The 72,089-nt window shown below is 43.9% G+C and overlaps 3 protein-coding genes across 22 annotated transcripts in view; 2 read left to right on the forward strand and 1 right to left on the reverse strand.

Moving 5' to 3' along the window:
* Positions 1 to 14,370: 14,370 nt before the first annotated feature.
* nedd9 (neural precursor cell expressed, developmentally down-regulated 9) lies at positions 14,371 to 29,911 on the forward strand. 6 transcript variants are annotated; one of them, XM_083523610.1, is made up of 8 exons: positions 14,371 to 14,629; positions 14,697 to 14,826; positions 22,598 to 22,951; positions 25,949 to 26,047; positions 26,139 to 26,270; positions 27,437 to 28,465; positions 28,847 to 28,936; positions 29,022 to 29,911. In XM_083523610.1, exons 3-8 carry the CDS (start codon positions 22,607 to 22,609, stop codon positions 29,571 to 29,573), a joined length of 2,247 nt encoding a protein of 748 aa, XP_083379736.1. In that variant the 5' UTR covers positions 14,371 to 14,629; positions 14,697 to 14,826; positions 22,598 to 22,606; the 3' UTR covers positions 29,574 to 29,911. The 6 variants fall into 6 exon arrangements, with proteins under 6 accessions (XP_083379736.1, XP_083379735.1, XP_083379732.1 ...); XM_083523609.1 differs by having other exon boundaries at positions 14,459 to 14,629; positions 22,601 to 22,951; XM_083523606.1 differs by lacking the exons at positions 14,371 to 14,629; positions 14,697 to 14,826 and adding an exon at positions 16,212 to 16,604.
* A 2,064-nt stretch (positions 29,912 to 31,975) lies between these two features.
* On the reverse strand, positions 31,976 to 45,178 carry dync1li1 (dynein, cytoplasmic 1, light intermediate chain 1). 15 transcript variants are annotated; one of them, XM_083523719.1, is made up of 15 exons: positions 44,991 to 45,178; positions 44,372 to 44,445; positions 43,582 to 43,698; positions 42,825 to 43,055; positions 41,365 to 41,525; positions 38,545 to 38,638; positions 38,116 to 38,251; positions 37,925 to 38,036; positions 37,578 to 37,637; positions 36,790 to 36,834; positions 36,591 to 36,681; positions 36,026 to 36,154; positions 35,774 to 35,792; positions 32,464 to 32,997; positions 31,976 to 32,358 (listed from the first exon to the last, which is right to left on the reverse strand). In XM_083523719.1, exons 1-13 carry the CDS (start codon positions 45,098 to 45,100, stop codon positions 35,785 to 35,787), a joined length of 1,368 nt encoding a protein of 455 aa, XP_083379845.1. In that variant the 5' UTR covers positions 45,101 to 45,178; the 3' UTR covers positions 31,976 to 32,358; positions 32,464 to 32,997; positions 35,774 to 35,784. The 15 variants fall into 15 exon arrangements, with proteins under 15 accessions (XP_083379845.1, XP_083379844.1, XP_083379854.1 ...); XM_083523718.1 differs by having other exon boundaries at positions 31,976 to 32,349; positions 32,450 to 32,997; XM_083523728.1 differs by lacking the exon at positions 35,774 to 35,792.
* Positions 45,179 to 47,778: 2,600 nt separating this feature from the next.
* Positions 47,779 to 72,089, forward strand: part of cpne4b (copine IVb) — a 34,236-nt gene continuing 9,925 nt past the window's right edge. The window contains exons 1-7 of the mRNA XM_083523678.1: positions 47,779 to 48,058; positions 53,927 to 54,114; positions 55,064 to 55,243; positions 56,435 to 56,506; positions 56,597 to 56,671; positions 56,905 to 56,988; positions 57,066 to 57,155. Coding sequence (XP_083379804.1) covers positions 53,944 to 54,114; positions 55,064 to 55,243; positions 56,435 to 56,506; positions 56,597 to 56,671; positions 56,905 to 56,988; positions 57,066 to 57,155 — 672 coding nt within the window. The 5' untranslated portion in view covers positions 47,779 to 48,058; positions 53,927 to 53,943. The remainder of the gene's footprint in view (positions 48,059 to 53,926; positions 54,115 to 55,063; positions 55,244 to 56,434; positions 56,507 to 56,596; positions 56,672 to 56,904; positions 56,989 to 57,065; positions 57,156 to 72,089) is intronic.

Raw genomic sequence — 72,089 nt, forward strand, 5'->3', positions numbered from 1 at the left:
CACACACACACACACACACACACACACACACACACACACACAGACACACACACAGGCCTGTTAGGATTATGGATCTTACCAGCAGGCCTGATTATTAAACACAACTCTGTTTATACTCTGAAAGAACACGACACATCCATACATACATACATACATTTACACATCTATCTATCTACCAGAAGCCAGTGGAGGAGCAACAGGGGGGTGGTGTGGGAGAACTTGGGCAGGTTGAACACAAGTCGTGCAGCTGCGTTTCCGATCATTTGCAGTGGACGAATAGCATTCAGGGGAAGACCTGCCAGGGGAGAGCTGCACTAGTCCAGTCTTAAAATGACAAGAGACTGAACAAGCACCTGGCCAGCCTGTGTTGACAGAAACGGTCAAATCCTTCTGATGTTTTAGAGAAGAAATCAGCATTAGCAACATGTGAGGAGATGAACAGGTGATTGTCCATGGTGCGCTCGAGATGGCAAGCAGGGGCTGAAGGGGACAGCAGAGAGTTGTGTAGAGAGATTCTAGATAGAGAGAGTTCTGGCCTTGAGATATATCACCTGGGATGACCAGCAGTTCAGTTTTGCTGGGATTAAGTTACAGTTGATGGAAACTCAGCCATGATGATATGTCCACCAGACATGCTGAGAACTGAGCAGAAGTTGTGGTATCTGAGGGAGGAAAGAAAAAGATTTGGGTTGAGTGTCTTAAGCATAGCAGTGGTAACAAATCCCATGTGAGGATATTACTTCAGCAAAAGAGTGACTTTAGAGGGCGAAAAGGAGAGGGCTAAGTAGTGAGGCTTGTGGGACACCACTGTGTCCATGTTACCTGGTATGAGTGACCTTGCAGGTAGGAAGCACACATGATGCTCCATGGATTCTGAGGCGGTTGCAGGTAAAAGAGGTGGCGAAGGTGGATGAGTTCAGGTACCTGGGGTCAACAGTGCAAAGTAATGGAGAGTGTGTTAGAGAAGTGAAGAAAAGAGTGCAGGCAGGGTGGAGTGGGTGGAGAAGAGTGATAGCAGGAGTGATTTGTGATAGAAGAGTATCTGTGAGAGTGAAAGGGAAAGTTTATAGGACTGTGGTGAGACCTGAGATGTTGTATGGTTTAGAGACAGTGGCATTGAGTAAAAGACAGGAGGTGGAGCTGGAGGTAGCAGAGCTGAAGATGTTAAGGTTTTAGTTTGAAAAGTGGCGACGATGGACAGGATTAGAAATTAGTTCATTAGAGGGAGACAAGGTGAGAGAAGCACAGTTTCAATGGTTTGGTCATGCTGAAAAATGCTGAGGATGGAGGAAAAGAGGAAGGACAAGAAGGAGAGGACAGAGTGGTATTTTACTTCATTAATTATTTATCGGACCACTTTTTACTTTTAATTAATTACATTTTTACACAAATATCTGCACTTACTACGTCTTACATTTTAAAAACAGACTCGTAACTTTAGTTTTTATCTATTTGGTGAAATGTCGATATGCTGTTTTCAGCCCGTCAACCTGTTTCTTGTTATTGTGTATCATTTCCTGTATCTCACACCACAGACATACACTAGTTTCTAAAGCTCACAATGAGCAGGCAGAAGGCAGTAAGAAGTCTGGGGTTAATGTGGATGAGTCAGAGGGAGTCAGTGATGTAAACATGTTCCTGATCACCTGATCATCATCATCTTTTCTCTGATTGTGTTCTATATAGTGAAAGTTCAGCCTGGGTACATTCATCAGATATTAATATATTTATGAATATATTAATATGATGTGAGGTGCATTTACCAGCATAACAATAAATATATATATATATATATATATATATATATATATATATATATATATATATATATATATATATATATATATATATATATATACATACATACAAACACACATAAACCAGGATCTGTTAGGGCAATGTCACATAATGAAGACAAACAGAAGAAATTATGCAGATTTCAGTAAACCTAAATATTTATGGGTTTGTGCTGAGGGCAGAAGAGGTTCTCCAAGATACTTTGTGTGACATCTGGATTTGAAATGTTCCAGATGTCAAAGTTGCAGACCTTCTGTGTTCACGCCAATCACTTCCGCACTAGAAACAGGGGTAAGTGCTAAACACAACACACCACACCAGACCACAGTGCTGTAGTCCCTGCTGTGGGTTTTGGTGGTTTGTCTGTGGATCTGATCATTAGAGTGAAAGTGAAAGCTGCATGAACATTACGACTGAAATGAAAAAAATAACGGAGCATAATGGGAAACAATAGGGTCTTTTTTTAAATGTTTGTGTGTGTGTGTGTGTGTGTGTGTGTGTGTGTGTGTGTGTGTGTGTGTTTGTGTTTGTGTTTGTGTGTGTGTTGTGTAGTTGCACCACACCCTCCATAATCCTCTAATCTTGGCCTCCTTACAGACCTCAGTGCCGTGATCTCCAGAGATCTAGGCAGCAGCGGGAATTCCCATGACACAACCCCACTGTAAGCCTGATATTAAATTTCTAGTCCTGAGGCTATGAGGTGTTGTGAAGGCACAGTTCCAAAATACTGGTTTGGATCTGGAAGGTTGTTTTATGAGTGGTAGACAGACAGTTGATTAAAAACAGTGCATTCCAGAGATTTAGAAAGAAAGGAGAGACGTGATATCGGTCTGTAGTTGTTGATGTCCCATGGATCCAGAGCAGGTTTTTTCAAGATGAAAATAACCCTTGCCCGCTTGAAGGTAGCTGCCACATGGCCAGATGCTAAGGACCCTTTGATGATCGTGAAAGATGAACGTGAGATGGTCTGAAGCATAGTTGATGGGATTGGATCCAGCAAACAGGTGGTGGGATTGCAAGATTGGATAAAGTGCAGTATCTCTTCTTCTGCTATGGTTGAGAAATGAAAACGAAGAAAGGGATTCCTGGCGGTATAATGTAGGCATTGTCAGGGAGGAAGTGAAGGTCTGGCAGTTTTCCTCAAGCTTCTTATTATAGAAGTCATCAGCAGTCAGGTGGAGCAGGGGTTGAGTAAAGAAGAAAAGATGTTGTGGAGCTTACACAAATCTTGTGTAGAGGTCTCAAGCTTTTCCTTGTAGAAGGCAGTCTTAGCAGAAGTCACATCCGAAGAAATTTGGTCAGGAGTGACTGGTAAGATGCGAGGTCTGCCTCGAGTTGTGATTTTTTCCACTTCCTCTATGCTGATCTGAGTTCTTTCCGATTGCTGCACTAAACTTCTGAAAGTCAGGGGGCGGGGCAAGAATTCTTCTTGGGTTTAGTGGTCCTGGGGTAGAGGAGGTCCATGGTTGAGAAAAGAGAAGAGAGCAAAGCATCAGTGACAGAGTCCAAGGGTAGAGAGGAAAGGGAGTCAGGTTCAGGAAGAGATGAAAGAGTACAGGAACTACAGAGGAGGGAGAGATGGAGTGAAGGTTAGGAGACAGATGTTGGAAATTGTTTTACAGTGGAACCTGGTTATGTCGATGTCCTAGGGGGTCGCCAAAAAAGCATCGAGGTAACCGATGATCGAGATAAACGAAAATCAAAATGGCGGCAATATATTAATGTGCTTGAAATTTCTTTATGTACATGATGTGCGTTAATAAATGAGAATGTGCATGCACGTGTTTTTGAAGGGTTTTTTTACACAACAGCGTTGCCGCGATTTGTTTGTATGAAGGCATGTTATAAAAATACATACAGTACATGTTTATCTGTCAGGAATGCTTTCTCGGCCACTTTCTCTGAAGCTCCCGGCTTCAATCGCGCACATCTGGTGCTCGTTTATCATCATCACCAGCTCCTATTTAAACTTCCACACTCTCACTGTCCGTTATTGTTGGTATATGTTGGTTCTCGCGGTCGTTGTTATCGCTCATGTGTATCCCGGTACGTGCCTTCCCACCGGCACTCTCTCAATGGCTGCTCTTTTCTTCCCAAAGCGCACCGCGGATTCCCCCCGATCCTGCCGGTGTTCATTCAATGCTTTTGCTGCTCATCCCACGTTCCGCTCCGCCAAGCGCGGCTTTCGCCCCCCGTTCATCGAATAACATTTAACAACAAAAGGCATGTGTGCACTAACTTACAGCAGAGATTCACCAGTATACAATACAACACCTGGAGCAGCTGTAAGGTTTGATTTTTCCGCCACTTCCGCGAGTTCTTCTGCGGCTGCACCGAGATTACCGACGTTAAATGGCAAATTTTTCCCCCCTTGTGCTCGAGATATCAGGGTTCGGACACAGATATAGATATAGATGCAGGTGCAGACTCAGATATAAATGCAGATACAGACGCAGATAAAGACTCTGGTACAGACGCAGGTACAGACACAGGTAAAGATGCAGATACAGATGCAGATACAGGCGCAGGTATAGGCGCATTTATAGATGCAGGTACAGGCACAGGTACAGACACAGATACAGACGCAGGTACAGACGCAGGTAGAGGCACGGGTAAAAATGCAGATACAGGCGTAGGTACAGATGCAGGTACAGACACAGATACAGGCAAAGGTACAGACACAGACACAGGTACAGGCACAGGTACAGAGACAGATACAGATGCAGGTACAGACACAGATACAGGCACATGTACAGACACAGATACAGACGCAGGTACAGACACAGATACAGGCACAGGTACAGACATGGGTACAGACGCAGGTACAGGCACAGGTAAAGATGCAAATACAGGCGCAGGTATAGATGCAGGTACAGACACAGATACAGCCAAAGGTACAGACACAGACACAGATACAGGCACAGGTACAGACACAGATACAGACGCAGATAAAGACTCTGGTACAGACGCAGGTACAGACACAGGTAAAGATGCAGATACAGATGCAGATACAGGCGCAGGTATAGGCGCATTTATAGATGCAGGTACAGGCACAGGTACAGACACAGGTACAGGCACAGGTAAAGATGCAGGTACAGACACAGGTATAGATGCAGGTACAGACACAGATACAGATGCAGGTACAGAAGCAGGTACAGATGCAGACACAGATACAGGCACAGGTACAGACACAGATACAGACGCAGGTACAGACGCAGGTACAGGCACAGGTAAAGATGCAGATACATGCGCAGGTATAGATGCAGGTACAGACACAGATACAGGCAAAGGTACAGACACAGATACAGGCACAGGTACAGACACAGATACAGACACAGACACAGATACAGGCACAGGTACAGACACAGGTACAGACGCAGGTACAGGCACAGGTAAAGATGCAGATACAGGCGCAGGTATAGATGCAGGTACAGACACAGATACAGATGCAGGTACAGATGCAGATGCAAATACAGGTGGAGGTACAGACGCAGGTACAGATGCAGGTACAGGCACAGGTAAAAATGCAGATACAGGCGCAGGTACAGACACAGATACAGGCACAGGTACAGACACAGATACAGATGCAGGTACAGACACAGACACAGATACAGGCACAGGTACAGACACAGGCACAGGTACAGACACAGATACAGATACAGATGCAGGTACAGACACAGATACAGGCACAGGTACAAACACAGACACAGATACAGGTACAGACACAGATACAGACGCAGGTACAGACACAGACACAGATACAGGCACAGGTACAGACACAGATACAGACGCAGGTACAGACGCAGGTACAGGCACAGGTAAAGATGCAGATACAGGCGCAGGTATAGATGCAGGTACAGACACAGATACAGATGCAGGTACAGATGCAGATGCAAATACAGATGCAAATACAGGTGGAGGTACAGACGCAGGTACAGATGCAGGTACAGGCACAGGTAAAAATGCAGATACAGGCGCAGGTACAGATACAGGCACAGATACAGACACAGATACAGATGCAGGTACAGACACAGACACAGATACAGGCACAGGTACAGACACAGATACAGGCACAGGTACAGACACAGATACAGACACAGATACAGGCACAGGTTCAGACACAGATACAGACGCAGGTACAGGCACAGGTAAAGATGCAGGTACAGACACAGGTATAGATGCAGGTACAGACACAGATACAGATGCAGGTACAGAAGCAGGTACAGATGCAGACACAGATACAGGCACAGGTAAAGACACAGATACAGACGCAGGTACAGACGCAGGTACAGGCACAGGTAAAGATGCAGATACATGCGCAGGTATAGATGCAGGTACAGACACAGATACAGACAAAGGTACAGACACAGATACAGGCACAGGTACAGACACAGATACAGACGCAGGTACAGACACAGATACAGGCACAGGTACAGACACAGATACAGACGCAGGTACAGACGCAGGTAAAGGCACAGGTAAAGATGCAGATACAGGCGCAGGTACAGATGCAGATGCAAATACAGATGCAAATACAGGTGGAGGTACAGACGCAGGTACAGATGCAGGTACAGGCACAGGTAAAAATGCAGATACAGGCGCAGGTACAGATGCAGATACAAATGCAGGTACAGACACAGATACAGGCACAGGTACAGACACAGATACAGGCACAGATACAGAAACAGATACAGATAAAGATGCAGGTACAGACACAGATACAGATGCAGGTACAGACACAGATACAGGTACAGACACAGATACAGGCACAGGTACAGACACAGATACAGATACAGGCACAGGTACAGACACAGATACAGGCACAGATGCAGGTACAGACACAGGTACAGACACAGATACAGATGCAGGTACAGACACAGATACAGGTACAGAAACAGATACAGATACAGATGCAGGTACAGACACAGATACAGGCACAGGTACAGACACAGATACAGATAAAGATGCAGGTACAGACACAGATACAGGCACAGGTACAGACGCAGATACAAATGCAGGTACAGACACAGATACAGGCACAGGTACAGACACACACAGATACAGGCGCAGGTAAAGACACAGATACAAGCACAGGTAAAGATACAGATACAGGCGCAGGTATAGATGCAGGTACAGACACAGATACAGATGCAGGTACAGAAGCAGGTACAGATGCAGATGCAAATATAGATGCAGATACAGGCACAGGTACAGATGCAGATATAGACGCAGGTACAGGTGCAGGTACAGATGCAGATGCAGATACAGATGCAGATACAGACACAGGTACAGAAGCATGTATAGATGCAGGTACAGACACAGATACAGATGCGGGTACAGATGCAGGTACAGGGGCAGATACAGAGGCAGGTACAAATGCAGGTACAGATCCAGATACAGATGCAGATACAGGCACAGGTACAGAAGCAGGTACAGATGCATATACAGGCACAGGTACAGAAGCAGGTACAGATGCAGGTACAGGGACAGATGTAAATACAGATGCAGGTACAGACATTGATACAAATGCAGGTACAGACGCAGGTACAGGCACAGGTACAGAAGCAGGAGAGGTAAAGACTAAGGAGATGTTAAGTCTGCCTTCTGAGGTCAGGTAGTCCACTGGGCATTCATTTCTGTGTTGTGTTTCAACCAAACCTGAGATGTTTCATTATATGGACAAGTTGTAGTATTATTACGTATAAATGCAGCAATAGACACTTGGTCAATTAGCTGTTCCATGGTCAGGTGTGTGATATTCCCATAATATTTATTTCAGCAGATAAAAAGATCTGCAGACAGAAGAATTCTTACCTGGGGGAAGAAAACCATTTTCTCAACAGCTGGCCAGGTGAGGAACATCCAGGAGGTAGGAGGATATTTGTAAATACAGAGGCTTTATAACAAGATGTCCACCTCAAAAACAGGAAGAACGAATTACCAAAAGACTCTTACATAAAACCCTGTACAGTTCCTACTGGGATATGAGATCAGATTGTAGTAGAACGATAGAAGAGATGAGTGACAGGGGCAACAGCAGCAGCTTGAACCCCTGACCTTAACCCTTAACCTTGACCACTGAGTCACAACTGAGTCCTGTTCCCAGGGTTCAGTTCATGCTTAGATTCAGCACAGAATTGCAGAGAAAACGGTGTGTGTGTGTGTGTATGTGTGTGTGTGTGTGTGTGTGTGTGTGTGTGAGAGACAGCATTCCACACTGAAGCGTAAATTTCACACCATGATGATCTCTGTGTGTATCTCCTGAGCAAACAAAGGCCAAGCAGATACCATTAGCTGCACCAGTTTCTAAATCATATAGTTCACTGTTGTAGCTGGCTCGTTAATGTTAGCTAACTACCCGTATATCGAAGCTTTGCTGTTATAAGAAGCTCCACTCTTCTAGGAAGATTTTCTTCTGGATTTTGTGGATATTCATTCAGCTACAAGGGTATTAGTAAAGTCAGGCACTGATGTAGGTGAGAATATGAGGAGGTTCCTGGGGTGCAGTCAGCATTCACATTCATCCCAAAGGTATGAATACAAGGAGATCTTTCACATCTTCCAACCCATGGAAAGCATATCTTCATGGAGCTGGCTCCTAGGTCAAATGAAGGCACAATTTCATGCTCCTGCCTAATTGGTGTCCCAATAATTTTGGCCTTAAATTGTATGTGTCAGTTGTAAATAGTGGAAAGTTCTACCTCCAGGTCATGAACTGATCAGTTACATTGGTGCTCAACTGATTTAAGATCTGTACTTAGGGATATTGAACTGCTGCTCAGGTTTCAGGTCTGTCTCCGCTTCTTTTGCATGATGGTTACGAATCTGAAGCGTCCTGCTATAGAACTCAAACCCTATTGAGCACTTTACCTCGGGTCTCCCCACCTATATCATTACCTGACTTTACAAACTGAACAAGCACAGAATCTCCACAAAAGCTAGTGGAACATCTTCCCAGAAGAATGGAAGAAGCTATTAGAGCAGCAAATTTACATTTGTAGCATTTGGCAGACGTTCGCATCCACTTACATTTATTTCGTTAGAAGGTCAGGTCAGGCTACCACGTCACAGTGGGCCACTTTATATCCGAGGTTTTAGTTCTGGTGTCCTGGCTGGTCCTTATGGAGTCCTGGTCCAGCTCTCTGGACTTGGACAAAGATTTGTTTCAAAGAGCGTTGAGCAGGAAAGGTTCCTCCAAACAAAACAAGAGTTGAAGGAAGCCGCCAGGTTGATCGATCTGGCAGTGCATTACTGAAAGCTGCACAGTGGCTTTGACCTGTTTTTCTTCCTCATCCTGCAGAAGAGGAGTTAGCCAGCTTGGCCCAGATGTTTTTGCAATATTAGGAAGGTTTTATGGGCTCTGGAGGGCAGAATTTCTTACTCACACATGCTATATAATATAAAAGAAATAATAATCTACATCTAAGAGCGCTTACAGTTTCTTCTCAGCTGCTTTGGAGCATTTTGTCGAATCATCCTCAATATTTGCAAACCAGGAAGTGAATTTCTCAAAACAATGTGTACGAACAGCACAATACATTGGACTTCATTCAAAAGCCTGTATTTCCCTCTAAATCCTCAGTTCATCTCTCAAAAGTAAGTATTTGTGTGAATAAACAGCTCATTCCCATTCGAATGAAAAGTCTCTTTGACATAGATCACAAAAAAGATCGTCAAAATGTTGTCATGTTTTCATTATGATGCTGCACAGTTTCAGTGTTTCTTGATGTCTGATCTTCAGTTTTTCCCACGCCTCCCAGTATTTAAAGACACAAAACTTTAGCTCAGGGCTAGATTATCTCACCGGCTTCCTAAAGTCCCTGGGATTATTCGTGCCACTCTGTCTGCTCTGGATATCTGCTCCTGCTCCTGCTCATGTTCCTGCTCCTGCTCCTGTTTCTTTCTGTTCCTGTTCCTGCTCCTGTTCCTGCTTTTGCTCCTGTTCCTGTTCCTGCTCCTGTTCCTACTTTTGCTCCTGTTCCTGTTCCTGCTCCTGTTCCTGCTCCTGCGCCTGTTTCTGCTCCTGCTCCTGCTCCTGCTCCTGTTCCTGCTCCTGCTCCTGTTCATGCTCCTGTTCATGCTCCTGTTCCTGTCCCTGCTCCTGTCCCTGCTCCTGTTCCTGTTCATGCTCCTGTTCATGCTCCTGTTCCTGTCCCTGCTCCTGTTCCTGCTCCTGTTCCTGCTCCTGCTCCTGTTCCTGCTCCTGCTCCTGTTCATGCTCCTGTTCATGCTTCTGTTCCTGTCCCTGCTCCTGTCCCTGCTCCTGTTCCTGTTCCTGCTCCTGTTCCTGTTCCTGCTCCTGTTCCTGCTACTGCTTCTGTTCCTGCTTCTGTTCCTGTTCCTGCTCCTTTTCTTTTCTTTTTCCTAACCCCTGGACTGCTCTACCTCCCTAGTTACCTGGTTTGGACTCTGCACTGTGTTTTTTTTTTGTTTTTGTTTATGCTCTGCCTATGGTGTTCTGTTTGCTGATTTTTAGATTTTTTTGGCTGTTTTGGTTTTTGGTTTTGTGTTTTGACCCTGGACTGTTTTTGGACTATTTTTGCCTTTGCTCCATTTTTCATATTAAAGCCTGTTTTTTTCATACCCCTCTGACATCCTGCATTTGGGACCTCCCATCCAGTCACTCAGTCACACCCACATTTCACTAACAGAATAATTTAGCCTTGCATCGTGTTCTGCAAGAGTTTCTGAGCCTTGATATAAACTACGGTTTGGGTTACGAATATTACAAAGCATAAAATTTGACTTTCTTCTGTTTGGCGTCTATAAATTTCAGCAGCACAAATGTATTTATTTGTATATTTGATTTATATTAATTGCAAAAGACCAGACAGAATTCACACTTTTACTGTACAAGTGTTTTTTATTTGTTTCTTAGTTCTTTATCCATTTTTTTGCTCTATCTGTATTCACTCTCCAACTGAAGTTTCACGAGATTCACCTTTGACCTGTTTTAGAGAACTGGTTGATTATTGGTTGATCTGATGAAGTTCACTCGCCTTCATTAGTGACGTTTAAGATTCATCGGCACAATTCAGTAATTCAACACATTTACACAATAAAAAGTTGAATAGAAATTTTAGATGACGGATGATGAAAACTGGTTTAACTATTTTCCATTCAATGACTCATACAGTGAACTGATGCTGAGATGTTTTGGGGGTTAAAACTATTGAGGTAAAACCAGTAGAATATATTTTGATCAACATAACCATAAACAACTGATAATGTAGGAAACAGCAGATACTCTACACAATCCATTAAATTAATGTACAAAAGCGTTCGCAATTCGATCAAAGCAGCAAGAAATGTTCTTATGATGAGCACAAATAAAAAATAAAAAAATAATTTTGAGAATTTAATTTCTGATATTAGAAAAACTGTAAATGTAACTTGCTCCACTATAAGGAATAAACATGTTCTCAAAGCAGCTTTACACAGATAAAGCAGTAGTAAACAAATGTATTCGTTTGTTCCTTATCCCTGAAGAGTGAGTGACTGTGGTAAAGGAAAATATCCCCAAAATGGAATGAGGAAGAAACCTTGAGAGGAACCAGATTCAAAAGGAACTGATCCTCATCACCGATTGTCCATTCGTTACAATTCATCATTGTTAAGGGTTTTGCGGTGATGGTGATTAAATGCATCCTGTGGTCCTGAACCATTATAGTAGACTGTTGACATTGAGCAGAGTCTAAATCCATCCTCAAACTGTCCATGTTGCTCTGTAATCTCATGGATCCCCAGGCCGTTAATGTAAAACCATTCCCAGAGAATGTCTGAAAAAGGAAAGGGCAACCTCAGAAGTTTTTGCAGACCTGTCATAAACTGCACACTCCAATACTTTTGGAATTCCATAAAAGAAGATCTTTTGTTGAAGAAAGAGTCATGATTCAGCACCACAAAGATGTTTGTGAATAGTGTTTTTCTGTACACACTGTGAAGACAGGAGATGTTTCCTCACACAGTGCACCTCAGCTGGGAAAAAAATCCATAATCCATCTCCGAGCAGGACATGTTTCTGTTGTTGTTGTTGTTGCAGATGAGGTGCGATGATCGATTTTGGATGGTTTCAGGTTATTTTGGTGAGAGTGAGGGGGGACGGGGTGTACAGTATGTTCAGAGTGGTGCAGTCTTGACCACCAAAACACATTATGAACATTATCTTAATGAACAGCACCATATTCATTGCTGTTATTTATCTTCAGTTTGTAATCTAGTGTACCAGTGTAGATTTATTCATTGATAGAGACACTTTTGTAGGTGGCTCTGGACACGGACGTCTGCTAAATGCTGTGAATGTAAATGTATTTGCTTCAGAGCGACTCTGGATATTCATTCATTCATTCATTCATTTTCTCCCGCTTATCCGTAATTCGGGTCGCGGGGGCAGCAGTCTAAGCAGGCCCCCGCCTTCGACTGCTACCCAATCCTCACAGCACCGTCCCTTACGGTCCCTCCTGCAGGTGGTGAGCCCACGGGAAGGCGGCCCCACATCACTCCGACGTCACGGACCTTGATATTTCCCTCGTAAGGGACGACTCTGGATATTGATAATGTCATTTTCTGGCAACCTGTAGACAGATTGGGTGAGGGGTTTGACATCTGTGCTCATGTACTGTACAAAAGAAGTTATCCAGATGTTCAAACACACCTCTGGTGGTAAAACAGAGAAAACCAAAGGTAAAGTATGGAGACTGAATTTAAGTAAATAGGAAGACTAACAGAGAACAATAGTCCTGAAGAAGAAGAAGAAGAAGAAGAAGAAGAAGAAGAAGAAGAAGAAGAAGAAGAAGTAGAATAGCGTGCATTACATGTTTTGTTGGGAAAAAGATTTCTGCACTAATAAAAAAAAATGTTCCACATCTGCATGATCCATCTTGATGTTCTACAGGAGAGAATCCCTCAGTGCATCCTGGATGAACCCTGATACTTCTACTGAAGATCTTTCCAACACACTCAGCACTGTGTGTATATATGTGTGTGTGTGTGTGTGTGTGTGTGTGTGTGTGTGTGTGTGTGTGTGTGTGTGTCTAGTATACTGAGGAATCTGGCTCCCACGTGAGGATGGATTCCCTTTGCGTCTGGTTCTTCTTAAGGTATCTTCATCATATTGTGTTTGTCCTTGGCATCATCACCTCTGGTTTGCTCATTAGACATAATTATGGATAATTATTCAAATTTGTTTAAAGCTGCTTTGTAGCAAAGCTATTTTTAAAAACACACCCCCACACGCACACTCACACACACTCACACACTCTTTAAAAGAGACTCTCATTCACAAAACAGCTGTGAGGTATACAGTACACTTTCTGTTTTTCACAACCTGGTTTTTTTTTCTGTTTTTGACTGTTTGTATAAATTCTCCTGAACTGTGACAGTGTTTTTATGTCTGTTTTATTTTTTTATTTGAGTCTGAAATCTTAATGAAAGGAGGCTCGTGTGAAGGTCATATATATGACCTCTTTATTCTGTAGTGCTTTAGATGTGTGGCATTTCTACAGCAAACTGAGAGAGAAAAAGAGACATTCAGGCAGACAGGCAGATATACAGGCAAGCAGATAGACAGACAGACAGACAGGCAGACAGACAGGCAGGCAGGCAGGCAGGCAGGCAGAGATACAAGCAGGTAGAAAAACAGACAAACTAACAGACAGACAGACAGACAGACAGACAGACAGACAGACAGGCAGGCAGGCAGAGATACAAGCAGGTAGAAAAACAGACAAACAAGCAGACAGACAGACTGTCAGACAGACAGGCAGGCAGGCAGGCAGGCAGTCAGAGATACAAGTAGGTAGAAAAACAGACAGACAAGCAGGCATACAGAAAAACAGATAGACCCAGCAGGCAGACAGACAGACAGCAGTGGGAGATTTCGGGGGGAGTGGGTCTTTAAATCTGTCTGCTAAAAGTTTGTGAGAGTCTTTAAAGGGGCTTAAAATCTGCCTAAGGCCACTGATCTTACACAAACACACACACACACACACACACACACAATCACACACATACACAAACCTACACACACACACACACACAAAACGTTGAGGAATGTAGACTTCTCAGTGCATGTTTACAGCAGATTCTGTAGTGAAACACAGTGTGTTTTCTTCAGCAGACGTTTTTGCTTCGTCTGAAACTGAATACTGCGCTGCAGCACGACCACACATTCTCTGGCAGAAGAGCTCGTTGTTATGGGAGCATCAAGTAGACGATGGTTGTGTGCTGAACATTAACCACCACTGTACTGGGGCTCTATTTCTATTCCTACACCATCCTTCAGAGAGGGAGCGGAAGAGCAGATGTATAGTAGATGAGCAGATAATAGAATAGATGATGATTCTTGGGTGAATCTCGAAGTCTTGACGGGATTCTCGTTCTGGATCTGGCGTGATCCTGACCATTACCTAAGAAGAATGAACGACTTTATTAATGAAACGAATGATTTTGCTACACAAAGTGGTGTATGTGTGTGTTCGCAGCTGTGGCTGAAGCGCTGATGAACGCTTGGTGTTGTCTTTTTGTCAGAAGGCATCAGTGTTTTCCCGAAACAAAGAAGCCTGGTGATGTCACGTGTCAGAGACAGGCAGAGTTGACACAGTTCCACTAGTTTTTTTGTATGAAGAACTTGTCCTCAATCAATTCATTTTTTCGATAACGATTACAGAAAAACACAAATACAGTCACACCTTTGTGTAGTGCGGATACACTGCCTTCCTGCTTCCTCCTCACATGTCTGGGTGTTTCCTCACAGTTAGAAGACGCTTCAGACATTTCACTCTGCAGCACCATTATGCATCACATATGCTGTCAATGAAGATCTACCAAAAAGGTTTCTGGGCGTATTCATTAATATGATTTTGTAAAAATATTGGAAGTTAATAGTTAATTTCGAGCAGATCTTCCTCTTCTGCGTCCTGTGTGGCTCAGATGTCGTGGTGGATCATCTAGAGCTTATATCCTTAACGGATAGAGAGAAAAAGCACTCAGGTCATCAACATCTGATCAATCACAAGAGGAGCACAGGAGGTAATTTATCTAATTCATACAATAATATCTTCAGCTACGAAACTATGAAAATGTTGATTATTATGATATCAGTCTAAGCCTTGAGTTTGGGTTCGGTTATTTCCTCAAGTTTCTCAAGTTTCCTTCCAGCACCCATATTATGAAGATTATAAGTGACTAATATGCCCCTAGGGTGTGTGTGTGTGTGTGTGTGTGTGTGTGTGTGTGTGTGTGTGTGTGTGTGTGTGTGTGTGTGTCCACGGTGACCTGATATGATCTACTTCGGAAATTGTCAGGTGAATATGTTGAAGAAATGAAGAGAATTGCTTTTGGCTACTGCTAATAGTCAAATCTTGTCCTTTCATTTCAAGTTCGCGTCTGAGTTTCTGTCCAATCAGATTTCATGCAGGTGTTTAAACGTCAGCATCAGAGAGTGCACTAGTCAGAGCTTGTGAACTGCATCTGTAGTAAACTGCATATTCGTGCTGATTTTGATTTGGACATTTACAGGACTGACTTTTCAAGAAAAGCTGGAAATCATGAGAAAAGGTTGAACGGTTGTTTCCTATAGAGTTCGCACAAAAACACACAATTTGCCTTCCTTTCAAATCCCCATGTAAAGCGTAATGAACAGAAACAATGCACAGGGTGATTTGAATGAAGAAAATGCAACAGTTGCGGCTACAGTGAAAGGAGACGTGTTGAATTGTGCTTTTTCTTGCTTTAGTGACGACTCACGGTCTCACTGTGTGTGATGCAGCGCTCTGTTCTACTGCGTTTCTCTATAATACTAATGGGTTCTGTAGACGTGAAGTCATATTGATGGGATAAAGAGGTGGCTCAATGTAGGCCAAGGTGTGAAATGCGTAGACCACCGCTGAGATATATTTATATATATAAACCTGTGAGTCAATCTGAAGTCATAATTTCCTGCAACACCTCACTTTTGATCGTCCTGTAAATGTGTGAGCTCTAGTGATGGTTCATTCATGAATGATTTGTTCATTTTTGTTGTTCAGAGTCATTGAAGTAGTTCATCTCCAATGGGGCGCTATATAGTACATTACACTGAAAACAGAATTGAGTCGTCTGGATCAGGATTTTTAATTGTGACGATATTTATGGGAGTCACATGACAAAAGAACTAACAATAAGAGGTGAAGCTCCTCGTTCTGTTCATTATCATTTTTCCTTAGCTGCATTGTCATATTTCTATTATTGGAACTATAGTCAGAGTTGGTGTATGTAGACGTGTTGGAGAGTCTGTTTATTGAATATATGACTTTGAATTTTCCTTTATTTCTGATCAAAAAAACGAAATGAACGAAATGACAACAAAAAAAAAAGATCCGTTCATTTTGATTCACAGAACCGAGTCGCTAAAATGATCCGATCTTCCCTTCACTAATTCAACTCCCTTACATCATCAGGCGTGGGCGGGGTCTGTTTTTTTTCCTATCTTTACACTCGACCAATGGAGCTGAGCGATATGCAAATAAATGGCTTGTATTCGACCAATAGAAATAGTTATGTTAATGATCGTTGCACGTCGCGCGCTCCTTCCCGTCAGAGGCTCAGTGAGTGTTGAGACGCGCAGCGGACACGCGCGGATGTGGAGAGGAATACAGCTGTAAAGTTCTACCAAAAAAAAACAAAAAAACAACGAGCAGAAGAATGACTGTGTAGAGTTCGAGTGTCATTAGTGATTTATTTTTGTGTTAATTCTATAATCCTTTACTGGATATTTTCCTTCCTGGAGTGTGGAGCGCAGGAGTAACGGATACACCATGAAGTATAAAGTAAGTTGATGAGGTCACAGTTTCTCCGTCTCTGATTGGATGTTGTGTCGTCATAAAGTGCTATATACTGTATTGTTTCAAAGAAAAAGTGATTTCATGAAAGTTCCTCTCGTTCTCTCTGTTTCCTATTTATTCTGTACAAAACTTGTCTGACTGTGACCTCGTTAAAGATCGGACGCTCAGAGATTGGACTGTGGGGTGACCCTGAGCTCCATCATATAAATATCACCTCCGGTCCTGTTCTTTTAACACACAGCTTTATTTATCTCCACTTTCTTCTCCTCCTCCATCCTGACCTCAACGCACCAAAGTGTGAGTGATGAGGAACACGACAATAGCAAGAACCTCAGTCGCCTGCATGCGCATGTATAATCTCTTAGGGTGTAGCGTAGGGTATAGTGACGTGACCTTTACCCCTTCAACTCTGAGAGCCAGGTGAGTAACGCAACTTCCATGCGAAAGCTAAAACCCACGCACACACACACACACACACACACACACACCATGAAGAAGAATGTGGGTCTGGATCCTCATAAAGAGGAGGAGGGTCCTTTCATTCACAACTCGGCCTCCGAGTGTAGCGTTCCCATCGTTTACATTTTCTCCCGAGCGTATGGGAAGCTTCACTTCCTACTATGGTGCTCGAGCTGAATGGAATGCTTTTGTCTGCTTCACACTATCTGGAGAATGTGGGGCAGTTGGCAGGAGACGAAGAGCTGAGCTCAGATCTGCTTCTTTGGTTTCCTCTACTGTATTGCAGTGTGTCTCATCTTTCTTTCTCTTTCTCCCTCTTTCTCTCCTGATCTCTGAGATTTAATATTAGATGCATTTGCTTTGGATTTAGTGTCTGTGTCTTTAGACCAGAAAGGGCAAAATACTGCTTCATCCTGGTCTGCTTTATCATGGTCAGGGGTTTAGTGGAGCTGGTTCTCCTGCAGGAGAGTGGAAGGAAAATAGAGAAGCCTGAGGAAACCCCTGTAATCATGAGGAGAGCATGCAAAACACATCTCGAGTTCTCGTTTCTTCAGCGAAGAGCGACCAGTCAGCGATCAATGATTCAGAAAGTTACAACTACAAGGATTAATCATTTCTTGAAATATTTGCTTCAGGGTCATTTAGACACCAGAGATTGAGACCAGAAATATTTCGCTATCTGTGCCCTTCAAGTGGGGGGGCAGAATCTCCATCAATCAAGTGGCACCAGCCAATCACAGGCATCACATGTATGTATGTACAGTATGAGTGCATGTATGTGGAAGAGGGCAGACAGCCATTTTCATAAAAAGAGTTAATTAATAATTAGGCTACGTTATTAACTAGAGATCGGCTACTGGATAAAAAATAAACATTCCATATCAAATAATACTTTATTACAAAATTAAAGAAACAATACTGAATGATCAAAATGTGCTGAAGAAAATAAATCTGAATATATTTATTAATAAATCTTATAAAGTAGATATCGCTATAGTATATCTAAGTCTAAATCGAATTACATCATTGATAATCAATAAATAATTCATAGAATATGGCGCTCTTCATGCAGCGCACAGTCTCACGTGCAAAAACAAACTATCGGTGCGGATTGTTGCCGATAGCGGGGAGTTCAGCCTGTAGTTTTGGGACCCCTGATCTATAACATAAATAGAAATTATATATAACTGTAATATTGTATAGTATACTGGAGGATGTTGTAGTTTTTGTCGTGTTGTATAGTATATAGTACATTATGGTGTAGTATATTGTAGTTTTGTACGCACAACTGAGCACTCGATTCAGCTTAATAGCTTGTGGGATTTGAACTAGTGATCTTCTGATGCAAAGTCCAATGTCTTAACCACCTCATATATATATATTTAGTACAATATCATAACCCTGAGATCTTCATTGCTGGATTACAGAGATTCAGGTGAGGTGAGGTTTTTTTTAGACACTGGCTTCACCACTGACTCAAGAAAACACACACACACACACACACACACACACACACACACACACACACCGACACGCTCTAAAGGTTGCCGGTGAACTCCTACTCCTCAGAGGTCAGCTTCAGGCCAGCTCGTGCTCATGTCTTCCAGCAGGTGTCCAGGTAGGCTGTGAGGTTCTTCCTGTCTGTGATCTTCATCCCCTCAGGCGTGGTGCAGGAAGACCAGAGTTGCTCTTCAAAACTCCATCTGAGGCTCTGCTGTCTCTAGAATCTGCTGTACTTCAGAAGCTTTAAACACAACTATTTTTCCTCTCAGCAGAAAGGGGGAAAGAGAGGCCCCTGCCTCCACACACACACACACACACACACACATGTGCATACTCATTCCCAGCCCCTTACACCACCCTTTTTCAGGCTTGCATAACCGTGGCAGAAATAGCTTCTTGACCACAACGCTCAATGATTAGGTGAAGCAAAGTTCTGCTGGTTTTTTTCCCCTACTCTCTTTTTGTCCCTTTCTCTTTCCCTCCCTCTCTCCCTCTTTCTCTGTATGGACTCAGGTTGCATGTCCTGCTCTTTAAGCCGAGAGAGGCAGAGGAAGGCAAATATTGTTCTGAAAGCAAAAGAGGTACAGCGGGAGGAGTAGGAGGGGGGGGGGGGGGGGGGGGTTATGGAAAGAAAAATAATAAATGGAAACTAGGAGGACGGGAGTGGGAAAGCTGTGTGTGTGTGTGTGTGTGTGTGTGTGTGTGTGTGTGTGTGTGTTTCATTCATTTGTTCACTGGCCAAATGATTGGTGTGTGATTTTTTTTTTTCATTTATATATAGTGTGTGTGTGAAAGAAGAGTCTTAGCTCATTGTGTGTGTGTGTGTGTGTGTGTGTGTGTGTGTGTGTGTGTGTGTGTGTGTGTGTGTGTGTGTGTGCACCATGGTATAAAAACACTTCTCTCCAGGCATCCCACATTCTCCATACTGAGAACAACAGCTATTCATACAGAGCAGGTTTCAACCAGTGATCTCCCCCCACCTTTATTTTAGAGGCCCTCACACACACACACACACACACACACACACACACACACACACACACACACACTAAAACCACATGTAAGTGCAGGTCCACATTTGTGTTCCTGAGAAACATTTTATTTGTATTGCACTTTGAAACAATTGTCTTAAAGCAGCTTTACCCAGATAATGTGGTAAAACATCTAACAGTCTCCTTGAGATTCTTCAGCAGGCACCTTGATGTCATTGAGTATTTCTTACCCCATATTACCCCACTAAAAGTGAGGGTTTAACATGATAGCATCACATTATTTAAGCACATTGTTGGTCTGCTGAGCGGCTGTGGCTGTAGCTGTGGTGTGTGTGTGTGTGTGTGTGTGTGTATACAGGATGTACATGATGTGTGTGTGTGATGACTAGATTATGTTCCTTTTGAGACTTAAGATAAGCCTCTGTAGAATATTAATTGTAGTTCTCGCCGTAGTTTTTAGAAAAGCTGTGAGGAACCTATGCTCCACCTCTCTTCCATCTCCATGTGTGTTATCACTAGCTACATCACTGAGCTTCTACTCTGACTCATGATAACACACACTGTCACTTGAAGTTTTCTCTTAGTCTTCAGGAAGTCAGCTCTCCATCGGCTCTCCATCCTGCTGGTTGAGACGAATCATTTTAAAACCGTGTGGTTGAAGTCACCAGAGCTGCAACACCATAGCTTATCTGATTAAGCGAGGGTTGAAAAAGGTTTGCGGTCTCGGACTGTGGGATCGCTTCATTGACTGCTTCATGCACAAAATGATTAATGGTGCTGGGGATTTTTTTCACCCTCAGGATGTTGATGAAAAGCGTAAGGGGGCGGCCATTGCTTCACACTGCAGAGGAAATGGGTGGAGTTTTCGAACACATAGATGCAGAAACACAATAAACACCCCAGAGTGTGTAACATACTGTAGAAGTCAGAATCTGTCACTTCTCCTTCATCTCCAGTCGTTAAGTGTTTATGGATTGGGGATGAACGTAGCATCCTTTAGCACAAACGCCATGAAAAGTAGAACCCCACTCTTCTGAACGGTCGAGAAGGACATCAATGAAGCGTGTGGTGTGAGTTTAAACAGGAAGCTCGCTCGGTGTACAAAAAGCCACAAGGTCTTTCTTAGCGTCATTACCATAATTATTTTCTATATTTACTCATGTGAAACCAGGGCAAGTAAATGTGCTGGCTCATGCTCCCGCCCCTTCCTGAGGCCCACGCCGGAGCAGCAGTTACCCTACATCATTTCACCAGAATTGGCGTAACATCTGCTTTTTGTGCTTTGGAGGAGCAGGTGACCGAGGGAACGAATTTGGGTTGCTGTTAGAGTAAGGATTCATTAGGGCAAAGTCTGGGCAGTGGTTTGTTATTAGATTATGGGGCTTTAGGGCAGATTGTGGGCAGTGGTTTGGTATTTGAGTATGGGGCTTTAAGGCAAATTCTGAGAATTAGTTTGGTTTCTGAGTATGGGGAAATCAGGGCAAATTCTGGGCAGTGGTCTGTTATTTGAGTATGGGGCTTTTGGGCAAACTCTGGGCAGTGGTTTGTTTTGTATGGGGAATTGGGGAAATTTAAATATAGGGCATTTGAACAGATTTGCATGTTGGATTGGTATGTGAGTATGGTTTACTGGGGCGAATTCGGGTCTTTAGGTAATGTTTAGGTATGAAGAATTGGGGCAAATTCAGGGGCATTTGGTCCGCGAATAAGTAAACATTTGACTCACATTCCTAGTAAAGTGAAGTGACCCAGAGAAGTGCAGCAGTCAGCTGTGTTTAGACGAAGTTCAGACTCTGGGGTTAGGGGGGGGGGGGGGGGATGCTTTCTTTAGAACCACATGAGTCATGAATTTCCTAAAAGTAAGAAAGCAGTGTGAGGACTCGACTACACGCTATTTCTTCACACTAGATCACATTGTAAACTTCCGCCTGGGTGCTGCTCATGCGATAGAGTGTGAGCATGAAGTCATGACGGTGCATTTGTGATGATAATGGTAAAACATCTCCCAACTTCCCATCAGCCCAATGTTACACTGATAAGTGTCAGGAGGCCCAGGTTTAACTAGCACACGGTGAATCTGACACACTGTGTCCTGGCTGTGACCGACGTGGTGTGTGATGTGCTGAAGCTCCATAATGAGTGTTGTGTGGGTATTCAGGCAACGTCCTGGGTTTTTAGCTAATAGATTTTGTTTTCAGGGTCAAAGTCGAGCGCTTCAGTACACAAGCATGTGCCGTCTGAGGTTCTGTGTGAGCCATGCTGACATTACCACTGGGTTTGGTCGTGGTTGACCTCCAGGGTCACGCTGGAGCTCACTAACGTCTTTGTGAGCAAGTGGTTGTTATGCGAAGTGTTAGTGTGTGACCAAGACAACCAGCCTGACACAATAGCCACATATCTGATCAGAGATAATGGAGGCCAGGCAGGGAGGTTCACGTGGGAACTGTTTTCCCGCTCTGAATGCGAGAAAGAGGCACCGTCACTTTAACTTTCATCAGAAGTGATTTGTAAGGAGTTTGCTCTCGGTTGTTCTGTAAATAGGTATGTTGCGCAAAAGGTAAGGAGTTAAAGGAGGCGGCTTAGTGGTTGGATTACTTTTGTTGTGACGGCCTCAGGACAGACGTTTTGCTCGCATCACGCCTGGCTGGAGATATTTTTATGATTGTTTTCAATGCTGGATGAAGTAAACAAACCATGAGTTAAAGTACAGATAGATTTAGTAAAATATGACTTGAGTAAAAGTACAAAGGTTTTTGCCTTTAATTGTACTTAAGTATTCAAAGTGCTATGATTTATTATAAATATAATGTTTCTATTACTATTTTTATCACAATCACCTCAGTTTATGTGAAAAGACACAAGTCTGGAGTTTTTTTCATCGTTTATTTTTTTCTAAATGTTCAGCTTGATGTTGAACTGATGCTGAACTGTATGATGGTGATCAGTAGATACACCAAGCGCCAGTAAATAGCAATATTAGTTTTTTATTCTTTATGCTGATTGGTTCGATTTATTCTCGTCCAGCAGAACCAGATGGCGAAAGCACTGTATGACAACGTGCCTGAGTCCCCAGAGGAGTTGGCATTCCGCAAAGGTGACATCCTGACGGTGATCGAGCAAAACACAGGAGGACTGGAAGGCTGGTGGCTCTGCTCGCTGCATGGGCGTCAGGGCATCGCCCCGGGGAACCGCCTCAAGCTTCTTATTGCCCCCATGTTCGAGGGCAATACAGCATCCACTCCCACATCTTCACCAAACCTGGTTCACCAGCAACAGAGACCCCAGACTCCCCAAGGCATCTACCAGGTGCCCCCCTGCCAGGATGTCTACCAGGTCCCACAGAGGAGCGTGCTGGCTGTGGACGGAATGCCGTCAAAAGTAAGGAAGATTTTCGTACAGTTTTGCTGAGCAAAAGGTTGGTAGAAAAGGGGGGGTAAGCTAGCAAAAACAGCCTGGGTGTGTCCTCAGTCCTTCACATATTATGTATAGCTCTCTTATTCTTATCTCAGCGCACTGCGTCTGAGCTGAAAACCACAGAAAGTCCAACAAAACAAGGTTTTGCGAGTGTGCGCAAGAAGGAAATCTGTAATCAACTTCACATTTACTGACTTTTCTGGAGCTCGCAGGTTTTTCATTTTCAGTTACAGAAACTCGCTGCTCTCAGTGGTCCGACATTTCGGAGAAGTTTGATAGAAAATATACAGGGCGCGTGTATGAAACAGGGGATGACGGATCCGTTTCAAACTACTGCACCCATGATACTGGAGAATTGGCTTTTTGTCTTTTTGCTCTAACGTCTAAGTGTTTTTTTTTTTTTTACTTGACAAGTTTCCAAAGCCAGACTGCTATTTTTTGCAGCCGCTGAAGCAGAGCGCTTGTTTGCTGTTTTCCACTCCAGCCCTCGCATGCATGAGGTCAGGCTGCAGGGCGTGTCGGCGTCTAGCGGTGCACTGTTTTTCACCACGACAGACGGGGTGAAGTTAATCTGCGACCATTGCGTAGGTGTGGCTTTGAGAAAGGTGCAGCTCAGATGAGGATTTCCTGCTTAATTCGCTCTCAGTGCTATAATATCTCTATAGATTTGCATGATAATTCGGTTTTCTGGAGCATGAGGATTTCAGTGTGAGATCAGTCATGGTGTCTGGAGTTGTCCTCACACTCTTGCTTTCAGCAGTTTTCGCCCACTGCGTAACATTTCCTGTCTTGCGAGCGCTAACGCAGTCACACCCACCAGTCTTCATCAAATCATTATACTGTACATGCAGACTGCAGACTAGTTCACAGGGATTTGATTTAATGTCAGTGTGTCTTAGCAAGTCCGTTTCTATCAGTGTTATCAGTGCCCATCATCACTGTCTATAAAGGAACGATAAAGAGTTATGAGTGTAGGCAGTGTGTAGCCACACCTTTCTGTAGAAGAATGATCAGCGTCACGTCTCGTTCAGGTCCCACGTAATAAAAGCCGAGTGGTCTCAATCTTTATGATAAAGCACAAGTAACTAAATAGATAATGCCTTGATGTGAACAACTGCCACCGTCCCGGTCCAGCCCCAATACTGCAATTTCCGCGAGGAGTCTGTTGACGGAGAAGGAAACAAACGTTGCGTTTCCTTCCTCATTTTTCCGGCGGAGACGTCTGAGCTCTCTGAGGATTTGCCACTTAATTGCCTGCATTAATGGGATGTGTGTCCCAACTGCTCTTTAAATAGATCGGGTTTGTTATTCAACCCTGTTCAACTGTATTCCGTGTGCCATGAGGGCATTTTGGTTAAAGTTCACTAATAAGAGTCAGTTCGATGCAGTTTTAATCCAGCCTCATCATTAGTAGGGTCACCCTGAGGTGCTCACGCTGCCGTTTTTAACGACTACTCCAGAGTCGAATCAAATGCAAAAGAATTCATGTCCTGCCCCAGAATCACACAAAACCGTGGTCATTATTTGTGATATGTGTAATGTAATCCTGTACTCCCTCTGCTGCTTCGAGACGTGTCCAGTCTGAGCACGCGCTGCAATAAAAAGGAGCTCCTGCACGTTGTTTTATGGCAGTTCCATGAAGTCATTGTAGAGCCACATTATCATTATTAATATCTGAAGGGTAATAAGCCTGAGATACTGGGTTGCAGAATGCGAGGTGGAATCAGAACAAGAGAGAGTTTTATTTATCTACGTTTCAAAATAGTCCCCTTAAACCCCAATACAGCGCCTCCCAGCTTATCCCCGCCACTTCTGGAAGTCTTATTTCCCAAATGTGTCGAGCACCTGGACCTCCCTAACGGTGTCAAAACAGCGACCTTTGAGCTGCATCTTCATCTTCGGGAAGAGGCTGAAGTCCGCAGGAGCCAAATCTGTTGAGGAGTGTGATTGTGGAAGTGAAATCGTGTTGTTTTCGGCCAGAAACCTTGTGCGAGAAAAGTTCGGTGACACACGTGGTCAGAATAGCAGACGCGGTAACGCCAGTGGTCAGAATAGCACCAGTCACACTGCGACCGATGTACACAGGACGATGTCTTTTGGCACACTGACTTATGAAATGTCGGTGCTCTCTGTGACTATGCGTGCAACCTTGTGCTGCCATCTGTTGGCATGGTACAAAATTAGTCTTGATGCTTTTAGATACCAGCTCATGTAATGCTCTGTGTTCACTGCAATTTATCCAGCCTAATCATAAGCAGCTTCCAAAGGCAGAGAGGTGCTAAGAAAGAGGAACCTGAGGCTCACTGAGGTTAAAAAAAAAGGACACAAAATGAGACAAACAAATGTACATCCAAATGTGTTGCTTTCACCAGCAGTATGTTCAGAGCTTCCAACTCAGATGGCTTTCTACTGGCCTCTGTCCAATCCATCCATATATCCACTCAATACATCCAAGTGTTTCCATTTTACATGGTGTCTCAGTTCTTCACTGATACCAGCATTGTACGAGTTGTGTGTTTTATCTTGTTCTGGTTCAGTCTCCGAGGTAAAGGAACAGGCCCGAGGCTCCAGTGGTCTGAGCTGACCTCACCATTCTTCACTGATGAGTTATATGTAGGAATGCATTTGATGTGTCCCTAAACACACACTCACACACACGCAAGCAAGTGTGTGATGATCCTGGTTATTAATACCATCTGGATGTTGTCTCCTCGGCTGTGTGTGTGTGTTGCGTCATGATAGTCGTCGTTCTCTCCGGTTAACAACCTGCATGTGGTTCAGATTCTTTAGTCCTTTAACTGAACCCCGGGAAGGGAATAGCAGCGTGCAAGCGGAACGCCATGAAGAGAGGGAATTCCTAACATTCCTCTGTCTGAACACATTAGAGGAAACTGTGAAGATACTTCTAGCATAATTGTCTTGTAATGATCAGTTTGACTAAGACGTAGTTTTCTTTCTCAGGTGACGACTCCGACACGAGTCGGACAGACGTACTTGTTTAACCCTTCCTCCAGCAGCACTCAAGACCTCTACGACGTTCCTCCGATGAGAACTCATGGGGTGAGTAAAGTTCACGTCTGTCTCTGACGCCCTGCATCAGTGATTCTCATGAACAATCACCGGATCAGTGTTGTGTTTTCTGACTTTTCAGGTGTACGACATTCCTGCCGGGAAAAAGAAAGGAAACCATGCAAGTTCTCAAACCCAGGGTCTTTACGACATTCCTCCGACGCAGGAAGCGAAGAATCAGGGGGTGTACGACATACCACCACCATCACAAGGGGTACGTTTTAATCTTGTGATGGATTTAATGGTTTAGCAGGAAAGCGTTTACAGCGTAGATGAATTCGCTATGCTCCCTTTTTTCCGACATCTCAGCGCCAACAGTAGGAGAAAATAAATAGTCTTCTTTTTATCCGTTTCCTGTGGTTGTTAAATGAGACCTCTGCCTGCCAGCAGTGATGTAGTCCGACCCCGTTAAAGACTTAAATAACTGCCCATTTTATACCTCCGTGCTGTTCGGAGCACGGCGCAGCCCAACGCCGCGAGTTTGTTTGCAAGAAATTAAGAAATGCAGAGAACCTGTTATTTGCGACCCCTTTAATTAAAGGGTTTGTGAGTCGCTCTACAAGGCAGATTTCAAGCCTGGCTGAAAACGCTTACAACGTTCACGCCGGTTATTTCTTGTTCCCATGGTTTGGACAAACCCTATGCTTTATGCTCAGATCAGGCTTCTGGATAATACCGGGAAATGAGGTCATGGGAGGTGGACTGGGAAAAACTTTTTTTAATTCGCTATAAAATGGAAAATTAAAACACTCAGTCACTGAAATGAAACTGCTGTAGACCACTTAACCCATAAAATCACACCATGTCCCACTTGCATACCTGTCCATGAATACCCTGCAGAGGTATTATACCAGGGGTCCCCAAACATTTTTCTGTAAGGGCCACATAATGTTTCCTTTCTTCAATGGGGGTCTGTAACAGGAAATGCAACGTGACCGAGTGACTACCAGTGTTATTGTGGAGATTTTATTATGATTTTTAAAGCAGTTATTTCGCCTCCTAATGCTGGATTAGTTTATTATTTAGTTTTTTCACCGTACAGACACATGAGCGTCACTTTACAGCAGATGTATTGCATATTAAAACAGCATTATTACTATCAGAATGACTTTTTTTTATATTAATTTCCATTGAAATCAAAACATTTGCTTGCTTGTGGTTGGTGGGGGAAATCGTTACATATAATTTGGCTGCGTTAATAATAGGAGATCGACCGATAGCGATTGCAAGGTTGGATCGTACTCGCCGACAACCGACTCCCCATAATGCCAGATCCATTTCTATACTTGTCAAGTCATTTGAGATGTGAAGGAGATGTGTTTTGTTCTGCTTGTTGTTTGTGCATTGATAATGGACTTCATGACGTTTCCATTTCATTAGGTTTATCCCGTACCACCTGGTAAAACTAACGGCGATCAAGAAGAGGGCAACTATGACTTTCCACAGCCCCACAAGAAGAAGATGGAGGGCGTGTACGATGTTCCGCCGATGTTGTTGTCTAAATCTGCCCAGTCGAACTATGACTTCCCTCAAGGCAACTGCAGTAGTGCCATGTACGACATTCCAGCAAGCCAGATTAACTCTGGAGCGTCCCATGATTTATACGACGTTCCACGCGGGATTCCGCAGCAAACGCAGAGCAGGGAACAGGATCGTAACAGGGGTATCTATGATGTCCCACCCCCCGATTCTCGTGCCGTGGCTGATGTGAGTGAAGGCATGAACCGCTTTTCTTTTTCCAGCACAGGAAGTAGCATGTCCACATCTTCGTCTTTAGGCGGTTCTTCGGCAGAGGGCCGTCTTGTGCTGGACCTAGATTGTGCCTTGCAAAAGCTTAGCCACATTCAGCAAGGCCTGGAATCGTCCCTGTCCTCTCTGAAAGCCTTGACCTCCTCGCCCAGCTGGAGAACTTACGGCTTCATGGAGCGCTATGCTAACGAACTGCGCTCCAAAATGGAGCGTGTTCGAGGTGCTCTTGCCGAATTCCTTGCTTTTGGAAAAGGCGCCGCAGCGAACGCGTCTACTCTGTCAGACCCGGTGCTGCATTCCAAACTGAGGAAGCAGCTGCAGAGGCTGGAGGACTCGCAGCAGATCCTGCAACAGAGCCTGGAGAACAGTAGCTGGGCTCTTGCGACTGGAAAGCAGCAGAGCAAAAGTGACGAACTGGACCGTTTTATTATGGTGGCACACACCCTGCCTGACGATGGAAAGCAGTTGGTGTCCACAGTAAGGAGCCATGCAGAGCTGCTGTTCCGCAGGGCACCCATAGAGGGCGTTGTTCACCCATTCACCTGCAACCCAATCGAAGAGGAGAGCTACGACAGCCAAACCAAACCGTTCCCCCTGGTTCAGGATAGCGAACAGTGTGTAAAAAGTTGGATGGAGGATTATGACTACGTCCATTTGCAGGTGAGAACGGTGGAAAAAGTTATTTTCTTTCGATGCAGCAAGTTCATGCCAGACTCAGTGATGTTTATCGGTTTGCTCATGTCAAAAAGAAAAGCATTTTAAGCTCTAATGTTCTCTAATACGAGGTGGCGTCAAAAAGTTTCGAGAAGAGCCCTGTTTACAAGAAAGTACTTTATTTATCTACGTTTGCACACTATCACCTTCAAAATAGACCCCTTGCACAGCAATACAGCGCCCCAGTGTTCCTGGGACAAACCTAGTCTTAAACCTTTTTAATGCCACCTCATAAACGTTATCCACACTACACAAAGCACATTGGCTGTTTGTAGTTTTCCTGCAGGCACTACAGTACAGAATTAAACAGGACTTTTATTTCCGCAGGGAAAAGAGGAATTCGAGCGTCAGCAGAAGGCACTCTTAGAAAAGGAGAACATCGTGAACCAGTGCAAGGTCAAACTGGGACAGGAACAGGTGACTTTTACCTCCGATTCCATTAAGAACGTGAGCATAGAATATGGGATGTGCTTCATTCTATTTTTTCTTCTCTTTCTCCTAGCTGAATCAGTTTAAGCAGCTGGAGCGGGAGGTGATCAAACCTGTAGAAAACGACTTCACACGCTGGATCTCACGTCAGCACTCCACAGGCTCCTCCTCCCCATCAGATTCTTCCTCCACGTCCTCCGCAGGAGGCGGAGTTCACTTATGTGGGCGGGACCGGCAGCTTCTGGCCTTCTACGGAGAGCAGTGCGAGCAGCACTTCGTGACCCTGCTAAACGCCGTGGACGCATTCTTCAGCTGCGTGGGGGCCGGCCAGCCCCCAAGGATCTTCGTCGCTCACGCCAAATTCGTCATCCTCAGTGCACATAAGCTTGTATTTATCGGAGACACTCTGTCGCGCCAAGCTACGATGCCCGAAGTGGCCAATCGGGTGATGGACTCGAGCAACGTGCTGTGCGAGTTGCTCAAAACGGTAGTAGGAGCCACGAAAGCAGCTGCCCTGCATTACCCCAACACGACAGCCGTGCAGGAGATGGTGGATCGAGTCACGTCCCTCTCTCACCACGCACAGCAGTTTAAAATGCAGCTCTTACAGATGGCCACGTTGTGATCCGCGGGAAACGTGCTCACGTTTGAACTAAAAAAAAACGTTCCATCATGTTATATGTATTACGCACATTGACAAATGCCGGCTTTGTAAATAATGTCGTCCAGTATCCCGTGTAAATATTTGATTTAGATTTGTTTTATATAAGAAGAAATGCTATGAATATATTTGACTATAAAGCGGCTTCAGGATGGATTTTCGTTCTCGGTTTTTAACCGTTTTTAACGATCGCCTTATAAATTGTGCTCTTTCGCCCAGTAGATCGAAGCCGCACCTGCTACTGGAAATGTAGACGTTCTTTACCTTCTGTTGGTGTGAAAGTAAAAGACTCGTCATTTTATTGTTTTGTGATTTCAGACAAAACTGTATCCTCAGAACACGTGTAGACTGGGCCAGCAGGGGGCGCTGGTAATCAAGGCTTTTCAACCAAATAACGAACAGCAAAACTAGCAAACTACTCTGATACCTCTATACCTTATGCAAACTCAAACGGCTGTGTGCCGACCCGAGAACATCTGCAATACGATTTTTTCTCCGGTACGGACCTGCGCACGCTTTAACATGCTTTATGGGGCCTAAAAGTACTGACGTCATTAATTCGGATCCCTTTTTTTTTTTTTTTTTTTTTTTAATGTGACTGCACAAAAAAAAAAAAATTTACTATTGAAATGCTGTATAATGGCTGGAGGTCATCCTGAGCTGTAGAAATGCTCTTAGCACTGCTAGACAGCCAGACCACGTCTTAAATACGTCTCAAATTTAGAAGCGATTACATCATGCCTCTGATCAGGGTTTTGTCTCTTTGCTTGATCATTGATCATAATCTCCTACTTGCTAGACTAGGAAATGTTGTTGGAATAAAGGGAACAGTTCTCTCCTGGCTCAGGTCTTATTTGACTCAGTTTGTTGGTGTAAATGGTGAGTTCTCCACACTCTCCGAGGTAAAGTTTGGTATTCCGCAAGGATCTGTCTTAGGCCCACTGCTTTTCTCTTTATATATGCTGCCTCTGGGTGAAATTATAAACATGGTATTTGCTTCCATTGCTATGCTGATGATACACAGCTGTATATTTCATTAAAGCCAGATATAGACTTAATTACGTTGAGGAACGTGTCAAGGAACTTTTGCACTAGGACCACATGCATGGTCTTCAACAGGAGATTACTGTGATTAGTTTACACTAGTCTCCATTTCCATCTAATGACACAAAACATCCACATTCTCCTACATAATACACAATTAGAAAGCAGAAATGATTTATATGGGTAATACCTGAACTCATCTAGATGAGGATGGGTTCTGTTTTCCTCAATGAGATCCTCTCATGGTTTTGTATCAAGAGTTTTTTTCTAGAGGGTGTTTTTTCAAGGCAGGCGCATTTGTAAAAAGTTAAGCGTTGTTGTGCCGCACGTGATGCTGCGTCTTGCCATTACACTGGCAAACCTGCGATGTCCCCCTCCATCTGGTAACTTCCCAAGAAAATGGTAAGACTCGCATAAGGAACCAGACTCAAGAGGGTACCCATCCTCATCTGGGTGGCACCGAATGTCCATCTATTACAGCTTATTACAGCCAGCAGGTGGCAGTAGTCTGTATTCGGCACCCAAACAGGAACCGTTAGAGCTAGCTAACGGATGCCTGTATCTTTCTTCAATACTGTCTGCTAAGCAGCGAAAGAAAAGAGCAAGAATGACAAAAAAACACCATCGTTCAATCTCTTCAGTCTCTCTTTTTATGTGCTCAATCGCTAAGCCGAATATCTCACCGGAGTTCTCTTTCTCATCGACGAGTTCCGCCGCGGAGTCGACATGCAGCATCGTTCCGAAAAACGGCCGACAATTTTGTGTATCACATTTAATAATTAACTGTTATATTTTATGATGGAGTGAGAAAAAAAAACAGGCCGAAAAATAAACTGCTAAAAATAATTTTATATTGGCATCACGTGTCGGTCAACTTTAATTTTTTTTTTCGACCACAAATGAATAAGTAAATAAATAACGAGCTGAATGAAGATATGGATTTTTACAAAGAGTTCGCCCGCAAAAACTCACCACAATACACACACTTTACTATGATCTATTGCTCCCTGTACTTACAGCTTCTTGGTCGTGGTTGGAGCAGGTTGTTCCAGTTGTATTGATTTATATCGCCCCCTTGTGTTTGTCTAAAGCTATTACACACCAACGAAAGCTAACCTGCAGTCTTAACACACACACTTAACGAAATCATTACTGAGAAACGATAACATGTACTTAGTGGTGTGTAATATCGATGATGTTTATGATGTTCTTCGCATCTTCGATCATTTTGTGAAATGTGTCCTACACAGCGAATGTGTGACAGTGTGTGTGTTTGGAACCGTATGTGTGTGTGATGATCAGAATGAGTCAGGAGTCAATGGTTCGCAATAAATACAACTTTAATCGAATGCTTACAGACCTGATGTGGAGAAATGTGACTACATCATTGTGAAATTACATGACCGTGTAGGTTTTTTTTGTTTACTCCACCACCCAGAGATGAAGAACTGTACGCTGGAACAGGAGAGTGACTTCTGATCTCACACACCTTCCTCCTCTACCTCAATCCCTCAGAGGGACTTTGCTAACGTTCACTAACGCTTTACTGAATACCTACTATCTACTGACCTCATCCTCAACCTCCTCCACATCTTCAACCTCAAACTCATTCTAAAGCACAACCTCCTCCTCAGCCACTTTCTTCTGCTCTTCCTTGCGTCTGTGGACTTACAACTGCACTGTACACCACGTCCTTCTTCTCTCTCTCACACACACACACACACACACACACACACACACACACACACACACACACACACACACACACACACACACACACACACACACACACACACACACACACACACACACACACACACACACACACACACACCCTCCAGCAGGGTGTAAACCCCTGGACCAGCGTATGGAGAAAGAACAGCGGGATGTACTGGAGATGTTGGAGAAGAAATGCAACAGTGGATCACAGATGAAGCTCAGGAGATCGTTGATGAGGAAATGAGGAGATGTAGTGCCAAGATCTTTAGTGTGTCATGTGACTTCTGGTTGTAGTGTCTGCATGTGTGTGTGAGTGCAGTTCTGGGTCGTCACTGTCCTGGCTGGAAGCGCGTCACTCCCTCGTTCAGGTGGTGGATGAGAGACGGACAGGGTGGAGGTCAGATGAAGAAGAAGAAGATGAAGAAGAAGAAGAAGAAAAGGGGGGAGGTAAGTAATTGGGTGTAAAAGAGGGGGGGTTCAAGACAGGGAATCATCCCACTTTGTTTTCAGGACTCGTCGTTTTCAGCAGGGGGCGTGGTCGCGTTGTTAGCGGAGTGATCCAGGTCCGACTTGCTGGAAATTCGGTCGAGCTCCGCCTGGACGTCAGTCAGCCCCAATTTCGAACCTGAAACACACACACGGCCGGAGCGTGCGGCGTCAGGGGACAAAACGATAAACACACACGCCCTTATTTTTTGTTCTTTATTAAATCTTGTTTATGTAAATGAAGCGTCTATGCGGCTTCTCACGTGAGACTGTTAAAGAACATGCGGTGCATGAAGCTGATGTCGAAACCCCTGGAGATGTTCCGGTATCTACACTGCTATCGAAACTGCGACAGAAAAATACGAGCTGAATCTATAATACACAGGAAATGGAGCATGTAATGGAGTTCTGAGGGAGTGTGTGTTTATTACAGAACGATGAAGTGGTGTCGGAAAGGGCTGAGCAGGTTAGGGGGCCCTTAAATTAAGACCCGTTTACAATGATTTACTTTTCAAGGCCTAAAATCTATGATTTTTACATTTGAGACTTTTTAAGATTTTGTTGAAACCCTGTAGAGGGCGAGAGAGAGCAAGAGACTTTACATACACATATATACAATATATGAACAATTATATTTACATATACACTGTATGGCCAAAAGTATTTGGACACCCAAATTTTACCCGTCCGTATGTCTCCAAACTGTTTCCGCGAAGTTGCAGGTACTACGGGAGTTTTTTTTTTTCTTTCATCACTTGAACAAGGAGACCAGAACCCGTTCCAGCATGACACAGAGTGCACAAAGCCAGCTCCATGAAGATCCGCTTTCCATTAGGGTTGGAAGATGTGGAAGATCTCCTGCTGTAGAGCTCCAACCCTACATAAAGGTCACCTACACCAGTACCTGACTTTACTAACACCCTTGTTGCTGAAAGAATCTCCAAAAATCTAGTGAAACGTCTTCGCAGAATAGTGGAGGGAATTACCACAGTACATGGGGAGTAAATGGTGGAACTGGAGGTTTAAAAAAAAAACAAAAAAAACAGCAATATTATGCTCGGGTGTCCACAAACTTTTGGCCATATATTGTAGATTTAATAAAAATGCTGGGTGCTGGGGGGCGGGGCGGTACAGCAGTGACGATAGAGTAGGGGCGATAGGGCAGGGGCGGGGTCCTGAGAGCAGAGTGCTGGGAGGGGAGGGTGCAGGGGGGGTGGCAGGGGGCGCCATCTGCCATGCTGGACTCGCACTGCTGAGCCTGTGGCATCGTACAGGAGACGCTCGAGTGTGAACTTGTATTTCTATACTTGTGTAAATAAAAGTATAAGTGATATACATCATGGTAAACACATCATTATATATGTAGAAGTATAGAAACACAAGTGGGGGAGGTGTATGGGTTCATGCAGCGACATATGATTGGTTAGAATACCGTGCAGGAAAAGTCTGCATGAACACACACCTTAACGTGGCCAACATCCCTTGGCTAACACACACCCAAAAGACACACAGATGATGAAAGACGGTTACATACATGTTCATGAGGAAAGACTTAAGACACAGACGCACACACATAGCACTCACTCATCACAGCAGTGTGAAATTGTGGGATTATAGCAGTGTGGGATTATTGTAGTGTAGGATTAAAGCAGTGTGGGATTATAGCAGTGTGAGATTGTAGGATTGTAGCAGTGTGGGATTAGATCAATGTAATATTGCAGTGTGCAGTTATAGAAGTGTGGGGTTATAGCAGCGCAGGATTATGGCAGTTTGGGGTCATAGCAGGGTAGGGTTATAGCAATGTAGGATTGTGCCAGTGTGGAATTATAGCAGTGTGGCAAGAGTGGGACTGTGGCACTGCAGGATTATGGCAGCGTGGGATTATAGCAGTGTGTCATTGTGAGTTTATAGCAGTGTGGGATTATGACAGTGTGGGGATTATAGTAGTGTGTCATTGTGGGTTTATAGCAGTGTGGGATTGTGCCAGTGTAAAATAATAGCAGTGTGGCAAGAGTGGGATTATAGCAGTGTGGGATTGTGGCAGTGTGGGGTTGTGGCAGTGTGAGTTTATAGCCGTGTGGCACTATAGGATTGTTGCAGTGCAAAATTATAGCAGTGTAGGATTATGGCAGTGTAGGATTATGACCGTGTGAGATTATAGAAGTGTGGCAGTGTAGGATTGTGGCGCTCTGAGATTATAGCAGTGTGGCAGTGTATGATTGTGACAGTGTGAGATTATAGCAGTGTGGTAGTGTAGGATTGTGGCACTGTGAGATTATAGCAGTGTGGCAGTGTATGATTGTGACAGTGTGAGATTATAGCAGTGTGGCAGTGTAGGATTGTGGCGCTGTGAGATTATAGCAGTGTGGCAGTGTAGGATTGTGGCGCTGTGAGATTATAGCAGTGTGGCAGTGTCGGATTGTGGCGCTGTGAGATTATAGCAGTGTGGCAGTGTCGGATTGTGGCACTGTAAAATTTTAGCAGTGTGGCAGTGTAGGATTGTGGCGCTGTGAGATTATAGCACTGTGGCAGTGTCGGATTGTGGCACTGTGAGATTATAGCAGTGTGGGATTATAGCAGTGTGAGATTGTGACAGTGTAAGATTATAGCAGTGTGGCAGTGAGGGATAATTTACACCATCCTTTTTAAATGAAACTGAGGTGACACGATTAATCAGAGTGGCAACGAAAAGAAAATGTAATCAAATAAAATTAAATTAAATAAAATTAAAGAGTAGAAAGGGAAACAGTGTCATGTGACTGAAAGTAAGCGCCGTGTTCACTTCAGCGTGTGTGAGAGTTAATCTGCAGATGTGCCAGCTATGTCAGTCCAGGTTACGTGTGTGTGTGCGTGTGTTAAACTAGTTAGTGTTTTGTGCACATGCAGTACAGGTTTAATGGGGTGTTGTTTTTTACCGTTGCTGATGTCAGAAATCTGGTATGGAGGAGGAGGAACACATGAGGAAGAGGAGAGTGAGAACAAAAAGATGGATAAACAACGGCGGACAAATGTCTTCTCTTCATCTGTCTATCTATTTATCTATCAAAAAAAAAAAAACTAAGAAAAAAAAAAGTTAGTGGGGGGAGCTACTGGATAATATGGAAGTAAAGAAGTGTGTGATGAGACACGTGTAGACGTCCTGGTGGATGTGAGGTGGTGCTTCTTACCGGACTTGCGCACTGTTCCAGGCGTGTTCCCGCCCCCTCCTGCAGGCTGACCCGGCCCAGGAGAACCGGCTTTCTTAGTCAGAAGACTGTTGAAGAAGTTCGCCAGCACACCCTCACTAGTTTGACCTCCTGCCACATGGAGAAGATGAGCTCAGCACAAACACACTGATGTTCTCCTACCTACAGCCCAGCTATGTTCTCTCCCAGCTCTTTACTACACTCAGAGTAACACAGACACAATGTTCAGCTCCACAAGAACATGTTCAAGAAGAAAGGTTAAAAGAGATGAGAATGAAGGGAGGGGGAAAAAAAGCGGAGCGCTCCCTAACCCTTGTCCTGTCAACATTCAGCTGGAGGCTTAAACATCTAACCACGGCTGTAACCAATTCCTCCAGGAGTCTGCTGGAAGAACGGTTACGGTGCTGGAGTTCTCTGAGTCTGGGCTGACAGATGTGTGCACAGGAGAGAAAGAGAATCGAGAGATACACGAGAAGAAGAGAAGCATGCGTCCAGAAGGCCCGGCTCTCATACACACCTTTCATATTGGGATCAATCTTCTTGGTACCTGATTGCATGGGCATGACGTTCGCCACATTAGCGGCTGCCGAGCGATTGGTCGTCCTCGGGGAGCCGGTGGGAGCTCGGTTTGAGGGGTCCTAATATACACATACACACAACAACACACAACGGTGAGGCTAACACACACACACACACACACACACACACACACACACTCTGAAGTGCTATAAAAAGGAAGCACTCACCACTGGCCTTCCTGCTGTGGCTGCAGGCTGTTTCGCTAACAGAGTCTACAGGACACAGAGAGAGAGAGAAAGAGAGAGAGAAAGAGAGAGAAAGAAAGAGAGAGAGAGAGAGAGAGAGAGAGAGAGAGAAGGAGTTTAGCACCTACACAACACTCCTCTAATTAGAAAACTCTCCTTGCATTTACATCTCATCTCTCCATCATTGTGGTGTCGGGGCTTTCGTTTTTGCGGCTCACCAAATGTAATCCTTCTTACATATTAACGTATTAAGTGGCGGACAGCAAGTTTGTTTAGTTTCCACCTCGCACTTTTAGCACATTTAAAAATACATATATATTTTTTTTTTTTATTAGATTTAAAAAAAAAAATAAAACAAAATAAAAACAAAATGTAAAAAATGTAAACAATTGCATGAAGGATGGAACGAATGAAGACGTTTGTTAAAGTATAAAATAAGTAGATCATATCTTTAGAAAATTTAATTTTAAATATAAAACACACACACACACACACACACACACACACACACACCTTAATTACATTTTTCCATTTATATAATTTGATATATTTTAAATGATATATTTAAGTTTTAGAAAAATATTATAAAATATTAGTTTATAAATAATATATTAATCCCCGAACCATGGATTCCCCCCACCCCCCCGGAGTGGAAGTGAAAGGTTCTTGCAGCAGTATTACGAGCTCATAGGTTCATTAGAACTTGTGCAGTCGCGTAGTTGGTGTTTGGGATGGAATGTATTTTCGAAATCAACTTCCTACAGCATTACCTGCAACTTCACGAGGAACACTTGGTCATCTTCGGCCTGGATCTCCTTCTCATGTACAAACTGTAAGAGTGAAGCGGAACATTCAAGCGGGGATTTCAAAACACAGAAACCTTCCACCTTCACACCTCACATGGGATGAGCATTACTGGGACAAAAATACACACACATTTTCTGAACATCTTATTCCACCTGTGTGTTATTATAATAAGCTCCTCTCTCCTGGGGAGATGTTCCGCTGGATTTTGTTAAGGTTGTTTTAAGGATGTTACAAAAATGTCAGTTACTGACGTAAGTGATACTTTAATATTGTCGGGTGTCCTGATACTGCGTGAGCAGCCACATCTTACCTTTCTGACTGGAGGCTTTACTATTACATCTTCAAAGTTATCTTCTGCTTTGACGCTCTGGAAGTTCTCGTGTAGGATGGTGATTTTTTTCTCGTTGTCCCACCCTGACGGACTGAAACACAAAAGACGGAGCTCAATGCTCGCGACTCCAGCTGGAGACGGAGAACTCACCTCGTCCTGCAGACACTTACATAAACACAGAGTCCTTCTCCACCACCTGGGCGGGGAAATGAAACGGGAAGCCGTATAACCTGTGAATGAGGTATTTATATATCAAGTCTATGTTTTTGTTCTCCTTCATGGATGTGTAGAGCAGCGCAGCTCCGTCTGAGAGCGAGTGAGCAACGGGTCAAGGAGAAGAACGTGCCGAGAACCTGCAGAACGTCCGCCTCAAGAGGTTGTCATTAAGCCAAAAAGCCTCTCCAGATAACGCCGTCATCACGAACATATGACCGTCTGACCTGCTAACACTGGATTAATGCCTCTGTGTCTGTGTGTCTGTGTGTGTGTGTGTGTGTGTGTGTGTGTGTGTGTGTGTGTGTGTGTATAAGTGTGTGTGAGTGCGTGTGTGTGTGTGTGTGTGTGTGTGAGATTTATGAGGGTTCAGCTGTAAAGGATACACTGCAGGCAGAAGCGGCGGATGTGCGACTGGATGAAGTCTAAGTGCTCGTCTCTATAATCATGTTCCTTCTCCAAAGTGCTGATAGCATCACACTGAGAGAGAGAGAGAGAGAGAGAGAGAGAGAGAGAGAGAGAGAGAGAGAGAGAGAGAGAGAGAGAGAGGTTTAAGGGTACTAGGGTACCAAAGGGGCTGCAGGGGGGAATGCACCGGGGGGAACGCCAGTTATATATCACTGCTATATACAGTGAGGAAAATAAGTATTTGAACACGCTGCTATTTTGCAAGTTCTCCCACTTAGAAATCATGGAGGGGTCTGAAATTGTCTTCGTAGGTGCATGTCCACTGTGAGAGACATAATCTAAAAAAAAATTCCAGAAATCACAATATATGATTTTGTAACTATTTATTTGTATGATACAGCTGCAAATAAGTATTTGAACACCTGAGAAAGTCAATGTTAATATTTGGTACAGGAGCCTTTGTTTGCAATTACAGAGGTCAAACGTTTCCTGTAGTTTTTCACCAGGTTTGCACACACTGCAGGAGGGATTTTGGCCCACTCCTCCACACAGATCTTCTCTAGATCAGTCAGGTTTCTGGCCTGTCGCTGAGAAACACGGAGTTTGAGCTCCCTCCAAAGATTCTCTATTGGGTTTAGGTCTGGAGTGAAGGGTGTAGTGATGGGTGTGTTGTAGTAATAGGTGTGGTGTGGTGATGGTTGTTGTGAGGGTGTGGTGTAGTGAGGGGTGTAGTGATGGGTGTGTTGTAGTGAAGGGTGTAATGAGGGGTGTGTTGTAGTGAAGGGTGTAATGAGGGGTGTGTTGTAGTGAAGGGTGCGGTGAGGGGTATGTTGTAGTGATGGGTGTAGTGATGGGTGTGTTGTAGTGAAGGGTGTAGTGATGTGTGTGTTGTAGTGAAGGGTGTAGAGTGAGGGGTGTGTTGTAGTTAAGGGTGTGGTGAGGGGTATGTTGTAGTGATGGGTGTAGTATGGGGTGTGTTGACGTGATTGGTGTAGTGTGGGGTGTAGTGAGGGGTGTGTTGTAGTGAAGGGTGTGGTGAGGGGTATGTTGTAGTGATGGGTGTAGTGAGGGGTGTGTTGACGTGATTGGTGTAGTGTGGGGTGTAGTGATGGGTGTAGTGAGGAGTGTTGTAGTGAAGGTTGTAGTGCAGGGTGTAGTGAGGGGTGTGTTGTAGTGATGGGTGTAGTGATGGGTGTGGTGTAGTGAAGGGTGTAGTGAGGGGTGTGTTGTAGTAAAGGGTGTAGTGGTGGGTGTGGTGTAGTAAAGGGTGTAGTGAGGGGTGTGTTGTAGTGAAGGGTGTAGTGATGGGTGTGTTGTAGTAATAGGTGTGGTGTGGTGATGGTTGTTGTGAGGGGTGTAGTGATGGGTGTGTTGTAGTGAAGGGTGTAATGAGGGGTGTGTTGTAGTGAAGGGTGTAATGAGGGGTGTGTTGTAGTGAAGGGTGCGGTGAGGGGTATGTTGTAGTGATGGGTGTAGTGATGGGTGTGTTGTAGTGAAGGGTGTAGTGATGGGTGTGTTGTAGTGAAGGGTGTAGAGTGAGGGGTGTGTTGTAGTGAAGGGTGTGGTGAGGGGTATGTTGTAGTGATGGGTGTAGTATGGGGTGTGTTGACGTGATTGGTGTAGTGTGGGGTGTAGTGATGGGTGTAGTGAGGGGTGTGTTGTAGTGAAGGGTGTGGTGAGGGGTATGTTGTAGTGATGGGTGTAGTGATGGGTGTAGTGAGGGGTGTAGTGAGGAGTGTGTTGTAGTGAAGGTTGTAGTGCAGGGTGTAGTGAGGGGTGTGTTGTAGTGATGGGTGTAGTGATGGGTGTGGTGTAGTGAAGGGTGTAGTGAGGGGTGTGTTGTAGTAAAGGGTGTAGTGGTGGGTGTGGTGTAGTGAAGGGTGTAGTGAGGGGTGTGTTGTAGTGAAGGGTGTAGTGAGGGGTGTGTTGTAGTGATGGGTGTAGTGATGGGTGTGGTGTAGTGAAGGGTGTAGTGAGGGGTGTGTTGTAGTGAAGGGTGTAGTGAGGGGTGTGTTGTAGTGAAGGTTGTAGTGAGGGGTGTAGTGAGGGGTGTGTTGTAGTGAAGGTTGTAGTGCGGAGTGTAGTGAGGGGTGTGTTGTAGTGATGGGTGTAGTGATAGATGTGTTGTAGTGAGGGTGTGTTGTAGTGAGGGGTGTAGTGAGGGGTGTGTTGAAGTGAGGATGTAGTGAGGGGTGTGTTGTAGTGAGGGGTGTAGTGATAGGTGTGTTGTAGTGAGGGGTGTGTTGTAGTGAAGGGTGTAGTGAGGAGTGTTTTGTAGTGATAGGTGTAGTGAGGGGTGTGTTGTAGTGAAGGTTGTAGTGCGGGGTATAGTGAGGGGTGTGTTGTAGTGAAGGGTGTAGTAAGGGGGGGGTGTTGTAGTGATGGGTGTAGTGATGGGTGTGGTGTAGTGAAGGGTGTAGTGATAGATGTGTTGTAGTGAGGGGTGTGTTGTAGTGAGGGTGTGTTGCAGTGAGGGGTGTACTGAGGGGTGTGTTGTAGTGAGGCGTGTAGTGAGGGGTGTGTTGAAGTGAGGGTGTAGTGAGGGATGTGTTGTAGTGATGGGTGTAGTGAGGGGTGTAGTGATAGGTATGTTGTAGTGAGGGGTGTGTTGTAGTGAAGGGTGTGTTGTACTGAAGGGTGTAGTGACGGGTGTGTTGTAGTGAGGGGTGTGTTGTAGTGAAGGGTGTAGTGAGGGGTGTGTTGTAGTGAGGGGTGTGTTGTAGTGAAGGGTGTAGTGAGAGGTGTGTTGTAGTGATGGGTGTGTTATAGTGAGGGGTGTAGTGAGGGGCATTGCCTACCTTGGTACACACCACCACTAGAGGAATGCCCAGGTTGTGTGTGAGTGTGTTATCACCCAGCGGAAGCACAATGCTCTCCTCCTCCGACTCTGCAGTTCTCCTTGGAGAGACTCCTTCCACACTGCTCCCAGGCTCCACATATTCCTGGAACTGCTTCACCACTGCACAAGGACACAGCACAATTAACCAACATACATACACACACACACACACACACACACACACACACACACACCCACCCACATCACTTGACCAACACACACACACACACACACACACACACACACACACACACACACACAACACACACCCCCACATCACTTAACCAACACACAGCACGATTGACCAACACACACAAACACACACACACACATCACTTAACCAACACACAGCACGATTTACCAACACACACACACACACACACACACACACACACACACACACACACACACACTGCATTATCGGGTCCACTGTGGAAAAAAATGGGCAAGGCCGGCTTTAAGGTCGTTTGAGGGGGGCTGGAAGCTCAGTGGTTAAGACATTGAACTTTAAAACAGAAGGTCATAAGTTCAAATCCCAGCACCACCAAACTTTCACTGCTGAGCCTTTCACCCTCAAATGCTGTTGTTAGTCGCTCTGGATGAGGGCGTGTCCCAAAATGCCATAAATGTAAATGTATGACTTTTATAACTTTTATTAAATCCTGGGGTCCAAATTCACCTGATGACTTTGTGACACGCTCCTGCTCACTAGAGCTGCACGATTTGGGGAAAATGTCATGTTGTGATTATTGTGGTCAATATTGCGATATGCGATCGCAATAAACTCACGAGACCATTCGGTTCTAAAATCCTTAAACCTGCTCCACTCTGAAGCTCCTGACAAGCTGAAGAGCTCAGAGGTATGCATACAGGTTGGAGTATACCTACAATCATACACCTACAACCTCAGACCTACAACCATACACCCAGACCTGCACACCTACACCCTCGTACCTACACACATACCTGTACACCTATACCCATACACCTACACCAGCGTACCCACACATACCTGCACACCTACACCCATACACCAGCGTACCAATACATACCTGCACACCTACACCAGCGTACCCACACATACCTGCAAACCTACACCCATACACCAGCGTACCTACACATACCTGCACACCTACACCAGCGTACCTACACATAACTGCACACCTACACACACGCACCTACAACCGCACTTATACCTACACCCGCACACCTACACCCACACACCTATACCTGCACACCTACAATCGCACACCTACACCTGCAAACCTACACCAATACACCTACACCCATACCCCCGCACACCTACAAACCTACACCGATACACCTACACCCACACATGCACAACTACAACCAAACACCCAGACCTGCACACCTACACCCATACACCTACACCCCACTCACACCCCCAAGTCCACCTACTTCTGTGCTCGAGCTCTCTCATGGTCTCGGGAGGAACTCGCAGTTTGTCCAGGTAATCCCTCAGCACGCTGGTCCACTTGTGGAGCGAGTCGAGGGCCAGCCAGGGCCGGGAAAGATCTACCACCAACACAGCCAGAGAGTCAGCCAAGTTCTCCACGCCCATGGCAAACTTCTGCAGGCCTTTATGATACAGATCTCCATCCAGCACCCAGGCGTTACACCGCGAATGATCTACAAAACAAAGAATAACAAAATACAACCATGTGGTTTACAAAAACGTGGGCCATCAGTACTGAGATACTAAAGTTCAAATATCAAGTCAAGTCAAGAGGCTTTTATTGTCATTTTTACTATACACAGTGGTACACAGTACACAGTAAAAACGAAACAATGTTCCTCTGGAACCCTGGTGCTACACTAAACAACAACAGCATAGAGCTACAACACAAACAAAGTGCATTGAGTGCAACCTGGTGCAAACAAAAAAACATTACAGACAGACAACACAAGACAAGACAAAAGACATATGATGGTGATATTTGTTATATTAACCCTCCTGACCAGCTAGAACAACATCTGCTTCATTATACTGACCCAGACATGAAGGACAGACAAAGGAACTAGAGAGGAACTAGAGAGGAACCACAAATGACTGCAGAGTAACTACACAGGAACGAGAGAGGAACTACATAAGCACATAAAATTAGAGATTGTCTGCATTAAATACTGTGATGTGAAATGTTGAAGAAGTTCTCACCATCTATGTCCTCATCGTGGACGTTAAAGTACAAATACTCCAAGCCGCGACCTTTCATGTACTCCTCCACACCTTGCAGTCTGGCCACCAGCGTGGTCTTTCCAGATCCCACCTCACCTGCACACACAGAGAAACACTACAGATTTACAGGTGACACATGTGAATGTGAAGAAAACATCAGTCATGTGATCAGGGTTTGGGGATGTGGGGACATTACACCTGATACAGTGTGAGGATGTGAGGATGAAGGATGAAGGAGTGTTTGTAAAGGATGAATAAAGGTATATCAGAGATCAGGTGTATGTGATGATGAAGATGTGAGGATGAGGATGTGATGATGAAGATGTGAGGATGTGATGATGTGAGGATGAGAGGATGATGATGATGTGATAGGGTGGATGTGATGATGAAGATGTGATGATGTAATGATGAGGATGTGAGGATGAGGATGTGACGAGGTGGATGTGATGAGGATTTGATGATGAAGATGCGAGGATGATGTGAGGATGTAAGGATGAAACTGTGAGGATGAGATGATGAGGATGAGAGGATGAAGCTGTTAGGATGTGATAATGATGTGAGGATGTGATGATGAGAGGATGAGGATGTGATGATGAGGATGAAGATGTGAGGATGATGATGTGATAATGATGATGACGATGAGGATGTGAGGATAAAGATGTGAGGATGAGAGGATGAGGATGTAATGATGTGATGATGTAGATGTGATGATGAGGGTGTGATGATGAAGATGTGAGGATGAAGATGAGTGTAGGGTAGAAACACTCACCCATCACCAGCACATTCTTCCCAGAAGGCAGTTTAGACCGGGAGCGTGTGGAGACTTCACTCAGTATAGACGACCTGCACAGAAAACCAGACCAGGCAAAGTTTAGTACAGTGATTCACCCACCTGTCTGTCTCCCTGTCTCTCCCCCTTTCTGTCTCCCTGTTGCTCCCCCTTTCTGTCTCCCTGTTGCTCCCCCTGACTGTCTCCCTGTCTCTCCCTCTGACTCTGCCTCCCTGTCCCCCTGTCTCTCCCTCTGACTGTCTTCCTGTCTGTCCTTGTCCCCCTGTCTGTCTCCCTGCCTCCCTGTCTGTCTCCCTGCCTCCCTGTCCCCCTGTCTGTCCCTCTGACTCTGTCTTCCTGTCTGTCTCCATGCCTCTGCCTCCCTGTCCCTTTGACTCTGTCTTCCTGTCTGTCTCCATGCCTCTGCCTCCCTGTCCACCTGTCTGTCCTTCTGACTCTGTCTCTCCGTCTCCCTGGTCCGTTGTCCGCTCCTCTGACTCTGTCTCCCTGTCTCTGTCTCCCTCTCCCTGTCTCCGCTAGCTCCCCGCTAGCTCCCTGTCTCCTGCTCGCAGGTGTGTCTCACGGCTCCGGGTTGTGAGGGATCAACACAAACACTCACCACAGGTTCTGTCCGTCCTCATCCTCCTGGTTCTGGTTCTGGTTGTCCCCTGTGTTGTTGTGAACGTGTGTGCTAGCAGCTATCAGTGTGTTCCTCCCTACAGCCGCCATCTTCACAGGCTCCTGACACCGACACAAAGAGCCCGGATGTACTCGGCTCTGGTAGCGGTCTGATCACTTTCCTTTTCCCAATCACATTCCGGCTAATCCCGCCTCCTGCTCTAGGATTGGCTCTTCCGCTACAGGACGGCGCTGCAGCGCGGAAAAAAAGCGAGGTGCAACCAATCATAGCTGAACAGGCGGTGCGATTTTATCCAATCACAGTGCAGAAGGGGGTGTTATTCCAGAAACGGGTGGTTAGTAGAGCAGTGTTTTGGGCGTGGAACAGCGGGGCCGCAATCCCGGCACTATCAGACCTGTCAAAGCAAAACACACACACACACACACACACACACACACACACACATGCAGGTGTACAACATATAATAAACATAAAATAATGAGTTAAAATAAATAAATAAATAAATAAATAAATAAATAAATAAATAAATAAATAAATAGCCAAAGATGAGAATGCAGGACAAAGCAGGTTCTCTGCTGGAGGTCTCCAGGTTCTTCAGGGTCTCCAGGTTCTTCAGGGTCTCTGACCCACAGTAACGAGTCTGATTTAATAATATTTATAATTTTTTTTTAGGCTTTACACAACTCGTTTTAGGATTAAAAACATCTACTATCACACAATGTGATGTCCTGTTTTACCTACCACATGAAAACATAACATAATAATTAATAGTTAATATATTTCATTGGAAGTGAAATGGGCTAAAACAAAGCACTGTTCGGATTTATTATATAATTGCATAATTATAATGATGTGTTCCTGCTCTGACACTTTCTCTTTCAAATCGCTATCTGCTTCCTCATCTTGGATGATCATAACCTCATTCACTGTAATGTCAATTTAGGTACCTTTTCAAGCTTATAACCCCCCAATACCTCTTTATATCTCTCCTGATCAAATAAACTAATCATTTTTTTCATTTTGCTGCATTTTCCTTCCTGGTGTCTCCATCCTCAGCATTTTACTACTGATATACCCCATGTTCCTCCTCTGCACATGTCCAAACCATCTCAATCACACCTTCCTCACCTTGTCTCCAAAACGTCCTACATGTGCTGTCCCTCTAATAAACTCATTTCTAATCCTGTCCATCGTCGTCACTTTAAATGAGCATCTTAACATCTTCAGCTCTGCTACCTCCACCTCCACCTCCACCTCCTGTCTTTTACTCAATACCACTGTCTCTAAACCATACAACATCTCAGGTCTCACCACAGTCCTATAAACTTTCCCTTTCACTCTCACAGATACTCTTCTATCACAAATCACTCCTGCTATCACTCTTCTCCACCCACTCCACCCTGCCTGCACTCTTTTCTTCACTTCTCTTACACACTCTCCATTACTCTGCACTGTTGACCCCAGATACCTGAACTCATCCACCTCCTTCAACTCTTCTCCCTGCACCTGCATTCCGCATTGCCCTTCCTCTCAATCATACACATACTCTGTCTCACTCCCACTGACTTTCATTCCCCTTCTCTCCAGCGTGTACCTCCACCTCTCCAGGCTCTTCTCAACCTGCTCACTACTCTTACCTCTATTAACAACATCATCCACAAACATCATAGTCCACATACCTCCACCTCTCCAGGATCTTCTCCACCTGCTCCCTTCACTCACCACAAATCACAATATCATCTGCAAACATCATAGTCCAAGGAGACTCATGTCTGACCTCGTCCTTCAACCTGTAACAGTTTAAACACCTCCATTGTTCCTGGTCTTACTCCCTTTCCACTTGGTCTCCTGAACACACAACATATCTACCTTTCTCCTCTCCATCATATCAGCTCCCTCTCTCCCTTTACCAGTCATAGTGAAATTCTGATTCCTGATCCGCATTTTTGATTTGCCACATTTTTACGCTGGATGTCCTTCATAACAAAACCCTCGCATTTATCTTGAGACCGACACTAAGAGTGACCTGACTTGTGCAACACTATTGACTGTCAAATGTCAAAACAGTTCAAATTGGACCTGAACAGTAAATAAGGGATACTGTTCATAATCCAGTATTCTATAAGTAATACAAGTGTAGTGTCTACAGTCCTACTTAGTTTTTCAGAGAGAGACAGACAAAAAGAAACAGAAGGAGACAGACAAAAAGAAACAGAAGAAGACAGAGACCGAAAGTCAAAAAAGACAGAAAGAGTCAGAGAGACAGAGAGAGAGAGAGAGAGAGAGAGAGAGAGAGAGAGAGAGAGAGAGAGAGAGAGAGAGAGAGCAAAAGAGAGCAAAAGAGAGAAATACAGAGATAAAGAGAGTAAGAGAGAGACAGAGAGGCAGAAGGACAGAGAGACAGACAAAAACAGAAAGACAAACAGAGATACAGAGAGATAAACAAACAGACAGCGAGAGAGAAAGACAGACAGAGACAAAGACAAAGTGACAGACAGACAGAGACAGAGAGATGGACAGACAGACGTAGTCAGACAGACAGACAGACAGACAGACAGACAGACAGACAGGCAGAGAGACAGGCAGGCAGACAAACCGACAGAGACAGACAGAAAGAAAGACTATTTCTGAATCCAGTCTCGTGCTCCATTATAACTTTTTCCGGTGTGTGTAGAATTTGCTGCAGTTCCGATATATTGCCGCTAGGGGCCAGTGGTGCACTTCGCTGATAGACATGAACAGCACCAGCTGCATTTACTTTTGTGTGTGTGTGTGTGTGTGTGTGTGTGTGTGTGTGTGTGTGTGTGTGTGTGTGTGTGCGCGCGCTTTTCTGCGAGGCGCGAGCCTGCTGTCCGGGCCAGCTCATTCTCATGAAGCGCTTCACGCCTCTCAGTGGAACATGAACATTCACATCACACACACTTCACACACGCGCGCATCCCACAAGCACACACACACACACACACACACACTTTACTCACAGCAGCTCTGCTCTGAACAACTTTTCTGCCTGCGTTTGGGATTTTTATATACACACTGTCACAGTGGTAAGTTTATTCTCATGTACTGTAATATATTATACTGTAAATTACTGTACTGTAATATAATATATTATAATAAACTATATTATATTATATTATATTATATTATATTATATTATATTATATTATATTATATTATATTATATTATTAGGCTGTTAAAGGATATTTAAAGCTCCTGATGGATAAGATGTGATTTTGTAAATGTATCAGAAGTATACAAAACTGTAGCTCTATAATAGTAATAATGACTAATTACTAATAACAATAGATCAGTTCTCAGTAGATTATGTAATGCTCCAGAGATTGCTCAGAGTTTAAACAGAAGATTGCTCAGTACTCAGGAGATTACTCTGTACTTATCACTCAGTACTCAGGAGATGAATCGGTATTCAGTAGATTGCTCTGTATTTATATAGTAGATTACTCGGTTCTAAGGAGAATTACTGGGTACTTGGTTACTAGATTACTTAGTACTCAGAATATTACTCAATATTTATAAAGTAGATCACTCATTACTTATATAATAGATTGCTCAGTACTTATATAGTAGATTGCTCAGTATTTAGGAGATTTCTCAGTACTTATATAGTAGATTACTCAGTCCTTATATAATAGATTACTCAGTACGTATATAGTAAATTACTCAGTTTTTATATAGTAGATTACTCAGTACTCAGGAGATTACTCAGTACTTATAAAGTAGATTACTTAGTACTTATATAATAGATTACTCAGTACTCAGAAGATTACTCAGTACTTATATAATAGATTTGCTCAGTACTTATATAGTAGATTACTCAGTACTTATAGAGTAGATTACCTAGTACTCAGGAGATTACTCAGTATAGAGAGAGTAGATTACTCAGTACTCAGGAGATTAATGAGTACTCAGTAGATGACTTGGGAATGATATAATAGATTACTCAGTACTCAGAAGATTACTCAGTACTTATATAATAGATTTGCTCAGTACTTATATAGTAGATTACTCAGTATTTATAGAGTAGATTACTCAGTATTTATATAGTAGACTACTCAGTACTCAGATTACTCTTTATTTATAGAGTAGAAAACTCACTACTCAGGAGATTACTCAGTATTTATAGAGTAGATTACCTAGTACTCAGGAGATTGCTCAGTATATAGAGAGTAGATTACTCAGTACTCAGGAGATTAATGAGTACTCAGTAGATGACTTGGGAATGACATAGTAGATTACTCAGTACTCAGGTGATTAGTCAGTACACAGTTGATTACTCAGTGCTTATATAGTAGATTACTCAGTGCTCAGGAGAATTTTCGGAAATTTGTATTGTTGATTACTCAGTACTCAGGTGATTAGTCAGTACTCAGTAGATTACTCATACTTATATAGTAGATTACTCAGTATTTATATAGTAGATTACTCAGTACTCAGGAGATTATTCGGGAATTGTATAGTAGATTACTCAGTACTCAGGTGTTTAGTCAGTACTCAGGAGATTACTCAGTATTTATATAGTAGATTACCCAGTACTCATGTGATTAGTCAGTATTTAGGATATTACTCAGTATCGTTTGAGTAAATATTATAATTATACTATTTCTAAGACTATAAAGGTAATCGTGTTACAGTTCCATGTGACATCATTTTCTTCACCATAGCACAGGGTTATAATGATGATGATGATGAATGTATTGGAGTCCTGTGTGATTGATCCACTCCAGTCTGATCACATATAATCAAATGAATCTTGCGTGCAAATGGTGACATTTCTGCGTTCACACAGTACAACAATTTAAAAAGATTTCAAGGAAATATGCAGGAGAAATATTATTGGCACCCCTGAAGAGACTCTCAGCACCGAGTCCAGTACTGTTGCACGTCTGACTTGAATGTACAGGGATCTGCTCCATGAATCCTTATATACCTTATCCTTATATACATATATAGATCTTCAGGATCAAGTCCAGAGAGTAAGATGGACTCCACGATGACACTCTTTATGAACACCATGACTGTCTCCATCTCTGTGCTGTGTGATTTGACAGGGTGTGATGGTGATGATGATGTTATAATTTCTTGTAAAGCACACTGGAGTGTATGTTTTTATTCAGTGGGTTGTGGTCTTCTGTCTGTGTTGATTCTGGGGAAGTTCAGGCTCCTCAGTTAGATTTCTCAGTGTTTCACATGATTTTGTGTTTGACACGTATGTTTTTACTAATGGTAAAAGATGACACAAACGGTTTCTCATATCTTTACATATAGAGTCTGGGAAAAAATGGGTGTGGTCAAAGGAACCAAAAAAGCTTGTTTTCACCTTTTTCCGGAGGCAACACGAGTGACTGCTATCGTCCTCAAGCTTTGAATTTAGATCTTTTAGAGGACAGGGAGCTCCTTTCTTCTGTGGATTATTTGCCTTTATTTGATGACTGTCAGTCTTCTTTTCCTAATGGTTGCCAATAATTCTGGATCTGTCTGGTTTTAATATGGATATTCAGTAATAGTAACTTAAAGTCAATCAACTCAAACGCAGCTAGAGTCACTCAAGCTAACGAGATTCCGATTCGAACTAGCATGGAAGTTAGCTTGTGTTTTTGCTTAGCGCACCCATTGATCTGTCTTCCCATTAAATATAATATAAACCTGCTGGAAAATAAAATGTGGTGCACCTCATCCCCTGACTCAAACCTAGCTAAACGTTCATGCTAGCTACGTTTCATTAGCTAATATTATTAGCGCTATGTCAGTTTATTGAAAACATCCATGCTTTGTGAAGCTGTATGGAAAAACACTGTTAAATATCTTATAACTACCAACAATTGCTGTTTATTGTCAATAAATGTTTTGTTTATATAGAATTCTTAGTTGATCCAATGGGAATTAGTTTTTTCTTCATATACCCCAGTGATATTAGTAATCTGGGGTCAGAGTGCAGGATCAGACATGATACATCGCCCCTGGAGCACAGAAGGTTAAGGGCCTTGCTCAAGGGCCCAAAGAGTGGCAGCTTGGCGAAACCAATCCCTCAACCTTAATCCAGAGCCTTAACCACCGAGCTCCTACTAAGCTGACCACACCCCTGTAGCACTCCGTGTCACGCCCCCATATGCCATATAAGGCTCTGCCTTCTCATAACAGCTCTGACACTTGACATCATCTCAGGAACCCAAAGGAAACAACATGGACTGGATTTGAAATCTATTTTCTGTGTTTTCCTGATCTCCTGAGGTTAGCTAGAACAGATTGTCTGGTGCCTAAGGTGAAGTTGTGAGGCAGGAATCTCTAATTTGACCGTGAAAAGCAAAAGGATCACCGCAGTGACCAAATCAGGAAATGCTCACAAAAACCTTCTCCAACCTTCTACTCCGGCTCTTTCTTGCGAGACATGAATAATTGAGGGTTTGGCGTGGTGCAGTATTCAGGTCAGCTCCTGGAACAGCGTGGAGGATCCAGGGGGACTCGGTGCACTTGTTCTACATACTGCCTCTTCAGCACAAAAGAGTGAGGAACCTCTCAGTGTTCTGCTGATTACACTGTCTCTCCACCCACACGCACACACACACACACACACACACACACACAAACACACACACACACACACACACACACACACACACACACACACACACGCACTATAGATCCTTCCTCTCTCCAGAGGAAGGGTCACTGCAGAGCACAAGCAAGCAGAAATCATTTCATTATCCCTCAGAAGAAGGCACTGCAGTCTCAGAATACACCATCACAGCATCCTCAGTCCATCACTTCCACACAAATCATTTGTCTGTAAAAAAAAAAGCTATGGTTGATCTTCATGAACAGCAGGTCTGGAAATGATTCAGATGATTGTGCAGATTTTTGAAGAGATCTCTATCAGAGATCAGTTTCCAGAACCTTTATTTAATTCCCTGTAGAAGTTCTTTGTGAGACGTTTCACCTGCTTGGTGGAAGGCTTCTTGGTTTCTTGGATTTACACTCCTGGATTTGTGTGGATCTCCTCTTAAGCTCCATTAGGTTAGAGGTAGCATTATCAGGTCTTTCGACTGATCTTTTCTGAAAGTCAGGTCTGGACTTTTGGAGACTTGAAGACACTGCCGTGGCTTTATGGTTCCAACCATTGTCTTTGAGACAGGTGAACCTTCACACCAGTCTTTACTCTGGAGTGGCTTCCTTTTATCTTCTTTGTAATTTTATGAGATTACATGAGATTCGTGATTACACGTGATTCCTTGTGATGACCTGTGATTACCTCAGATTATCTAAGATTGCATGAGATCACCTTTGATTGTCTGAGATTCTCACGTAATCTGAGATTACCTGTAATTGCATGATATTGCATGATATCACCCGTGATGATGTGATATTAGCTGAGATTACGTTGGATGGTTTGTGATTACCTTCAAGTATGTGAGACTATGTGAGATTACGTGTAATTACCTGAGATTACGTGTAATTACATGATATTACCTGAGATTACGTGTAATTACGTGAGTTTGTCTGTAATCACATGAGATTGTCTAAGATTACATGTGATTACCTGTAATTTCGTGAGATTACCTGCAATTACCCGAAATTACTTGAGATTACCTGTAATTTTTTTAGATTACCTGCGATTACCTGTAATTACGTGAGATTACCTGTAATTCAATACAATTCATGTTTATTTGTATAGGGCTTTTAACAATGAACATTGTCTTAAAGCAGCTTTACACAGATAATGTGGTGATAAAAATAAAAAGTTCTTTATAAATGTAAATTTGTCCCTGATGAGCAAGCCGGTGGCGACTGTGGTGAAGGAAAAACTCCCCAAGATGCAGAAGGAAGAAACATTGAGAGGAACCAGACTCATGAGGGAACCCATCCTCATCTGGGTTGCACCGAATGTCCATTTATTACAGATATACAATGTTGCGGGGTACAGAACTGGTGATCAGAAGCAAACTGTAGTCCTGAGTAAGTGTAGCAGACTGTTGACATTAACTACAGTCCAAATCCACCCTCAAAGCTCCTGTTCTTACTCCGGAATTTCACCTGTTCACATGAGATTACCTGTAATTAATGTGAGATTATCTGTAATTACGTGAGATTATCTGAGTTAACATGTATTTACATGAGATTTCCTGTGATTATTTTGTAATTACGTGAGATTACCTGTAATTACGTGAGATTATCTGAGATTACATTTAATTACATGAGATTATGAGATTTCATCTGATTATTTTGTAATTACGAGGTTAACTGTAATTATCTGATCTTATCTGTAATTATTTGAGATTATCTGTAATTATGTGAGATTATCTGTAATTACCTGAGATTATCTGAGATTACCTGTAATTATGTGAGATTACCTGTAATTACCTGAGATTATCTGAGATTACCTGTAATTATGTGAGATTACCTGTAATTACCTGAGATTATCTGAGATTACCTGTAATTATGTGAGATTACCTGTAATTACCTGAGATTATCTGAGATTACCTGTAATTATGTGAGATTATCTGTAATTACCTGAGATTATCTGAGATTACCTGTAATTATGTGAGATTACCTGTAATTACCTGAGATCATCTAAGATTGCCTGTAATTACGTGATATTACCTGTAATTATCTAAAATATATCTATAATTACGTGAGATTATCTGAGATTGCTTTCAATTACACGAGATTATGTCAGATTTCCTGTGATTATTTTGTAATTACCTGAGATTATGTGAGATTACCTGAGATTAACAGTGGTCTCATGCCTGCAGCTAAATCACAGATATTCCCTATGAGAGCACTGTTGATTAAAGTGCGATGTTCCTGAAACAACTCATTATCAGGTCCGTGACTATGCAGGACTCTGCGTTGTTCTGCACTTGTCCCTTATGTTCTGTCTTTCACATGTCCTCAGCCTGAGCCCAGATCAACATGAGTAACATCTATGAGTCAGCAGCCACCACTCTGGGCCTCTTCAACAGCCCATGCCTGACCAAAGTGGAGCTGCGTGTGGCCTGTAAAGGGATCGCGGACCGAGACGCTCTGTCCAAACCCGACCCCTGTGTGGTGCTGAAGATGCAGTCGCATGGACAGTGGTTTGAGGTAGGTTTTATAACTCCTTTATATTACTTCCCCTCCTCCTTCCTCTTTATCCCTCACTCTATATCCATCTCCAGGATATTCTGTTATGATTAAGTAAAAATACCAACCAAGGACCTGCCTAGCATCTCTCTCTCTCTCTCTCTCTCTCTCTCTCTCTCTCTCTCTCTCTCTCTCTCTCTCTCTCTCTCTCTCTCTCTCTCTCTCTCATTTGCTCTCTGTGATTCTTCTGCACTACTAAACAGTCTAATATCATGTTACAAGCGATGAACGATGGAGCTGATACCAGACTGACATCATTAATGTATTTTGAAACCTTCTCCGGATGTCTCTTACAGCTAAATAATGCGGAAATGTGGAGGTCAGACTCGAGTCCGATGTACAATGCATGTCCAGAAAAGCCCAAAAAGACTGGATTCCACAAAAACCTTTTTTTGTGCTGCGTAGAGGCAAGCAGGAAATACCGAACTAGCATAAATTATGTCAGAGGTCAGTGAGCTAGCACCGACAGAGAAATGAAAGAGTAATAATCATTCTATTCAAGTGAAATTAAAAAAGGAACTCATTTTTAATCTACTCGGAGTAAACAGTGGGGTTCTAGTGAAGTTTAAAAAGGACAAGGAGATATAAATCTCACGCTAGTTTTTTTTATTTTTATGGAAGAACCAAATATATAAAGTCTTATAACATCATATACGATAATGAGAGAAATCGGGGTCACTAATTGGAGTACTACTTTCCGACTCTGGCTAGCATTTGACCCACGAATATCATATACATAGCCGCAAACTCAGAGAGGTAGAATCAAAGAAAAACATGAGATGAGTCTTCTCACGTCGCATTCGAGGCATGTTGGCAGTGATACGTGAAATGTACGTGATCTGATTATAGTTCATGTTTTTTCGTGGACTCTTCTTGGTAGACCGATCAGATTGTCCCGTCTGTGTTTCAGGTGGATCGGACCGAGGTGATCCGCAGCAGTATCTGCCCCGTGTTCTCCAAAGTCTTTACGGTAGACTACTATTTTGAGGAGGTGCAGCGTCTGCGCTTTGAGCTCCATTACATCAGCAGCAACCATAACGGACTTAAGGAGGCGGATTTCCTGGGAGCCATGGAGTGTACGCTTGGGCAGGTGTGTGTGTGTGTGCACTTGTTTCCCCTGAAACTGGTAGTTTCAAGCTGATGCAAATCCTGTAAAGTAAGAATTCTTTCAAAAGATATAAATTTTTTTACTTGTTTATTGATTTACAAAATTCTGATTGAGCCGACAGAATCCAGATCAAATCAGTATTCGGTGTTTCACCGTATGGCTTTTAATTCTCAATTTCAAAATCAGGGATTGTGTAGGATCAGAGTCAGGAGTCTGATGAACCAATGCTACCGAGCAGGTCCTCGGTTTCATCTGTAAATCGAACATGAAGTGAAACAGAAACAGCTGTGTTGGAGATTTAAACTGGGTGAGGTTCATGTCACAGGTCCTACACCATGGCAAGAGCAACAACAAGGTCTCTCCCAGGCAAACCAGTGAGACCCAGGTACAGCCATTTACTGTCTGGAGAGACCGGGCCAGAAGAGATCTTCATGGAAGAATTATAGCCAAAAAGCCTTTAACATGGAAACGAGGCTCAGTGTCTCAACCCGTGCATGAAAGCAGAGGCACTGGGGCAGAAATTTCGCAGCAGATGCTCTTGACTGATGTCTGAACTATTTGCTGTAGCAGGAGGCAGGATGGAGGTATTTCTACGGGTTTGGAGCTGCAGATGGAGTTGGAGATGTCGTCAGGATTAATGGTGTACTGAATGCAGAGAAATCCAGGCAGACACTTTTCCATCATGCAGTACCACTCAGGAGGCATCTGATTGGACCTGACTTTATTCCGCAGCAGGACGACGACCCCAAACACTCAGCCAATGTCATTAAGAGCTCATTTTCAGTGTAGAGAAGAACAAGGAGTTCTGGAAGTGATCATTTTGGGAGTCCTGTGACAGAAGTAGACAAGGATTTGAGGAGCCTACATTTACAGAAGATCTGTGCTACATTTTCCGAAATGTTCTCCTACCTGTAGAGCGCCTTCAAAAACCGTGTTCAAGTGAACCTAGAAGAATTGATGCTGCTTTGCAAGCAAACAGTGTCATAGCAGATATGAATTCGAGGTGCAATAAATGGCATTGATTATGAGTGAGGATGCTGTTGGGTTTCTGTAGGTAGATAATCAGTGATTAGCTGCTGGATGCCAGGAGGACGCATTTTTATTCTGTTTGTGTGTTAAAATTCAGATCGTAGAATTGTTCGCTGTTTGCTAACTTGTTAATCTCGGGCCCAGATTGTGTCTCAGAGAAAACTCTCCAAAGCGTTACTGAAGCAGGGCAACACAGCGGGCAAGTCTTCTATAACGGTAAATAAACAAACACAAACACCCCCCCCACACACACACACACACAAACACATCTTCCCACCAAGCAATTGAACTTTGATGGTATCGCAGGTGACAGCAGAGGAGTTATCTGGGAACGATGATTACGTCGAGCTCGCCTTCAGTGCCAAGAAGCTGGACGACAAGGTAGGAATCCATACGGCTGTTTTTTTTTCCTGCTGTTTGTTGGATCTCATTACAGGGTTTCCACAGAGTCTTAACAAGTAAAAAAAAAAAAAGGCTAAAATTTAAAAACAGTTTAAAACAGGTTTTAATTTTGCAATGTCCATATGACGGTACCTCTGGTGAAACCCTGATCTGGATCCTTTCTTCCTATTTGAACCAGTTTATTTAGTTCATTCAGTACATTTCTTTCTCAGGACTTTTTTAGCAAATCAGATCCATTTCTAGAAATCTTCAGAGTGAACGATGACGGTACCGGATCCCTCGTGCACAGAACCGAGGTCGGTTTACGCTCTTATTTTTATTTAAACATTCAAATGCTGATTGTGTGTTTAAGACGCTGCTTTTATCTTTCCAGACCATCATGAATAATCTCAGTCCGGTGTGGAAATCGTTCAAAGTGTCTCTGAACACTCTCTGCAGCGGCGATCACGAGCGAGAGCTGAAGGTAGGACAGAACTTGTTTTATTTCCTACTCTAGAGATCTGAGATCTTCCAACAACAATACCACACCTTCTTCTCATGCGATAAGTGATAGACTGTGGTCGATCAGAGACGAGGACATCAATGGTCCCACATCTCGGAACGACATCACCGTTGCCGCGTGGCTTCTTCTCGCGCCCTCGGGGTCGTGTCAGAGCAAAACGCCTGAGGCAGATTCCTATAACAGCCATCGCCTCAGTTCTGCTGCAGGATGCAAGCCGACATCTCTAATTAGCTAGCATCTCTGACTGCAGCGACTAGCTGACAGTTAGCTAAGCGGAAATGACACGGCCATAACAACATGAAACCGATGCTCAAACACCCTTTAAGCCTCTGCGCTCTCAGTCCGGCCTGTCAGCTCGGATTTCTACCCTTGAACGTGTACCTTAGAATTGGACGTATGTAATCCACATTTTTCATACAATTTATTTATCATGTTTCAGTTTGATTAGTAAATTTTGCTTTAATTTACAGTATTATAGTGTATAATACCGTATAGTGTCCCATAATCCTCATAAATCCTTATCTACAACATCGAGCAGTTGAGGGTTAAGGGCCAGTATTGATACTTTGGTGATGCTGGGATTTGAACTTGTGATTTGTGCACTCATACCTCTCACTTGAGTATCTCCAGGTGAGGGATTATGATGGGAACCTAAATTCAAAGAAACAGTGGATCAGGTTGACAATAGGAATCTCACCTAGGACTCCAAAAAAGGTCAGAAACTAGGGTTAGGGTTAGGGTTAGGGTTAGAGGATCTGAGGATTTTTCCCCTCAAAAAACTGGATAGAGAATGAACTTCCTTCCGAATGTAAAGGGCTTATAAAGGCTTTCTCAGTTAGCTTAGGTGGAGGCAGGAAGATTTCCCTGACCCCTATCGGTTCACTTACGCTAGCTATTACGTTTTGTTCTGTTTTTTGTTTTTTTTAACAATGACTGGCGGAAATCCTATTTTATCTGACTATTTATGGTGTTTCGCTGTCCATGCTGTTTGAAAATGTTCTGACAAAATCTATACACGCTCACTTAATGGATAGACAATCTGACAGGATTAGCTCCAGTTCAGTGGCCTGACATCTACGTTCATCTGAGAGAAACTGAACGTGTACAGTAAAAAGTATGGGCTGTCTTCATCCATAGAAGCCTCTGCTACAAAATAGCAAGCTGTAATTAAAGCTAATGTCAGCCTACTAGTTTAGCTTATTAGCTTACTACCTAACTCGTGAGCTATTCTTTTGGTTGGCTGCTAACAGTGACAAACATTAGCAAATGTAAATACTTGAACACACACCTGACACATAACATGGGCATGTTCACTGTTGCCTGTGCCTTTGCTGTCGTAGTTTTTTTTCTGCCAGGTCCAGCAGGTATACGGTAAAGTTTTTTTAATTGGAGCATGTACTCTATCAATTCTGGCAAATCCTCTGAAGCTGGGGCAGGTTGGATGGGGAGCGTCAGTGGAAGCCATTTTCAGGCCTCTTTAGAGATGTTTTATAGGGTTCAGGTCAGGACTCTGGCGTGGCCACTCTAGGACATTCACATTGACATTGTGTTGTCTTGGCTGTTTGTTTAGGGTTGTTCTCATGTAGTAGGGTGAACCTTCAGCCCAGACTGAGGTCCTGATCACTGTGGAACAGGTTTTTATTGAGGAGATCTCTGTACATTTCTTTATTCAGCTTTTTCTCTTTCCTGGCCAGTCTCCGAGCCCCTGTTGCAGAAAAACACCCCCACAGCATGGTGCTGTCACCACCATGCTTTACTGTTGGGATGATCTTCACAGGTGATGCACGATGCCTGGTTTCCTTGATACATAAAGTTTCAGTTATGTCTGTTTACAAACCATTCAGTTTGGTTTCATCAGACCAGAGACCTTGTTTCAAACAGTCTGAGAGTCCTTCAGCAGGCTTCCATGGGTTTTGCACCTTGGAGAGACCTCCATCTATTCACTCTTCCATAAAGCCCAGATGGTGGAGGCCTGCAATGATGGTTGTCCTTCTGAGACCTCCACACAGGATCTCCAAAGCTCAGTTAGAGTGACTATCAGGTTCTTGGTCAGCTCTCTTAATAAGGTCCTTCTCCTCCAATTGCCCAGTTTGGCCAGACAACCATAACATCAGTAGTTTAAATCCTAGTAACACCAACTTCTAGGCCCTTAAGTGTTATTCTTCTCACATTTAGTTTTTCTTACATTGTCTGTGGAAAGTTTCTCCTTTGGGTAATATGTATATGTGAGGTCGTCTTGCTGAGCATGCTGGATATCCTCCATGATTTTTCACAGCACCAGTACTATGGTAGATGTTTGGAATGAGAATTTTCATCACATTTGTGCTTCCTCATGCTTATAAATAAATACTTGGACTCCTCCAACCAGTGCTTTCATTCCACAAAAGAGGCTTTGAAGGTGAAGAGTTCTTAGTTCCTCACTGGATCTTTCTGCAGTGTTTGTTTTTCCCAGGTTGTGATTAATAATGTGGATATTCAGTTGAGAGACATTGCATCATCCCAGCTTGAACTGATTTTTCTTCAAAGTCATAGAAATGATTCAATTTTCTTGATCATAGCTGAAGAGATGTTGCTGGATGAAGCTTGTCAGGTGAATCATCTTGTAACTAAAAAGGCTTTGGTACAGATTAGATTTTCTGTTAGAGAAAATCTGCAGAAATGTTACTCCGTGTTTCCTGAAGTACTCAAGTACATCTACCACAAATTGGATTGGTTTGATGGGGACCATTTAGTCGAGCTGCTCGCACAACATATTAATAGGGTTAAGATATCATAAAATAACGATAGCCATATGACTTAAAAAATTTTACAAATATTTAAATTTTCACGTCATTTAAATTTTGGTACCATGCGTTGGGATACTGCCAGGATGTGCACTCAAACAGAGGGTGTCTTGCGATGGGGTCTTCAGAATGCATATCCTTTTAAACATTTATTTTTATTTTTACGTTTTTGTTAATTGGCCAGTTTCCTGTTCACTACTGAAGCCAAGGCTGGTGTTTTCAATGTTCTGTTTAACAACGTGGCAAACTGAGGACCTATGATTCCATACCATGTGCAATACATTATGTGTAGTACGTTTTTTAGTTTCCTAGCACCTTTTCTCTATTTGTAATACATTTTGTATATAGAGAATATTTCATTTATTTCTCAATTATGTTTCATTTATACACTATATTGCCAAATGTTTGTGGACATTTGGCCATAAGATTCATATGTGATTACTTTTGTCAGTCAGTCTCTGGCAAAATAATTTCTTTCGGGATTATGTGTCTCAGATAGAGGTAGTTTGCTGTTCTATGAAAGTAATAGAGTGTGAATCTCTCACACTTCCTTTCGGCCCAAGTTGAGACTGTAATCAAATGCACTAATGCTCATGCTCCAGATACTCAAGTAGAGCAAAAGAAGGTCAGTTTTACTGTATGTGTTATTCTGTAAAGTGAAGGACAGTTTCTGAAAAAGAAATAGGATTTGAATGCAGATCCTTCAGTAAAATTGAGCTTCATCAGAAGAAAACAGAGCGCTGGAGTTGCTTTTGAAAGGATTAAGAAAGGGGTATTGTGCCTTTACCTGCCTGCTGAAGTCGAACTAATCTATTTTTATCACACTTTTTTAATCTGGCATTTGGATCTTAAAAATATTTCTAACGCTGGAGATCCCTGGTGGTTTAAAAAAATAAGCTGCATTTATCTGTTTACCCTTCAACTTACCTCAGTTCCGAACTTTTAAAAGCGCACATTTACATTGACGTACACCTGGAGACACCTCGCTCACACACCCAAAGTAAGTAAAGACACACACAACTCACTCCCAGTAAAGTAAACGCTACTGTGTTATTGTACCACTTGATTGCGTCTCGTTCTGGATTTGATCTCGTTTACACCCTAGTTCACGCTGATTGATCCAAACCCTTAATCTTGAAAATGTTTGGTTTGCTACTTTGAATACATGCACTTGCATCCATACCTACATGACTACTACAGCAAAATGCTGCTTTACCACTTATCAAGTAATTATTGAGAAAGGGTGTAAGAACATATCAATGCAAGTGAAAATCATGATATAGTTTGAGACGGGTAAGACTGAGGTGTCAGACAGGTACTACAGGTGTCAGACGTGGAAGACTGAGGTGTCAGACGTGTAATACAGGTGTCAGACAGGTAAGACTGAGGTGTGAGACGGGTAAGACTTAGGTGTCAGACGTGTGTGACTGAGGTGTCAGATGTGTAATACAGGTGTCAGACAGGTAAGACTGAGGTGTGAGACGAGTAAGACTGAGGTGTGAGACGGGTAGGACTGAGGCGTGAGATGGGTAAGACTGAGGTATGAGACAGGTAGGACTGAGGTGTCAGAGAGGTAAGACTGAGGTATGAGATGCGTAGGACTGGGGTGTCAGACAGTTAAGTCTGAGGTGTGAGATGGGTAAGACTAAGGTATAAGACAAGTAGGACTGAGGTGTCAGACAGGTAAAACTGAGGTGTCAGACTGGTAAGACTGAGGTGTCAGACGGGGAAAAGACTGAGGTGTGAGACGGTTAGGACTGAGGTGGCAGACGAGTAAGACTGAGGTGTGAGACGGGTAAGACTGAGGTGTGAGATGAGTAAGACTGAGGTGTGAGATGAGTAAGACTGAGGTGTGAGACGGGTAAGCCTGAGGTATGAGACGGGTATGACTGAGGTATGAGTCGGGTAAGACTAAGGTATAAGACAAGTAGGACTGAGGCGTCAGACAGGTAGGACTGAGGTGTCAAACAGGTAAGACTGAGGTGTGAGATGGCTAAGAGTGAGACGGGTAGTACTGAGGAGTAATACGGGTAGGACTAAAGAATGAATTGGGTAGGACTGAGCTGTGAGACGGGTAGGACTGAGGTGTGAGAGGGGTAGGACTGAGGTGTAAGACGGGTAGGACTGAGGAGGGAGATGGGTAAGACTAAGGTATGAGACAAGTAGGACTGAGGTGTCAGACAGGTAAAACTGAGGTGTCAGACTGGTAAGACTGAGGTGTCAGACGGGTAAGACTGAGGTGTGAGACGGTTAGGACTGAGGTGGCAGACGAGTAAGACTGAGGTGTGAGACGGGTAAGACTGAGGTGTGAGATGAGTAAGACTGAGGTGTGAGATGAGTAAGACTGAGGTGTGAGACGGGTAAGCCTGAGGTATGAGTCGGGTATGACTGAGGTATGAGTCGGGTAAGACTAAGGTATAAGACAAGTAGGACTGAGGCGTCAGACAGGTAGGACTGAGGTGTCAAACAGGTAAGACTGAGGTGTGAGATGGCTAAGAGTGAGACGGGTAGTACTGAGGAGTAATACGGGTAGGACTAAAGAATGAATTGGGTAGGACTGAGCTGTGAGACGGGTAGGACTGAGGTGTGAGAGGGGTAAGACTGAGGTGTGAGACGGGTAGGACTGAGGAGGGAGATGGGTAGGACTGAGGTGTGAGACAGGTAGGACTGAGGTGTGAGACAGGTAGGACTGAGGTGTGAGAGGGGTAGGACCGAGGTGTGAGACGGGTAGGACTGAGGAGTGAGACGGGTAGGACTGAGGTGTAAGACGGGTAGGACTGAAAAGTGAGATGGGTAGGACTGAGGTGTAAGACGGGTCGGACTGAGGTGTGAGACGGGTAGGACTGAGGTGTGAGACGGGTAGGACTGAGGAGTGAGAGGGGTAGGACTGAGGTCTGAGAGGGGTAGGACTGAGGTGTGAGACAGGTAGGACTGAGGAGTGAGACAGGTAAGACTGAGGTGTCAGACGAGTAAGACTGAGGTGTGAGACGGTTAGGACTGAGGTGGCAGACGAGTAAGACTGAGGTGTGAGACGGGTAAGACTGAGGTGTGAGATGAGTAAAACTAAGGTGTGAGATGAGTAAGACTGAGGTGTGAGACGGGTAAGCCTGAGGTATGAGACGGGTATGACTGAGGTATGAGTCGGGTAAGACTACGGTATAAGACAGGTAGGACTGAGGTGTCAGACAGGTAAAACTGAGGTGTGAGATGGCTAAGAGTGAGACGGGTAGTACTGAGGAGTAATACGGGTAGGACTGAAGAATGAATTGGGTAGGACTGAGGTGTGAGAGGGGTAGGACTGAGGTGTGAGACGGGTAGGACTGAGGAGGGAGATGGGTAGGACTGAGGTGTGAGACGGGTAGGACTGAGGAGTGAGACGGGTAGGACTGAGGTGTAAGACGGGTAGGACTGAGGAGTGAGACGGGTAGGACTGAGGAGTGAGACGGGTAGGACTGAGGTGTGAGACGGGTAGGACTGAGGAGTGAGACAGGTAAGACTGAGGTGTGAGACGGATAAGACTTAGGTGTCAGACGTGTGACTGAGGTGTCAGATGTGTAATACAGGTGTCAGACAGGTAAGACTGAGGTGTGAGACGAGTAAGACTGAGGTGTGAGACGGGTAGGACTGAGGCGTGAGATGGGTAAGACTGAGGCATGAGACGGGTAGGACTGAGGTGTCAGGGAGGTAAGACTATGGTATGAGATGCGTAGGACTGGGGTGTCAGACAGTTAAGATTGAGGTGTGAGATGAGTAAGACTGAGGTGTGAGACGGGTAGGACTGAGGTGTCAGACAGGTAAGACTGAGGTGTAAGACGGGTAAGACTGAGGTGTGAGATGGCTAAGACTGAGACGGGTAGGACTGAGGAGTAATACGGGTAGGACTGAAGAATGAATTGGGTAGGACTGAGGAGTGAGACGGGTAGGACTGAGGTGTGAGACAGGTAGGACTGAGGTGTGAGAGGGGTAGGACTGAGGTGTGAGACGGGTAGGACTGAGGAGTGAGACGGTGAGGACTGTGGTGTGAGAGGGGTAGGACTGAGGTGTGAGACGGGTAGGACTGAGGTGTGACACGGGTAGGACTGAGGTGTGTGACGGGTAGGACTGAGGAGTGAGACGGGTCGGACTGAGGTGTGAGAGGGGTAGGACTGAGGTGTGAGACGGGTAGGACTGAGGAGTGAGACGGGTAGGACTGAGGTGTGAGACAGGTAGGACTGAGGTGTGAGAGGGGTAGGACTGAGGTGTGAGACAGGTAGGACTGAGGTGTAAGACGGGTAGGACTGAGGAGTGAGACGGGTAGGACTGAGGTGTGAGACGGGTCGGACTGAGGTGTGAGACGGGTAGGACTGAGGTGTGAGACGGGTCTGACTGAGGTGTGAGAGGGGTTGGACTGAGGAGTGAGACGGGTAGGACTGAGGTGTGAGACAGGTCGGACTGAGGTGTGAGAGGGGTAGGACTGAGGTGTGAGACAGGTCGGACTGAGGTGTGAGAGGGGTAGGACTGAGGTGTGAGACGGGTAGGACTGAGGAGTGAGACGGGTAGGACTGAGGTGTGAGACGGGTAGGACTGAGGAGTGAGACGGGTAGGACTGAGGTGAGACGGGTCGGACTGAGGTGTGAGAGGGGTAGGACTGAGGAGTGAGACGGGTAGGACTGAGGTGTGAGACGGGTAGGATTGAGGAGTGAGACGGGTAGGACTGAGGTGTGAGACGGGTCGGACTGAGGTGTGAGACGGGTAGGACTGAGGAGTGAGACGGGTCGGACTGAGGTGTGAGACGGATAGGACTGAGGAGTGAGACGGGTCGGACGGAGGTGTGAGATGGGTAGGACTGAGGTGTGAGACGGGTCAGACTGAGGTGTGAGACGGGTAGGTGTGACACGGGTAGGACTGAGGTGTGTGACGGGTAGGACTGAGGAGTGAGACGGGTAGGACTGAGGAGTGAGACGGGTCGGACTGAGGTGTGAGAGGGGTAGGACTGAGGAGTAAAACGGGTAGGACTGAGGTGTGAGAGGGGTAGGACTGGGTTGTAAGACGGGTAGGACTGAGGTGTGAGACGGGTAGGACTGAGGTGTGAGGGGGGGAAGGACTAAGGAGTGAGACGGGTAGGACTGAGGTGTGAGACGGGTAGGACTGAGGTGTGAGACGGGTTGGACTGGGTTGTGAGACGGGTAGGACTAAGGTGTGCGACGGGTAGGACTGGGTTGTGAGACGGGTAGGACTGAGGTGTGAGAGGGGTAGGACTGAGGTGTGAGACAAGTAGGACTGAGGTGTGAGACGGGTCGGACTGAGGTGTGAGAGGGGTAGGACTGAGGTGTGAGACGGGTAGGACTGAGGTGTGAGACGGGTAGGACTGAGGTGTTCTTAGATGTATTTTTAGATGTACAGTGAGGAAAATAGGTATTTCAACACCCTGCTATTTTGCAAGTTCTCCCACTTAGAAATCATGGAGGGGTCTGAAATTGTCATGGTAGGTGCATGACCACTGTGAGAGACATAATCTAAAAAAAAAAATCCAGGAATCACAATATATGATTTTTTAACTATTTATTTGTATGATACAGCTGCAAATAAGTATTTGAACACCTGTCTATCAGCTAGAATTTGACCCTCAAAGACCTGTTAGTCTGCCTTTAAAATGTCCACCTCCACTACATTTATTATCCTAAATTAGATGAGCCTGTTTGAGGTCGTTAGCTGCATAAAGACACCTGTCCACCCCATACAATCAGTAAGAATCCAACTACTAACATGGCCAAGACCAAAGAGCTGTCCAAAGACACTAGAGACAAAATTGTACACCTCCACAAGGCTGGAAAGGGCTACGGGGAAATTGCCAAGCAGCTTGGTGAAAAAAGGTCCACTGTAGAAAATGGAAAAAGCTAAACATGACTGTCAATCTCCCTCGGACTGGGGCTCAATGCAAGATCTCACCTCGTGGGGTCTCAATGATCCTAAGGAAGGTGAAAAATCAGCCCAGAACTACACGGGAGGAGCTGGTCAATGACCTGAAAAGAGTTGGGACCACCGTTTCCAAGGTTACTGTTGGTCATACACTAAGACGTCATGGTTTGAAATCATGCATGGCACGGAAGGTTCCCCTGCTTAAACCAGCACATGTCCAGGCACGTCTTAAGTTTGCCAATGACCATTTGGATGATCCAGAGGAGTCATGGGAGAAAGTCATGTGGTCAGATGAGACCAAAATAGAACTTTTGGGTCATAATTCCACTAAACGTGTTTGGAGGAAGAAGAATGATGAGTACCATCCCAAGAACACCATCCCTACTGTGAAGCATGGGGGTGGTAGCATCATGCTTTGGGAGTGTTTTTCTGCACATGGGACAGGGCAACTGCACTGTATTAAGGAGAGGATGACCGGGGCCATGTATTGCGAGATTTTGGGGAACAACCTCCTTCCCTCAGTTAGAGCACTGAAGATGGGTCGAGGCTGGGTCTTCCAACATGACAATGACCCGAAGCACACAGCCAGGATAACCAAGGAGTGGCTCTGTAAGAAGCATATCAAGGTTCTGGCGTGGCCTAGCCAGTCTCCAGACCTAAACCCAATAGAGAATCTTTGGAGGGAGCTCAAACTCCGTGTTTCTCAGCGACAGGCTAGAAACCTGAGTGATCTAGAGATCTGTGTGGAGGAGTGGGCCAAAATCCCTCCTGCAGTGTGTGCAAACCTGGTGAAAAACTACAGGAAACGTTTGACCTCTGTAATTGCAAACACAGGCTCCTGTACCAAATATTAACATTGACTTTCTCAGGTGTTCAAATACTTATTTGCAGCTGTATCATACAAATAAATAGTTAAAAAATCATACATTGTAATTTCTGGATTTTATTTTATTTTTGATTATGTCTCTCACAGTGGACATGCACCTACGATAACAATTTCAGACCCCTCCATGATTTCTAAGTAGGAGAACAGGCAAAATAGCAGGGTGTTCAAATACTTATTTTCCTCACTGTAATTAATGAATTGATCACATTAATACACTGTGTTCTGGATAAATAATAGTTTTTTTTTGCTAAGTATTGCATATGATGATGTGTTTTTAATGACAGATTCCCTAAAATGATTCCTATTTCTCCAATAAGAGAGTCTCATCATTCTTATCGCAACAAATCATATCTCAGCCGCTGTATTGTGATTGTGATTTGTATCGTGTCGCAGATACTTGCCGATACACAGCCCCATCATCGCGCATGTAATGTGTTTACTGATTAAATACACACCCTCACATTTCCTAACATAATATTACAAATATTTATTTCTAAATAAATGATTCACAAAAGCATGTTAAACTTCTGTAAAATTTTCCACTTAAAGGTATATGCGGTGTAATCGTACTCTTGAATGTGGTCGGATTATGAAGCATCAATTGTTCTAAAAGCACTCCACATTGTCCATTTACACCGACAGCACATGGTGCAGTTTAATATTCTGGTTCCTGACTGTTCTCTCTCTCAGTAATTATGTGTAGAGGATGAAACCGGCTTCTTATTCTCTAGTGGGTGCAGAGAAACTCCATTTAAACAGCGGCCCGAGCTCAGGATCGAACCATGGATCAGAGCGGCACTACCTGCTGAAGAACCTGCTCTCGATCTGTCAATCAAATCCAGGTTTATGAATTTAAAATAAATGGATGGAGGAATGGATAGATAGATAGATAGATAGATAGATAGATAGATAGATAGATAGATAGATAGATAGATAGATAGATAGATAGATAGATAGATAGATAGATAGATAGATAGATAGATAGATATTTCAGTTCTACTTCAATGGCTTTAAGTGTTGCTTGATAAAGGTGATGGAGTGATAACCCCCCCCCACCCACACTGCGCGCGCGCGCGCGCACACACACACACACACACACACACACACACACACACACACACACACACACACACACACATGTGGACGATGTCGGATACATATGTTTAAAAATGTCCTTTTAAATAGATGTTTTTACTCATATCATATCTTTATCTAATAATTGAGGGGTTTAAATGTCCTGTAGTTTTTAATAGAGGTCATGAATATTTATTAATAAATATATTCATATTTATGTCTTTTAGAACAGTGTCATGATTCAGTCCTTTTTTTTTTATAATAATAAATCCACTACTATTTTACATGGAGTTTTTTTTTGTTTTGTGTATTCAGTATCCATTTTAAAATCTGATTTTTTATATAACTTGTTTTAAAACAAGTAAAGGATTTTAATAGGAATTAATAAAAAAAAAGTCATAATAAAATCTCCACAATACCACTGGTAGTCACTCGGGCACGTGGCATTTGCTGTTACAGACCCCCATTAAAGAAAGGAAACATTATGTGGCCCTCAGAGGAAAACCTTTGGGGGTGTACATGATATCAGAACATCCCACATAAAGGTTTCAAGGCAAAGTTTTTTCAATCTCAATTCCATGTCAGGTTACAGGTGGAATGTGGAGCAGGTCCAGAGTCTGAGTGCTTCATTACTGCTGTGTGTGTGTGTGTGTGTGTGTGTGTGTGTGTGTGTGTGTGTGTGTGTGTGTGTGGGTGTGTGTGGGTGTGTGTGGAGGAATGGGTCGAGTGCTTATCGAACTCATTGACTCAGCATGCTGATTGACTCTAAATGTTTATGTGGATTCTCCGGAGTAACAGCAGCATGATCAAGTGGAACGGCAGTCAGTCATAAATAAAGATGAGCCCATTTTTTTCGTTGGAATATTCCCGAGCTGATTACGCAGCATGCTCGGAAAGGCGCGAGGACACCTCCAATTTCACTTCAAGAGGCGATGTGTGTGTGCATTGTTTAATTAATACACCGTTAAGAGGTGCAACAGGGGAGATTATCAGACGGAGGTTACGAGTTTGAATCCAACAATCCAGGCTGCAGGCAGGATAGAGGGAGGAGGGATGGATGGATGGAGGGAGGGGGGGATGGGGGATAAAGGGATGGCTCTGTCCTACCAATCACAGGGACTCTATCCAATCACAGGTGTAAGAAGCAGAAAATTGAGGATGGTGCTTCCATTTAAATGTGTGTTACACCACCCATAACACAGCAGGAGCACATCTCAGAGGGAGCATGTGATAGTCTTTACCCTTTCTGATTGGTCTGTGGTATATACTGATCATTGCAGCAGTGCTCAGCCATAGGAAATCGAAGTGAATACAGAGCTGAGAAAGAAACCTGAGTCACTTTCTAGACCTATTGATGACTGGTTCATTCTCAAACAGAGACCTGCACCTTCAAAACAGTCCCCTTGCACAGCAACACAGCGCCCCCAATGTTCTTCTGAAACGTGTCCTGGAAGTCTTCTTTTCGAAGAGTGTCAAGCAGCTCCTGGGTGTTTTTGGGGCCTGATCTCTCTGTGGCAGGTTTGCCCAGGTTCACGCAGAACTTCACGTTTGCACGCATCGATCAGTACAGCCTGATACCACCTGATATGTTCCTCAGCTGTGTCCTAATGTACTAAAGCTACTTCCTCATCTAGACTCAGGATTAGATTAGATTGTTAGATGCTTTACCAATCATTGCCACATGTGCAGACCAGTAATTCATCTCCTGAGAACGTTATCTTGTTTATTGTGTTGTTTTTTGCATGGATATTAGACCTGAAGAAGAGATCAGGGATCTCAGGACAGTGAGGAAAAGTCAACCACAGCATCTTTGTATTAATATTTTAAACGGCTTTCAAATTTTGATTACCCCCTGCTAATGTCTCCTCATTAAAGATTCATCGGCATTGAGGCTACACGGTACGGTCTTCCTGTGTGTACACACACACACACACACACACACACACACGCGCTGTTGCTACTTTATGATTAATTCTTTGTCGTGTTAAGCATTAAGTGAAACATTTGTAGCAGGGACGGTAACCATTCCTTCTGATTGTGACTCAATTGTCTGTCATTAAAGCAGCACATATTCACATACTCGTCTTCTGCCTGGACACTGATTCAGACTTCCAAAGTTTGACACTTAGATAGTGTGTCGTTCTCATGGTGTGGGTTTTGTGAAATTAATATATTGAAATTATTTCATATCTGACTCATCCTGCAACACTGATCCAATCTAGAACATCTCACACACTGTGGTGGAGAGGTGGGGGGGTGATGTGGAAAGTGGGGGGTTGATGTAACTCATGAGGCTTGGTGTTGCAGGTGCGGGCATGATTTTGCATGTGCGGTGGGGTGTTGCAGGTGGGGGTGTGGTGCTGCAGGTGGGGGCATGATTTAGCAGGTGGGGTGTGGTGTGGCAGGTGGGGGTATGGTGTTGAAGGTGGGGGTGTGGTGTTGCAGGTGGGGGTGTGATGTGGCATAGTGGAGGTGTATTGTGGTAGGTGGGAATGTGGTGTTGCAGGTTGGGGTGGGATGTGGTAGGTGGGGGTGTGGTGCTGCAGGTGGGGCTGTGCCCTATACACACTATACCCTACACCCTTGTACTCTATACACATTATACCTTATTCCTTGTATTCTGCACACTGTACCCTACACCCTGAACCTTATACACACTATACTCTATACACTATACCCTACACCCTGTACCTTATACACACTATACTCTATACACTATACCCTACACCCTGAACCTTATACACACTATACTCTATACACTATACCCTACACCCTGTACCTTATACACACTATACTCTATACACTATACCCTACACCCTGTACCTTATACACACTATACTCTATACACTATACCCTACACCCTGTACCTTATACACACTATACTCTATACACTATACCCTACACCCTGTACCTTATACACACTATACTCTATACACTATACCCTACACCCTGTACCTTATACACACTATACTCTATACACTATACCCTACACCCTGTACCTTATACACACTATACTCTATACACTATACCCTACACCCTGTACCTTAAACACACTATACTCTATACACTATACCCTACACCCTGTACCTTATACACACTATACTCTATACACTATACCCTACACCCTGTACCTTATACACACTATACTCTATACACTATACCCTACACCCTGTACCTTATACACACTATACTCTATACACTATACCCTACACCCTGTACCTTATACACACTATACTCTATACACTATACCCTACACCCTGTACCTTATACACACTATACTCTATACACTATACCCTACACCCTGTACCTTATACACACTATACTCTATACACTATACCCTACACCCTGTACCTTATACACACTATACTCTATACACTATACCCTACACCCTGTACCTTATACACACTATACTCTATACACTATACCCTACACCCTGTACCTTATACACACTATACTCTATACACTATACCCTACACCCTGTACCTTATACACACTATACTCTATACACTATACCCTACACCCTGTACCTTATACACACTATACTCTATACACTATACCCTACACCCTGTACCTTATACACACTATACTCTATACACTATACCCTACACCCTGTACCTTATACACACTATACTCTATACACTATACCCTACACCCTGTACCTTATACACACTATACTCTATACACTATACCCTACACCCTGTACCTTATACACACTATACTCTATACACTATACCCTACACCCTGTACCTTATACACACTATACTCTATACACTATACCCTACACCCTGTACCTTATACACACTATACTCTATACACTATACCCTACACCCTGTACCTTATACACACTATACTCTATACACTATACCCTACACCCTGTACCTTATACACACTATACTCTATACACTATACCCTACACCCTGTACCTTATACACACTATACTCTATACACTATACCCTACACCCTGTACCTTATACACACTATACTCTATACACTATACCCTACACCCTGTACCTTATACACACTATACTCTATACACTATACCCTACACCCTGTACCTTATACACACTATACTCTATACACTATACCCTACACCCTGTACCTTATACACACTATACTCTATACACTATACCCTACACCCTGTACCTTATACACACTATACTCTATACACTATACCCTACACCCTGTACCTTATACACACTATACTCTATACACTATACCCTACACCCTGTACCTTATACACACTATACTCTATAC

This window comes from Silurus aristotelis (genome assembly GCF_946808225.1).
Source record: "Silurus aristotelis genome assembly, chromosome: 21".
In the NCBI taxonomy this organism is placed as follows: domain Eukaryota; kingdom Metazoa; phylum Chordata; class Actinopteri; order Siluriformes; family Siluridae; genus Silurus; species Silurus aristotelis.

What these genes read in the sequence shown, in the direction of transcription:
- dync1li1 (XM_083523724.1), bottom strand. Translation starts at nt 45,100, where the DNA reads ATGGCGGCTGTAGGGAGGAACACACTGATAGCTGCTAGCACACACGTT. An exon ending in GAAGAATGTGCTGGTGATGG is followed by an intron (nt 43,699 to 44,371) that starts GTGAGTGTTTCT and finishes CTGTGTGTGCAG; the next exon opens with GTGAGGTGGGATCTGGAAAG. An exon ending in CCGCCGCTTCTGCCTGCAGT is followed by an intron (nt 38,252 to 38,544) that starts GTATCCTTTACA and finishes ACTCGCTCTCAG; the next exon opens with ACGGAGCTGCGCTGCTCTAC.
- nedd9 (XM_083523606.1), top strand. An exon ending in TACCACCACCATCACAAGGG is followed by an intron (nt 26,271 to 27,436) that starts GTACGTTTTAAT and finishes CCATTTCATTAG; the next exon opens with GTTTATCCCGTACCACCTGG. An exon ending in TCAAACTGGGACAGGAACAG is followed by an intron (nt 28,937 to 29,021) that starts GTGACTTTTACC and finishes TCTTTCTCCTAG; the next exon opens with CTGAATCAGTTTAAGCAGCT.